At 36.9% G+C, this 61001-nt stretch overlaps 1 protein-coding gene across 4 annotated transcripts; it reads left to right on the forward strand.

The window, feature by feature from the left end:
- Positions 1-36406: 36406 nt before the first annotated feature.
- On the forward strand, positions 36407-59550 carry LOC149224991 (cytochrome P450 734A1-like). 4 transcript variants are annotated; one of them, XM_089386392.1, is made up of 8 exons: positions 36407-36598; positions 36713-36775; positions 36876-36984; positions 56559-56805; positions 56911-57134; positions 57355-57596; positions 58025-58415; positions 59020-59550. In XM_089386392.1, the coding sequence occupies exons 4-8, from the start codon at positions 56712-56714 to the stop codon at positions 59449-59451; spliced, it is 1383 nt and encodes a 460-aa protein (XP_089242518.1). In that variant the 5' UTR covers positions 36407-36598; positions 36713-36775; positions 36876-36984; positions 56559-56711; the 3' UTR covers positions 59452-59550. The 4 variants fall into 4 exon arrangements, with proteins under 4 accessions (XP_089242518.1, XP_089242519.1, XP_089242517.1 ...); XM_089386393.1 differs by having other exon boundaries at positions 36407-36573; XM_089386391.1 differs by lacking the exons at positions 36407-36598; positions 36713-36775; positions 36876-36984 and having other exon boundaries at positions 56479-56805; positions 56944-57134.
- Positions 59551-61001: the final 1451 nt, after the last annotated feature.

A 61001-nucleotide genomic window follows, 5' to 3' on the forward strand; every position in this document is an offset into this window, starting at 1 on the left:
GTTCGCGGGTGTGGAACAAGCGAATGTCGTTGGATTGTGCGGCAGGAATGATCGGACAGTGGAAAGAGCTAACAAGTTAACGAGCGGGAAAAGCACGGAGACCATTAGATTGGGATGCACGATCGACGGTGGGGATTAAGGCCATGAGTTATGAAAGCGCCGAGTCATATGGTCGGGTCATATGGTGGCTAAAGCTTAGCGCTCGGGGGTCAGAGGAAACACGGGATTACGCAGAGTTTCAAAGGTAAAATGGAGGTAGCGGGTTTGAAAGTATAAGTGCCCAGGGCTTAAGGAAAAGGGTTTATGCTGAGTTTTGTAGGAGAACGAGGAAAGCGGAGAATGAAGAGGTTTTAGGAGAAAAACAGAGATACGAAGGGCTAAGAGAATATGAGGAAGCTGAAGGAGAAGAAGGTAAATGATTGCTGCGAGCTCCCTTTCGGCATAAACACACGGCCAAGCTAGTATTTGGTCCTCCAAATGTTAAAGAATGTAGCAGAGCTAACACTGGCTCCTTCTGGGGATGAGATCCTCCCTGTGAGGTCTCAAGAACTGCAGACCAATGCCTTCATACAAAACAAGCTTAAAAAATAGTGCCTAGTATCCATTGGGCATGGAGTCAAATTAAGTCTACACTAAACCTGTAACGAAAATGCTTACAATCATTAAGGCCTGAGAACATAAATCTTCAAAAATTGACCATCTGCTGGGCCATCAAAATTGTTTCTCCTTCTCTCGGCCCCTTCATCATAGAGCTGCAAAACTGGATTTATTTGATCATCTACCTCAAAAAGTTTAGGGCATTTGGCCTTATCAGGTATAGATGATTCAAATTTCATCCCCTTTCTGTATACTCTCATCCTTGGATGTTCTTCATGGGAGCCTTTGTACACCTGTTGGATAACAATGAATGTTGTGTACTTCTCTGTGTCATTTGTGGCCTGCACAACTAATATGAATGGTGAACCAATGTATTCTTGTGCGGGGAACACAGAGACATCATCTGCTCCTGCATCTTGCTTAGAACAGTCCACATCCAAGGAGGAGTCCCAAAACTGTGAACCCTCTTCCTTTGTGATCTGGCAAGCTGCCTTTTCAATTTGTGTGGAGGCTACCTGAGTAGGTTTTGGAATATCAAGACAGATATTACCCATATCAGCCTTGAGCATTGAATTTTGTCATGCCTCAGTGTTCAGGGGGCAACTTTGAGGGATTGTCTCTTGAACAAACAGAGAAGCAAAAGATGATAGGGAGCTTTCTTCTCCCTTTTTGATCACTGGGCAGGGGACAAAAGCAGGTTGGAAAATTTGCAGATCTGCATAGCCATGTGCAGATGAGCTGGCTTCAGGCACAAATTCTTGGAGGATGGTGGGACCTGCTGCTACTTGCTTCTGCTGATGAGCTTGTTGTTCTACAGGTACAAAAAACTGATGAGCAATGCCATTGGATAATGCTTCTTCATAGGCAGCTCTAGTTAGGAAAGGGGCACTGCCCTTGTCTTCCAAACCATGGACCTCATCCTCTTCCTCATATTGCTCTTCTTCCATGACTATATTCTGAAAAAGGGTTTTCACCCTTTGATCTTCGTTTGCATCTTGATTTCTTTGCAAAAACTGCAACTGCTCCTGTGCTCCTCTATATGGATTTGGAGTTGGAAGAGAAAAGTCACAAGGAGCTCCTGCTTCTTCAGAATACTGCTCAGCTTCTAGTCTGGAAACTTCAGAGGCTAATGCCTCTATCATCCTGGCCAATATATCGATCTTAAGATCTAAGGATGATGAGGACTCACCCCCCTATCTTCTCCTTTCAGCATCACCTACAACTCTTTCTGCAGCAATGATGTTTGCTTCTACTTCAAAGGCTACATTTTGCATATCAACCAAAGAAGCACATCTTCTTTCTCTTAGCAGCAGGCAGAACTGAGAATCGAAGGCATTGGCATAAGTAATCATAGCAGAAGTAGGGGTAGGCTTTATTTCACATGGTATTCTACTGTACATATGGTTGAATCTTTTGTTGAAATCAGACAGCAGCTCACCCTCTTCTCTCTGCAAGTTCCCAAATTCAGTATAATAAAAGAGAAGATCTTTATTACCCACCCAATTCTTTAAAAACACATCATCTAAAGCCTCAATGTCTGCAATAGACCTAGGGGGTAATTCTCTGAACCATTTTCTAGCTTCCCCATCTAGGCTTTGGACAAAAACCCTCATCCACACATCCTCTTCATTGATATCCTTGTTATCAGCATAATAATAAAAAGACTCTAGGTGCTCTTCAGCTGTTACTCCTTCTGTACCAGTAAACTTAGGCATAAATTCTTGATAATCTCCCGCAGGCATGGCATTCAAAGGGACAGGCAAGACCAAAGGCCCATACCTAGCAGCAACGATTCTTTCTATCTTTGTAAGAGCTTGCTGACCTACCATGATTGGGGTATATGAAAGGATACTGGTAGATTGAGTGGTATGGATCATTGAAAAGGATGACAAAGATAGAGGAATATGATAGACAGCATGGATGCTTCTTTGAACTGAGGTCCGAAAGGGAAATGAATGACTAAGGAGCTTTATGAATCTCTTAAGGTGACTTTCACTAGCAGAGATACATGGGACTATTAAGGCTTACCTGATCCTGATGCTCCTTTCAACAAAATTTTCTTCTGCTTAACGATCTCTCAGGGTCAGGCACTGGTTCAGCTGGTGACTTCTGAGGATTTCTTTGAGTGTGTCTCACAAACTGAGCCAAAACTACAATGTGGAGTCGCCAAAGGTTGGTCTTCCTCCAATGGAGTCGCTAGATAGATGATTACAACCAGAAATGTGCCCAAACCTTGTCTATCATCAAATCTTGGAACTGTGTCGTCTCCCAGGGAAGCTAAGCTTCAATCTCCTCTCCCAGGCAACGGTGCCAATAATGTTATCACCCCAAGAAACTCTCCTAGGTTGTATCTTAGAGATGCTCGAGAACATTACAAACTCAACAAAAATGTTGGAAATAGGTGGATGAATGGAAGGAATGATGCATATTCAAGCCAGATAACCACTTCTACTATGCTTAACCCCAGACATGGGTGAACACCCCCAGACTACAAGGCTTTAGAACACCAATTACTCATAGTTTGAGGATTGAGTGAACATGGAGAAAACTGACCACTCCAGCAAATGCACAAGACCATGTGATGGCTAGCTGCAACCAGTAAAGAGGTCTGCAAATCTATTTCCTAATGCACAAACAGGATGACAACTCTATGGCACTTAGTAAACAGAAACCTGCATAACACATTCAATGATACATACCAGATTCTAACACAGAGGTGGGATGATAGCCCCTCTAATGCTAAACATCAAGAGCGCACGAAAAATGCATAACAGGCACAACCTAGAACATAGCAGAAATGGAAAGTGAGCAATTAATAGCAAAAGAAACTTGTATTAGCTGAAAATGAAGACCAGACGCTGCAGGTATCACAGTAGTTACAGTCTCCAGAAGTTGAACCTTACATTAGAACTATAACCATCAACCCTGATTACATCTGTGTTCCGGGTATATATAGAGTTTGTTTACAAAGATGTTCTGTTGTTCTATGTGTGGAGAGGTCATAATGGACCACCAACCACCTTAATTCTCTGATGGAGTCTCTGCTACGTTCTGCTAGCTTTAATGAACAAATCTGATCCTTTCTGATATTCTGTTGTCCTTCTCGAGCAGGTGGAGTGTTGACTGCAAGAAGCCCCATAACTGGTTAATGCCTTCAACTGCTCGAGGCTGTCCTTCTCTTCCTTCGGCCATACTGCTCTTGAATGCAGTAGTTGAAGTAGTAATTGCGCAGAGTACTTGGTAGCTGATCGCTTTGTCTTTCGGGAGCATGACTCAATCAAAGGTGGCGTAGACTTCATGGCGGAGGCATGGGCAAGACCGGGACAAATATCAGCCATTGGATCTAGGAGATGAGCGGTGAGGATCAATTTACGGAAGATATCGGGAGATAGGAGAGCGGGGAGATCGCGGGCCGTTGGATCTCAGGCGGGGAGATCCAACGGTCGTCGGGCGCAGAAGCAGCGTGGGGTTTAACGCGTGGGGAGGTGGTTTTGGTGGCAGGCGGTATTCCCCGCACCGCTTATCGGAGGTAGGTGGTATACGTACACAACTGAGCGATCCAATATAACAGCGACGCGTGGCGGATGGGATCGGCGGGAAACCGCTTTCCTCGTGGTTTAACGCGCGGGCAGTTCGCGGGTGTGGAACGAGAAAATGTCATTGGATCGTGCGGCAGGAACGATCGGACGGTGGAAAGAGCTATTAGGTTAACGAGTGGGAAAAGCACAGAGACCGTTAGATCGTGATGCGCAATCGACGGTGGGGATTAATGCCATGAGTTATGAAAGCGCCGAGTCATATGGTCGGGTTATATGGTGGCTAAAGCTTAGCGCTCAGGGGTCAGAGGAAACACGGGATTACGCAGAGTTTCAAAGGTAAAATGGAGGTAGCGGGTTTGAAAGTATAAGTGCCCAGGGCTTAAGGAAAAGGGTTTATGCTGAGTTTTGTAGGAGAACAAAGAAAGCGGAGAATGAAGAGGTTTTAGGAGAAAATCAGAGATACGGAGGGCTACGAGAATATGAGAAAGCTGAAGGAGAAGAAGGTAAATGACTACTGTGAGCTCCCTTTCGGCATAAACACACGGCTGAGCTAGTATTTGGTCCTCCAAGTGTTAAAGAATGTAGCAGAGCTAACACGTCCCAGTATGGAGAGAAACGTAGACTTTTCGGATGTTGATCATATCAACAAATCTTCCACAATAGTTATTGATGCTCCCTCAACATCACATGATACACATATCATATCTGATGGTAATATGAGAGCTATCAATTCTCTTGTTGATACTCACAGGTGCCAAGACATGGAGATTTCTCATAAGTCTATGCCACATTCTTTTCTTGACTGTTGGGGAGAGAAAGCCCGGGGTTGGTCGTTTGATTCTCCTATTGCTCTTTTAGGTACCAAATAATCAACCCAACTTAATGACAATGAGTCCAAGCCCATATTAAAGACACATTCTCAACTAGCTCATCATTAAGTGACAATAACATATCCTTTTTCGATGGATCAGGATATGGTTGCCAAAGATCAAGATGGATCTCTCTCTTTGGAGCCTCTATCGACCAACAAGCCTTTACTTTTGGATCAAAATACACTCAATAATCCTAATCGGAGGAAGATTTTTTCATCGCACAAGAAGAATGGTATTAAATATAATAAAATTTCATCATATACTGGTGTGGAAAACGATCTTAATTTGTGTTTTTATGAAGTTGTAGAGGAGACTCTTTATCCTTCATATGAACCTGGATCCTCCAGTGGTATTATATGCTCAAATTAATCTTCTGATTTGAAGGACCTTGGAGGCGATAATCCTTCTTACATGCCCACATGACGAAGTGTAACCACATCCTCCCACAATTACCCAAAATAACTGGTCCACCGAGGTAAACATGTGACAAAGAGTTACTATGATTTGATTCAACTCCCTATGTATAATTAAGGAAGTGGAACCAATAATACAAGACCAATCTGACCTTCCTCAAGAGCTATAGAACCTTAAGGATACAACCAACCCTTTCGAGTACCCAACCCCTGAGACAACTTGATGTTTTGTATATCTAGACCCATAGTCTCTCCCATGACAAGCCATTCATGCGACTGAGGCCCTCCAGTTTCTCCCACAATAAGGCATGCGTGCGTCTGTGGCCTTTTTAGGCAGTTATGTACTAGCAACCCCATATTTTGTGCCACTTTTTTAGGGCCAGGACTCAGGCTACTGCCCAAAACTTCATGAAACTTCCAAAATTTATAAATAACATTGAAACAAGGCTACTAATGCAAAAACTTTAAAAGGACTTGATCTGACCCCCACTAGCCATGATAGGCATTTCGTCAAACATATCGTAAACATGAAATCTACAGGTCATAACAATAGATCTGAGCATAAGGGTCTCATCACTACAACAAAACCAGCGATTAGCGTCCCTTTTTACTTCTTTTTTTTGCATCTAGAGCCCATTTTTGGTGCTATTTGCATCCATTTATCAAATATGGTGCAAAACTTGACACAAAATTTGCATCAAGTTTTGCACCAAATCTTACACCAAGTTTAGCACCAGGTATTGCGATAGGTTTTGCACCACGTTTTGCACCAAATTTTATGCCAAGTTTTGTGTCATCCTTTGCACCAGGTTTTGCATCAATTTTGGCATCTATTTTTGTTTGACATACTTTTGCATCCTCATTTGCATCCACTTTTTGCACCTACACTTGCATCGACTTTTGCATCCTTTTTTAAATCATTTTTTGCATCCATTTTTTCATCCATTTGTGCATCACTTTTGCGCCAAGTTTTACATCGAGTTTTGTGTCTAGTTTTTCATATAATTTTGCATCTACTTTTGTTGCATCCACTTTTCCATCTTGTTTGGCATCCATATTTACATCCTCTTTTGCATCTATTATTGTACCCACTATTGCATCTAATATTTTTGTACCACAATTGGCGCCTAGTTTGGCACCTCCTTTTGCACCCACTTTTGATTATAATTTTGCATCCACGTTTGCATCCTCATTTGCATCTAGGTTTTCATCAACTACTACATCTATTTTTGCATCCCTTTTTGTATCCAATTTTGGACCAGGATTTGCATCGGGTTTTGTGTCTCGTTTTGCATCTACTTTTGCATCGACTTCTATTGCATCCACTTTTGCATACAATTTTGCATCCACTGTTGCACCCATTTTAAATTTCACTTTTTGCATCCCTTTTTACATCTTCATTTGCATCATACTTTGATTCTTTTTCTTCATCTATCATTACATCCACTTTTGTTATGCCATAATTTGCACCATGTTTTGCACTCACTATTGTATCCACGTTTGCTTCCAATTTTGCATCCATGTTCACATCCTCTTTTGCATCAAATATTGCATCTGTTTTTGCATCCACTTTTGTGTCAGGTTTATGCATTGGGTTTTGCATCTCGTTTTGTATCTACTTTTGCATCTACTTCCATTGTATCCATTTTTTTCATCCAATTTTGTTTTTCCTGTTGCATCAATGTTTGCTTCCACTTTTACATCCATTTTTGCATCTTATTTTGCATATTTTTTGTCTATTGTTACATCCACTTTTGTTGCACCATATCTTGCACCTACCATTGCAACCACATTTGCTTCCACATTTGCATCCACATTTGCATCCTCTTTTGTGTTCAAGTTTGCATCAGATATTGTGTATGTTTTTTCATCCCCTATTGTATCCACTTTTGTTTCATCCATTTTTGCATCTACTTTTGTGTCCGTTGTTGCATCCACATTTGTTTCACCACAGTTTGTGCCAAGTTTTACACCTACCATTGGACCCATGTTTGCTTCCACTTTTGCCTTCATGTTTGCATCCAATTTTGCATTGAAAACTGCATCTACTTTTGCATCCACTTTTGTGTTAGGTTTTTCATGTTGTTGTGCATCTACTTATGTTGTATCCACTTTTCATCCAATTTTACTTCTATTGTTGCCCCCATTTCTATGTTCGCTTTTGCATCCCTTTTCCAACACTCATCATATTTTCTGCATTGATGATATTCCTTATGGCATTGACAATTATGAACAATTGATGACAATGTCAATAATATTGACAATGATGAAAATGAAGATGATGGCGATGACATGAATTGTGATTATGATGATAAAGACGATAGTGGTTACAATGACATTAATGATGATGATGGCAATGATTATGATGATGACGATGCTAATGACCTTAGCGAATCTTCCCAATTTTAGATGTTGTCATTGTCATAATCATAAGCATTATCTTTGGTGTCATCATCATCATTTTCATCTAGGTCATCATCAAAAACAATAATGGCATGAATGATGATGATGATTACAACAATGTTGATAGAAATTACATTAATGATGATGATGGGGATGATAAAAATGACAATGACGATGATAATGGTGGTGATGATGATGATCATCGACCATCTCTCAAAAATAGAGTTGTTATTTCTCTTACGTATATCAATGTGTCCTAAACAACCCTTTTCTAGCACTGATCACATTTTTTGGGTTGATGATATTTCTTACAACGTCTATAATTATAAACAATTGCAAACAATGTCCATAATGATGATGATGATGGCATGAATGGTGATTATGATGATAATGTAATGATGGCAATAACGATGACAAGGATGATGGTGATGATGATGACAATGATTATGATAATGAGAATGAACAATTACTAGTTTCACTACCATCTTCTGGATACATATTACTATCATACTTTTAAATTTTCTGTCTCTCTTGAGTTATCTTACTATAATGGTGTTGTCAACACTAGAAAGATATCTTGTTGTAATGGTGGTTCTAATGTTAGCACTAGCAAAGTTTTTGTTAAATTTTGGTTAAAAAAAATCGATTTATGCAATTATTTTGACAATCTATGTAAAAAAGTAAATAACATCCAATTATTTTGATTGTAGTCCCATTGATTATCATGAATTCACCAGTCTGAAGACCATCTTCTACATACATATTATTATTAAACTTTTTGCATTATATCCCTCTTATATCTTGTTGTAATGGCAATATTAGCACTAAAAAAATATCTTGTTGTAATGGTGATGTTAGTATTAGCACTAAAAAAATCACTAAATTTTGGTAAAAAAAAGTTTATCATTTATTTATTTTTAATTTGGGAAATTTTTGTTTTTATTTTTTTTGTTTTTAATTCTATTTTTATGCAGTAATATTTTTTTTGGTTGAATTTTGGTAGTAACTACTTTTTGGTCGAATCATATGTATTAACCATGTTCTTTATGCTACAAGTCTAATTGTTGGGACAAAATTGCTCTTTCAAATAAGTTGCAAAAGCTATTTTACATCCATTGTTGCACCCATGTTTACACCCACTTTTACATCCCTTTTTGCATCCTATTTTTCATCTTCATTTGCTTCTTTTTTTGCATCTATCATTACATCTACTTTTGTTGTGACAAAATTTGTTCCATGTTTTGCACATACCGTTGTACCCACGTTTGCTTCCAATTTTGCATCCATCTTCACATCCTCTTTTGCATAAAATATTTCATCTATTTTTGCATCCACTTTTGTGTTGGGTTTTGCATCTCATTTTGTATCTTCTTTTGCATGTACTTCCATTTCATCCATATTTTGCATCCAATTTTGTTTCTCATGTTGCACCCGTGTTTGCATCCACTTTTACATCCCTTATAGCATCTTGTCTTGCATCTAAGTTTGCATATTGTTTTGTGTCTATTATTACATCCACCTTTTTTGTGCTATTATTTGTGCCATATCTTATGCCTATCATTGCAACCCACATTTTCTTCCACTATTGCATCCATATTTGCATCCTCTTTTGTGTCCAAGTTTGCATCAAATATTGTTTATGTTTTTTGCATCCCATTTCGAATTTACTTTTACATCCACTTTTGATTTGTTTAGTTTTGCAACTAATTTTGTGTTCACTATTGCACCCATGTTTGGCCCATGTTTACATCCCTTTTTTCATCCAAGTTTTCCTTCTTTTTGCATTCAAGTTTGTGTCCCTTTTTTTTTACATTCATTGGAGTATCCACATTTGTTTCACCACAATTCATGCTAAGTTTTATGCCTACTATTGTGCCCATGTTTTCTTCCACTTTTTCATCCATGTTTGAGTCCTATTTTGTGTTCAAGTTTGTATGAACTATTGCATCTACTTTTTCATCCACTTTTGTTCAATTTTTCTGTCTTGTTCTGCATCTACTTATGTTGTGTCCACTCTTCATCCAAATTTACGTCTATTTTTACCCCCATTTTTTTGTTTACTTTTGCATCCATTTTCCAACACACATCATATCTTTTGCATTGATTATATTTCTTATGACATTGAAAATTATGAACAACTGATGACAATGTCAATAATTATAACGATGATGATAATGAAGATGATGACGATGACATGAATTGCGATTGTTATGATAATGACAATGATGATAAAGACGATGGGAGTTACAATGACAATGATGATGATGCTAATGACCTTGGCCATTCCTCCCAATTTTTAAATGTTATCATGGTAAAAATCATAATAATTATCTTTGGCGTCATCTTCCAAGTCATCATCATCTGATCATCATTATCATTATTTTCATCTTGGTCATAATCAAGAACAATAATGGCATGAATGATGATTATGATGTTCATGATGAAGATGAAAAAAATTATGATAAAACTTATATTAGTTATGATGATGGGGATGATGACAATTATAATGACGATGATAATGGTAGTGATGTTGATGATCATCAATCATTTCTAAAAAATAAAGTGGTTATTTTTCTTTCATATATCATGTGTCCTAAGGTTGGTGATACTTCTTATGATACCTATAATTATGAACAATTGACGACAATATACAAAATCATGATGATGATCATGATCATGAAGAAGACATGAATGGTGATTATGATGATAATGAAATGATGACAATAATGATCACATTGATGGTGGTGATGATGGAAATAATGAAGATGATGACCCTCCCTCTAAACTAGCGAGGTACTCATAATGAGACAAAAAAGTACTCTCAAGTTGAAATATTCATATAAGAAGGGATCTAGATTGATAAGCATCAATGATGATTTACATCATCATAGCCAAAATTTTCAAAATAGTAAGGCCTTGACTAACAAGTTTATCTATCCATTAGATCAGAGCACAATGTTGGGAGGCATAAATTTGGACACCACTGCCTTTCAAGGCACTTACCCCACCAAGATGTTTACCAGGTATGTCCTCACATGATCATTTCCTAATCCACTATCATAATATTTGACACCAGAAAATGTCAATCCTCATGACTATTCTTATCTTGGATTAATGTACTTGACTTATGGCGATTAGTCCTAGTCAATGTCCAAATTCTCAAAGAATATTGGTCCCAGATGTTTATCCAATCCACCATTATCCCTACTAGTGCCTTTACTAGGCTTACGATTGTTAATCCTAGCCATAGTACATGACACATGCATAACATGGTGTCTATCCTCACTCCCTCTCAACCAGGGAGGAAACATCCACAAGCATAAGATTTTCTCAAGAATACCCATCATTTTCGTAGAGAATAACATCATTAATTTGTTTTCATCACATGACGACTTTATGATTAAGCATTCATAGATTTGTGGCAAAATATTTCCCCTTTTGTATTTGTGATGGAATACAATAAAAAAGTGAAAGCCAAAATCATTAAACATACACTATATTGATTTATCTAAGTCTAAACTCTAAGGTTGAAGTGAAAATTCATGTAAATCTTATATCTATGAGTTGTGCCAAACTTATGAAAACCTTATTCCCTAAGTCCTATATATAAGAAAATGAAAAAGAAAGAAAAATAAGGGCCAATAATGGTAACTCATGTATTCACTCCCTCTTTGGAAAATATATGAATATATACACTCCTAGTCACACTTGATCACATGTATGTGATGGTTAAATCATGAATTCTTCTTTTCCCCTTGCATTTTCACTTCATCATTTAAGCACCTAATTGAGGATCTAAGGAATGTTTGTTTCCTAAGGCTTTCATGTCTACTCTTGGTTTACTTATGTCACACTACTGTCAATTTATGTGACAGAGTGAAATACATAAGTTTGTGGAGTTATTATAGAGGTGTATTGAGTTCGTAACCACACACACATGTATTACATCTCATTGATCCACATGTGTGGGTTGGAGACTCATTTATTGACAACTTTAATGGAGACTACTTTGTGGCTTTAATGGTATAGCTTACAAAATATCTTGTTAAACATTTCGATTCATTCTTTCTTTTCCTCGAGACACTTATAATATTGAAGTCATTCCCAACAATCCATGGAGATGGGGAGTATAAATTACTTGTGCTAGAAATAGAATTGAGAAATAGAGGTTTTCCATTTGCGATATTGGAGTCATAGACATTGGATACATGGTAGTAGTCCTCAATGTCAATTAACTAAAATTGTATTGTCATAATGCGGAAAGAGGTAAACATATTGGTAACCTTGATGTCTTAATCATTTCAAATAATAACCATTCCACCCAAGTATCTCTAAGCATCAATCACTACTACTTGGAAATTCCTCCCCCATTTTCTAATTATATGAGGTTGAACCTCACTTAATATTTTTGCTTCTTATATCAACATTATTTATGGGTGCTTTGCATACCATTTTTCTTTTAGGAGTTTGTTTTCGCTTACTATTGACGCCCCTCATGTTCCAAGACTATTTTCATCAAAAATTTACATAGAAAGAAAGTATAAAGTGACTAAAAAGAAACATGTCTCAAGATTTAAGTGCTTGGACAATTCCACTTCATGACTCCTATATTTCCTTAACCTGGGACCAAATGGTGAACTTGATGGCCTTAAGGGAAATTGATCAATGAAAATCTAAAAAAGAGGTGATTTTTGACTTTATCACATACAATTTAATATACTAAAAAAAATATCCATAACAATTTCATCAATCAATGAATCATTAAAAAATATATCCAAAACAATTTCATCAAGCAAAGAATAATTGCATTATAAAATACAATCTATAAACATTTTGGGAAAGTTTTGCTAAAACATGCTTAAAAATCAGCATATTTAATATTAATATTTAACAATAATATGGACAATAACACATTTTGATAAATTAAATAACATATTATCAAGCCTAAAAAATGTCACTAACTGAAAACTACAAAGCATGCAACTAATGGAAGTGACCACTCAAGGCCACCACAAGACAATTAATCTATTAAGACCAAGATTAATGGGGACAAAGATCTATAAAGGACAAAGGAAAACCTATTTTAACTTTATTGTTTTATTAGCCTGGTTCAAGATGAACATTTCAAGATATCATGAAGAACATAATTAGTTTTATTGCATTAAGAAAACCCAAGCACATTCTATAACTTAGCAAGAAAGAGATGTATAACACCCATCTCAGCAACACGACACATGACATTAAGTTACTTTACTATATATAATTTAAACTCCTATCATAAAATCACAAATTTAGCATGAATGGAATGTTTAAAATCCATTTTTATAAAAACAAAATATAATTTTTCTTATAGAAAAATATACCAAAAACTAAATATATTTTTCTAGAAAAAAAAAATACTAAAACTAAATATATATTAAAAAAAAAACTAAAACATAAGCAAACTAGAATTTGAATTTGACATTCTTGGTCACTTTCGGAAACATATGGTGGAATGTAATCTCTTTATCCTCATCTTTAGCTTTTTCCTAAAAAATAAAAGCATACAAAAGTGGGAAAGAGCCATAAAGCATGGGGAAGCTTTTTCCTAAGCACAAAAGCATCTAAAAAGTGGAAAATTCCTTTTTTATATGAGGAAACATTATTCACCCAAAAGATTTTTCCCAAATTGAACTAATGAGGAATTTTGGAAATCTTCATAGCCTCCACTTTCCTATATATTAGAGGCTTTGCCATTGAAAAAATGATGGGAATTTTGTATTGTCACGCTCTTGAGATCTGTCTTGAGAGGGAGAGTTTTGGAGCTATGAGTTGGGGGAGGTGATGTTGCAACTATATCTGATTGTTGTAACTTTCCTCCAACTCCTTTATTCATATAGATCAGTTGTTCTTCCTTCCATATGTTTCTATTCATTCTTTACTTCTTCTATTTAACTAATGTATGCATGGGTTTTTGGTTTATATTTATTTATTCAATAATATTTATATGTTTTTTATAGTTTTGATTATTAAGATATTATGTTGTGAAGGTTGCTTTATTCTCTCTCTTATGTGTAGGACCAAGCTTTGGAGCTAGCTAGGAGCGCTTCTTGGCTATACGAAAAACTCCAAGAAGACCTGCATGCGAGGACTCACAAGAATTCATTCTCTTTTTCTTAATCTATACTCTACATCTTGATCTACTAAGAATCCTAAGCCTTAGAACAACCTTTCTCTTAATTGGTTTGTCCTAGGTTTCTGAGATAAACTGAGAGGGTTTTGTTTTCATCTAACCATGCATTAAATCCTACAGCAAAATGATATTTAGAAAATTTAATATATTTCACTATGTAAATGAACTTAGTAAAATGAACCCATAGAGGTGGTCATAAATGGAAATAAAAATAAAACTCTAAACAAGAAGCCAAAAGTGGATTTAACCATGGATGAAAAATTGGGAGTAGAATTGGATGTTAAAATAGCCATCAAAACAATATGCAAACAATGACACAAAAAGGTTTTTAAAGTAAAATTAAAAAAGGGTGCAACACTAGACACAAAGAAGGGAACAAAATAGGGCAAATGAAAGGATACCGAATTGGGTGCAAACAAGGATGCAAAAATGGACACCAAAATGAGGATGCAAAGAATGGTGTAGAATTAGGATGCAAAAAGGATGTAAGAAAAGATGCAAAATGGGACTAAAAAATGGTGAAACCAAGGATGTCAAAGATGATGCATAACTAGATGAAAATTCCAACTAAAATCTAGGTGCAAAATGAGATGCAAATGTGGACACAAAATGTGGCAGAAAAAAGGATGCAAATTTGGAAGCCAAAAAGGATGAAAAACTAGATACCAAAAAGGATGCAAATTTGGACATAAAAAATGGTGCAAAATTGGACACAAAAGAAGAAAAAATGGTGCAAAAATGGGCATAAAAATGGCTTAATTTTGGATGCAAATTGAGATGCAACATTGGATGTAAAATGATGCAACAAATCATTCAAAACTTGGTGCAAAAACAAATGCAAAAGTAGACGAAAAAATGGCTCAAAAGTGAACGTAACAATAGACACAAAATGGGATGCAAAGGTGGATGCAATATATGGTTCAACATAGGATGCAAATTTAGATGCTCAAAAGGATGAAAAATTGGATGCAAGAAATGGTGTTAAAAATGATGCTAAATTGGATGCAACAAATGATGCAAAATTAAATGCAAAATATGGTGCAAAATAGGATGCAAAAAAGGGAGATAAATAAAATGCAAAAGTGGATGCAAAAAATGGTGCAAAAATGCATGCAAAATTTGGCACTAAATCAGATTCAACATATGGTGCAAAATTGGATGGAAAAGATGGTGTAAAAAAAGGCAGAAAAATTGGCACAAAAATAGATGTAAAAATAAGTACAAAATTAGAAGCAAAAGATGGCATAAGACCAGATGCAAAAATTGGCACAAATTGGATGTAAAAAAAGGCGCTAAATAAGATGTCAAAGATGGTGTAAAAATCGATGCAAATTATGACACAAAAATAGAAGCAAAGAATTCCACAAAAGAGGAAGCAAAAAATGATGCAAAAATAGATGCAGAAAAAGGCACAAAACTAGAAGCAAAACCTGTTGTAAAACCAAATGAAAATCTTGGTGCAAAATATGATGCAGAAAATGATGGAAAATTTGGCGTAAAAAAGATGCAAAATTTGGTGCAAAAAAGGACGCTTTAAAAATTGTACAATAGAGCCAGATTTAGCGCCAGGTTGCTCATCCCAATTGAGAAAAAAATGCGCTAGAATCTGGTGCTAAATCTGGTGCAAATTGCCTGTTTTGTTGTAGTGCATACTTATTTGAGATTTGTCAAGGAGGATTCATATCCCCTCCCAATAGCTGCATTGTTATCTATTAGGTCATTAATTCATTGTTATTTCATATACTAACCAAAGCATGATAAGAGCCATACATCAATATTATCGTAAAACATGCTCATAACCAACAAATAACGAGAGATATATTAATGATGAAACAACTATTAAAGCCACATAATGACCAACACATTTACTCATGAAATATCAAAGGAAAAAAGCGCTTATTAACATATGCAAATCCAACCAAGTCAGGTACTTCCACATAACACTCGACCATAGATTGGGTTGAGAGAGAGCTCCAAGCTAAAACTAACGAAAAGCTTAACACTGAAAAAAAAGCTATGAAATGATCCTTAGAATCCCTTTTATCAATGAGACCTCTATTTTCTTCATTTTTCCATTATTTTCCTTCATTTCCCTCCTCACATGCAACTTGTAACCTTTCACCTTCTTTTTCTCTTATTTTCCATTATTTTCATAAATAAAATGCCAATAAATGCCTCATGCCTTTCCAAAGCCTTTGTCATTGCCTATGCCAATTTCCATAGCCATTAATTAATCACAAGTGATCCCCATCACTATGTTTTTTCCCAACATTAAGATTGGAATATGTGTCCCATGACCTTGGTTATTATTTGTGTTTATTAATTTCATTACATGGATTTTTGACCAGTGCTATCACATAACCCTCCCCCTTGGGTGAACACCATCCTCGGTGTTCAATGACACCTATAACCAACAAGACTGCTAAAAAGAAAAACATACTACCCATGGAGCTTTATAACTTAGCTCGTTGTAGCATTTATAATTAACAACCTGCTAGAAAGCAAATCAACATGACAAACATAGAAACATAACAACATAACAACCATACCGCTTATTGGATATTTATAACAAAACTCATGGCGTTATTTACATCCATATACATATATACTTATACCAAAACATATACCAAAATACATCCGCTCAACCAACAAATAGAGAAGGATACAAAACCCACATCTGATCAACCATCTCCCATGTAGCTTCATTGAGCCCAAATTGCTTCCATTGAACTTTAACCTGCTCGATTTCTCAGTTCTGGAGCATAATCATCTTTCTCTGCAAAATGCATTGAGGTTCTTACTGAAATTATTATTCTGGATCCACTTGCAATACATACCATTCAATCATATGATCAACATCTTTAACATACTTCTTAAGTAATGACACATGGAAAACATCATGGACTTTCACTATTGGATGTAGTGTAAGTCGGTAGGCTACTAGTCCAATCCTTTCAAGAATCTTGAAAGGTCCACAATACTAAGGTGCCAACTTGGCACATGATCCAATCCTCAAGAAGCTCTTATTGGGCTTGATGTGAAAGTACACATGTTCCCCAACCTGAAACTCCTTAAACATCCTATTTTGATTTGCATAACTATGTTATCTATATTTTGCTTCCTTCAGATTCTTCTTTATTACTTGCATTTCCTATTCCATCTCTGCCAATCAACGCCTTATTCACTGGATCACTCCAACTGCTGGGATTATTACAACTCCACCCATAGAGTGCCTCAAACAGACTCATCCTTAGAGACTCCTGATACCCATTGTTGTAAGTGACCTCAACCAGTAGAAGATACTCTTCCCACTTTCATTTTTGATGCATAATATACATCCTCAGCATGTCCTCCAATATCCTATGGACCCTCTCTTTTTGTCCATAGTTTTGCAGATGATATGTTGTGCTGAAGGCCAACTATGAGCCCAAACCTGCAAATAAATCTTTCCAGAACTTGGAAGTGAATTTGGCATCCCTGTCTGACACATCCTCTTCGAAACACCATGCAACCTCCCTACATCTTTGATGAAGACCTATGCTACATCATTATCTTAATAAGTAGACTTCATTGAAATGAAGTGTGCTACCTTTGTCAACCTGTCCACTACAAACATGATATAATCATGTTGTCTAGATGTCCTCGACAAATCTATAATGAAATCCATGGAAATGACCTCCCATTTCCACTCTGGAATCATAATCGACTTTCGTAATCCACCTATGTGCTTACATTTTTCCTTTACCCGTTAACAACCCAAGCATCTAGCCACAAAATCTGCCACTTCCTTCTTCAATTTCGACCAATAATAGAACTTCTACACCATTGTCAATGTGTTATGATCTCCTCGATGACCTGACTATGGATTAGCATGAAATTCCCTCAAGATAAGATTCTTAGGCTCACTGTCATTCGACACATCTTCTATGAGACGACAGTCCACATCCCGATCACCTTTACCTTGTCGTATCCTGCCCATAAGCTCCATATACCTGTCATCTTGTTGTCTTACCTATAAGATCTGATCTTGTAGATATGTTCAATATGAACTTATAGTTGCTATGTGATTTACCTATATCTCCCTGCTAAGATCATCTTCAACCTTGTTCTCTTTACCTTTAATATACCTAATCTCAAAGTCAAACTCACTAATCGTGGCCAACCATCTAGATTGTTTGGAATTCAGGTTTGGTTGGTGAAATAGATATCTCAATCCACTATGATCACTCATCAATACAAACCTTCTGCCAAGAAGATAATGTCTCCACATCTTCAATGCATGGACAATCGTTGCTAACTCAAGATCATGCGTCACATAATTCTGCTCGTGCTCATTCAATTTCCTTGATTCATAACACACTACATGTCCTTCCTACATAAATACTCCACCAAGTTCTCTCTTGCAGACATCTATACACACTACAAATTCTTTATCTGGATCTGCATGTTGGGTTGTGTTATATTCTTTCCATGACTAGCCCCCCTAGCTAAATCGGGGGGTAGAGCCTCCCCTTCATTGCACCGATGCGCAGCGGGGTGGTCACAGGGGATTTGAGGGGGGCAGTTAGCCCCCTCTACGGGGTCCGAGGCAGCACCCCGGGGAATTTTTTTTTTGGACCCATGGTTTTGTCCATGGTTTTGTGCATGGTTTTCGCACATGGTTTTGGCCACGATAGTTTTTGCACATGGTTTTGGGCACGATGGTTTTCGGTCCATGGTATTGGATGCTTCAGCATGCATATATATGTATTGTAACATTGAAAGGAACATAATGAAAAATCAATCTAGTAGTCCCGATTTTGGGATCCAGTGGAAAATCTCTGTGTATATTTGTTTTATGTGTTATGCTCTTGCCTTTGTTTATTTTATGTTTTTTAGAATTCATATGTAGGTAAGTTCTGAATGGGGTTAAAACCTACATTTGGTATCAGAGTTGTTTTTGCTTCAAGGGGATGCCTTTGTTGCTGAGGGGTTTCGCTCGGGCCTGTGGTAGACCCTGTTCAGTGGGAGATCTGTGGGATCGATTCTGGTGGTGAAAGAAGATGGCGAGCAGTGGAAAGATAGAGATCGAGAAATTTAATGGTCAGAGTTTTGAGTTGTGGAAACTCAAGATGGAGGATCTGTTGGTGGATAAAGATCATTTGATCGCAGTGGATCCAGGTACTAAACCAACGGGAGTGTCCGATGAAGAATGGAAGAAGTTGGATGAAAGGAAAAGAGCACAATACAATTGTGTGTTTCAGATTAAGTATTTTTGAATGTATCAGGGGAAGCTACGACGAAGGTTTTGTGGGACAAGTGAGGGACTTTTTACTAATCTAAGTCTCTAGTGAATAAAATGTTCCTACGGAAAAAGTTGTATAACCTGAGGATGAAAAATGGAGACTCAGTGACAGAGCATCTGAACGCATTTAATAATGTGGTAAGTCAGTTATTATCTGTGGACATTAAAATTTTAGATGAAGATAAGTGCATCAGTTTGTTGTGTTCTCTACCAGATTCGTGGGATGGTCTGGTTATTGCAATAGGTAGAAATGCAACTGCCTTGCAGTTTGATGAAATAGTCTCATCCTTGCTGACGGAGGAAATGAGACGGAAAAATATGGAGAGCCAGAATGGTGATGCCCTGTCTGTACGAGGACGGTCCCATAACAAAAACAAAAATAAGTCATCGAGTGGGAGATCTAAATCTCCAGGAAAACCTGTAAAGGTGTGTTGGAAATGCGGAAAGGAAGGGCACTACACAAGGGACTATAAATCTAAATCTCTCAACAAAGGAAAGGGATCTGATGATGCTCCTTCTGCAGAGGTGAAAACCACCTTAGATGAAGGTGGGGATGTGTACTTGGCTTCTTCAAGTACACATGTAGATCATGAGGCATGGTTGATTGAATCAGGTGAATCCTTTCACTTCACTCCGCATAGAGAGTGGTTTCGTGAGTATGAGAAATATGATGGTGGTAATGTCTTCTTGGGAGATGACAGGAAGGCTAGAATCATTGGTCGTGGAAAAGTCAAGTTGAAGTTGTGAGGTGGAAGTATTATAACACTTTCGAGTGTTATGCATATTCTTGCATTAGCCAGAAATCTGATTTCTGTAAGCAAGTTAGATGATGCAGGTGTAAAAAAAATGTTCGAGAAAGATACCTGCAAGATGGTTTGGGGAGCACTGGTATTGATGCGGGGAGTTCGGATTGGAACTCTATACAAGCTGCAAGGTAGCATTGTTGTTGATGGGTACAACAGTTCTGTGGTTCCTGAAAGTGGAGCAGAAAATCTAGTGGTCTCTAGAGAAAATACCATGCTATGGCATCAAAGGCTTGGACATATTGGAGAGAAGGGCCTTCAAATACTTTATGGTAAAGGTATGGTAGAAGGTATGACTAATAGGTCTCTGGATTTTTATTTCTGTGAAAATTGTGTATATGGGAAGCATAATCGGATGAGTTTCCCTTCTTGTGGTAAGAGGGCGAAACAGATTGGATCTGTGAAGGTTCCATCATTGGGTAAGTCTGTGTACTATGTATCATTTATAGATGACTTCTCAAGGAATACATGGATATATTTCCTCAAGAAGAAATCTGAAGCCTTTGACAGGTTTAAAGAATTTAAGGCTCTGGTGGAAAACCAGACAGAGAAGAAGATAAAGGTGTCGAGGACAGATAACGGTGGAGAGTTTTGCAAGAAGGAATTTGAAGAATTCTGTAAGAAGTGTGGTATTGCTTGACAAAAGACTACTCCATACACACCTGAGAAAAATGGAGTTGTAGAAAGGATGAACAAGACGTTGATGGAAAGGGCAAGAAGCATGCTCAGTGGTGCCAGGTTAGGACAGGAATTCTGGGCAGAGGTGGTGGAGACTGCATGTTACCTGGTCAACAGATCACCTTCATCAGCGTTGGAGGATAAGACTCCACAAGAGGTATGGACTGGTAAGAAACCCTCTCTTTCACATCTGAGGGTATTTGGATGTGATGCATATGTACATGTCCCAAAGGAGAAAAGAACAAATTTGGATAGTAAATCTGAAAAGTGCATCTTTATTGGGTATAAGGATGGTTTAAAAGGCTATAAGCTTTGGAACCCAGTAACAAGGAAGGTTGTATATAGCTGAGATGTGGTGTTCAAAGAGGTGAAATATGTTATTAAACATGAAGTCCAACCAAAAGAACCTGAGAATATAGAGTTTGAGCTAAAGGAGGAAGAATCAAACTCTACAACAGAAGAGGAATCAGAAGACGAAGAGCCACAAAATCTCATTGTGAGAATATCAGTTCAAGAGAGAAGGCAACCAGAAAGGTATAGTCCATCTAACTTCTGTTCAAATTTTGGTTTATCTATTATTGATGATGATCCCAAAACTGTGAAGGAAGCAGTAGATTCAGAGGATGGAAAACTCTGGAAAGAGGCCATGGTTGATGAAATGGAATATTTGCACAAAAATGAGGCTTGGGATCTGGTGGAGTTGTTGGTTGGAAGGAAACCCATTGGCGGCAAATGGGTGTTCAAGAAGAAGACAAATGCAGAAGGAAAGGTGGAGAAATACAAAGCTCGATTGGTAGCAAAAGGTTATTCCGAGGTGTCGGGAATTGATTTTGGTGATATTTTTTCTCTTGTTGCCAAGGTAGCTTCTATTATATTACTTTTATCTGTTGCTGCTACTTTTGATTTTGAGGTAGAATAAATGGATGTGAAGACAACATTTCCTCACGAGGATCTAGAAGAAGAGATATACATGAAGCAAACTGAAGGCTTTGCAGTGAAGGGTAAGAAAGAATGGGTATGCAAGTTAAAAAATTCTCTATATGGGTTAAAATAATCACCAAGGATGTGGTATCAAAAATTTGATATGTTTATACGGGGACTTGGCTTCACCAGAAACAAGGCAGATCACTGTGTGTATTTTAAATTAATTGGCGACCGTGTTATTTATGTGGTCTTGTATGTGGATGATATGTTGCTGGTTGGAAATGACAAAGAAATTATCCAAGATTTGAAGACCCAATTGTCCTCCAAATTCAACATGAAAGATCTTGGTGTTGCAAACTATATTTTGGGCATGGAAATTAAAATAGATTGGGAAAAGAGGATGATCTGGTTAAACCAGAGGAAGTATGTCAAGACAATACTGCAGAGGTTTAATATGCAGGATAGTAAACTTGAAGGTTCCTATTCCTGTAGGTGTAAAGTTATCTGTTGAACAGTGTCCCAAGACACAAGAAGAGGAAGAGGACATATCCTGTGTTGCATATGCAAGTGCAGTCGGTAGCCTGATGTATGCGATGGTTTGTACTAGACCAGACAATGCACATGCAATGGGAGTATTGAGCAGGTTTATGTCAAAACGAGGGAAGGAGCATTGGACAACAGTGAAGCGGGTTTTTAGGTATTTCCATGGCACTAGTGGTTTTTAGGTCCAAGGAAGACTAGGATTGGACAGAGTTTTGGATATCCATGGCTTTGTTGATGTAGACTGGGCTGGAGATCTGGATCATAGAAGATCTACAAGTGGGTATGTGTTTAAACTATTTGGAGGTGCAGTCAGTTGGATGAGTAAGAAACAATTTGTAGTAGCACTATCAACTACAGAAGCAGAATACATGACAGCCACTCATGCAAGCAAGGAAGTAGTTTGGTTGCAGATATTGTGTTCAAGCATGGGGTTAGTACAAGGAGTTATAAGGATAGACTTTGATAGCCAAAGTGCAATTTTATTGGCAAAGGACCCTTCTTATGATTCCAAGACAAAGCACATTGATGTTCAGTATCACTTTATGAGGGATATGATAGAAGACAAAAAGGTGTTGCTGGTAAAGGTGGACACTTTGAAGAATACTGCAGATGCATTGACAAAATATGTAAGTGCTGAGAAGTTCTCTTAGTGTAGAGAAACTATGGGCGTTTCAGGGCTGGATAAATGACTAAGCTCTCCTGTGGAAAGAAAACAATAAGTGGGAGAATGTTGGGTTGTGTTATATTCTTTCCACGACTAGACCCCCTAGCTAAACTGAGGGGTCAGGGGGGGGCAGAGCCCCCCCTTCGTTGCACCGATGCGCAGCGGGGGTGACAACCCCCCCCTGTAGGAGGGGTTTGAGGGGGGCAATTAGCCCCCCTCTACGGGGTCTGGGGCAGTGTCCCGTGGGAATTTTTTTTTGGACCCATGGTTTTGTGCATGGTTTTCGCATATGGTTTTGGGCGCGATGATTTTCGGTCCATGGTATTGGATGCTTCGGCATGTATATATATGTATTGAAACATTGAAAGGAACATAATGAAAAATCAATCTGGTAGTCCCGGTTTTGGGATCCAGTGGAAAATATCTGTGTATATTTGTTTTATGTGTTATGCTCTTCCCTTTGTTTATTTTCTGTTTTTTAGAATTCATATGCAGGTAAGTTCTAAACAGGGTTAAAACCTACACTGCAATCAATAAAACTAGAGCATTTTTCAACAACTGTTTCAATTGCTCAAATGACTGCACATTCCCCTGTCCATTCAAATTTCTTACCTTTCCTCTGTAATGATCTAATGTGATAGAAAATCTAAGAGAAGGTTTTAATGAACCTCCTATAATAACTTGCTAACCCCATGAATGATCTTACCTCATCCACATTCCTGGGAGTTTCCCATTCCATGATAGCTCTTATATTTTATGGACCCACTACTATGCCTTCCTTGGAAACCACATGTCCTAAGTAATGTACCTTTGTATGAAAGAAACTACATTTGCTAAGCTTGGCATACAGATGGTGCTCTATTAACAATCTCAACACTGCTCCTAAATGTTCGGCATGCTCTTCCTCACTCTTAGAATATACCAATATATCACCAATGAATACAATAACAAACTTGTCTAGATAAGGACTACAACAAACTCATAATGCCCATACCTGGTTCGGAAAGAAGTCTTGTAGATGTCCTCTTCTTTAATGAATACCTAATGATATCTAAATCTCAATTCAATCTTCGAGAACACTGTTTCTCCCTTCAACTGATCAACCAAGTCATCGATCCTTAGCAACAGATACCTTTTCTTGATGGTCACTTTGTTCAACTACTTGTAATAAATGCATAACCTGAGAGTACCATCCTTCTTCTTCACAAACAACACTAGTGCACCCCAAGGCGACACACTTGGCCTAATGTATCCCTTGTCAATCATTTCCTTCAACTGCAACTTCAATTCTACTAACTCTGGTGTGCTCATCCTGTATGGTGCTTTTGATGTCTGTGTTTCCCCTGGTACCAATTCAATAGAAAAAGCCACTTCGTTGTGAGGCGAAAACTTTGAAATCTCTACAGGGAACACATCCTGAAGCTGCTGTAAAAATGGATACCTCCTCAAGACATCCACATCCTCAACTTCCTTAACTTTATAACTAGAAACATGTATTGCAAATAACACACACCCTTTCCTATGACCACACTTTTCCTACATAGTTGTCACCATTATAATTGATGTTTCCTTCTTCTTACCCTGCAAAATTCCTTGTTCCCCATTGTCATCCAAGCACTCAATAGCATTTTCATAAAAATCCACCTTAGTCCTGTGGAGATATAGCCAATCCATACCCAAAAGCATACTATATGATCCCAATGGAAGTACATTCAAATATGCTAATGTAGGCATACCATTCAACTCAAATGCATAAGATCTTACCCAATGATGAACTCGCTTCTTAGTACCTGTAGCCAACTGAACTAACCAAGACTCTGCATGCACTTCTTTATTCAAACCAATCTTATCCACCATGTCAGTATTAACATAACTATAATTAGATCCAGGGTCAATAAAAATAGAAAAAACTTGATCACAAAGCTTACCGTCCATATCGATAATATATGTCTGGTGATATTCCTTCCTGTTATCTAACATTGCATAGATCCGAGGAATACCCTCTCCAACACCCCCCATCGTCTGTGCCTCCTGAGCACTATAAATATACGGTCTACCACCCGTATGTTGTGGAAAATCTCTTCTGTGATGCTCCCCTCCACAATTCCAACACTGCAAAGGTTTCCTACCATCACCCTTGTTCTACTCCTTAGACTAAAATCCTTATCCTCAATTAGGTGCATTGAACATCTTAGGCAGTACAAAATTCTCTTTGTTACTTGTTTCAGGAGGTCTTGTTCGCTTCTTATCCCATTTCCCTTTATTCTTATCATTACCTTTCCAATCCTGCTTAGTCTCAGATCTGCGCTTTGATTTATCATAACAATGCTTTAGCTTCCTAATGGATTCTCAAATGATCTAGGCTCATAAAACTCAATCTGGTCCTTGAATGCTACTGACAACCCATTGATGAATCTTTGAATCTTTGCTTTCTCCTCCTTAATATAAGGTACATACCTCAATAACTCTAAGAACTTGCTAGTGTATTCCTCACGATCATAGTGCCCATCTTCAACTCATAGAATTGTTTTCTCCCTATCATCAGAGTATCTCTCCGGTAGATACTTCTTCTTGAAAAGTCTCTTGAATTCACTCTAAGTCAAATCCTATTCATGAATACCTCTGACATTCTTTACATCTTCCCACCAGATATCTGCTTTACCTTTAAGATTGAATGTAGCTATTATGGCCTTCATGTTCTCTAAGTAATCTTGCAATCTAAAGAAATTATTCATCCCAAGCAACAACGCTTCTCCATCCTGTGACTTCTTCATTTCCCCATCAAATGTAGGTGGATTTTTTTCTTGAACTCATTCGACAAATATCCCCTATCACTCCTCCTATAAGGATGATAGCGATGATGACCATGATACCTATATGAACCAAAACTATAGTAAAACACATGTTTACTACCTCATTTATCAGGTGTATCCAAGAATCTTCCTTCTTTAACCGTGTCATCTCTATCCGACTTGTGCCCACCATGAGACCTACTTCCATATGCCCCATTAGTCATATCCTCCTATCCATGACTGATACTAAGTCGTCCTTGTCTCTGTAAGTCTGACAAGCTCTAAAGAATAACTGCATTGACCTCTACTTGTTTCTCTTGTGCCTTAGCAATTTTCTCTTGTGATTGAATGATTCAATCATTGTCTTCTTTGAAACTCCTTATTTATGCCTTCAAACTTCTTAAAGTGTATGCTATGTCAGGAGAATATCCCTCACCATGCTTCTCATATGATCTATAGGGAGAATATCGTGAGTTGTAGTCTACCATCTTGCTAGTCATCTTTGATCTTCTCTTTATGCAAGGTATATCATGTCAGCTAAACCAAAATATAAACAAACCAATGTACCTTTGTGTAGCTCAGGGGAGGATATATCGTCTCCAAGATCAACTAGATTAGCACAATATATGTATAATCATAATCATCACAGTATACAGATGTCATCTCAATCATCGTCCCAATTACCATGCGTAATGCCACAATTATAACACCAACTAGGTACTATGCATAACAATACATAAAAAATCGACATACATTCATGACAACACATCTTAACACAACGTCATCATCTTCTGCATGAAATAACAACGATAGCAATGAACAGTACCATGCATACATAAAAAACACATATACCACAAGCATAATGAACATATATGCAACTTACATGTACACATGACATCACATTCATCCAAGGAGAATGGAAACCAAAAATCACCCAAGTAGAACATCACCATGCTTTGATACCACTCTGTAACTACCTCCTCCTACATTTACCCAAGCTAAATGGTCCATCAGGGTAAACATGTGATGACGAGTTACTATGATATGATTCAACTCCCCATGTACAATTAAGGAAGTGGAACTGACAAGACAAGACCAATATGACCTTCCTCGGGTGCTACAGAACCTTCAAATGACAACCAACCCTTCTAGGTGCCAAACCACTAACATAACTTGATGTTTTTCTGATCTAGACCCCCAGTCGCTCCCATGACAAGCCATGAATGTGACTGAGACCCTCCAGTCACTCCCACAACAAGGCATACATGCGACTGTGGCATTTTTCAGGAAGTTCTGTGCCAGTGACCCTAGATTCTGTGCCACTTTTTCAGGGCCAGGACTCAGGCCACTTCCTACATCTTCATGAAACTTCCAGAATTGATAAATAACATTGAAACAAGGTTACTAATGTAAAAAATTGAAAAAGGACTCGATATGACCCCTACGAGCCATGACAATCATTTCATCAAACATATCGTAAACATGAAATCTACAAGTCATAACAACATATCTGATAATAGGGGTCTCATACTTATCTGAGAATCGTCAAGGAGGATTGGTATCCCCTCCCAATAGCTAGATTGTTATCTATTAGATCATTCATTCATTTTTATTTCTTATATTAACCAAAACATGATGAGAGCCATACATCAAGATTATCGTAAAACATGCTCATAACCAACAAATAACTAGAGATATATCAATGATGAAACAACTATTAAAGCCACATAATGAACAACACATTTACTCATGAAAATACCAAAGGAAATGATCTATTATTAACATATGAAAATCCAACCAAGTCAAGGACTTCTACGTACCACCCAACCATAGATTGGGTTGAACCAAATCTCTCTTTCAGTGAATCACCCCCATGCCATATTCTAAGCATGAATGTGGGATCTCATGAAACAACTCCAACAAAACCAAACCATGACTTCCAGAGGCCAAACCACCACAACCCTAAACTAGTGATTCCACCTCATGGTCAGACATCAATAACCATCACCATATCAGTATCTACCCAAGTAGTCAAGTGCTATAGAGCGTTTGTTCCAACCAAGGTTTCTAGGACTAGTAACTTAACCCACAACAGTTGTCGGGCTATAAAGTGTTTGTCCAACTAGGGCTTCCAGGACTAGTAAATCAACCCACCAAGGGCTCCAGAGTATTTTTCCAACCAAGGCTTCTAGGACTAGTGTCTCAACCCAAGCTGTTACAAGGCTTCCAGATCGGTTTTCCAACCAAGGCTCCAAGAACTGGTAACTCAACCCACAACCATAAGGAGCATGAGAACCAACCAAAAAACAAAAGGAAAGAAACTCACAACACCATGACTATCCAGGAAATGGAAAGGCTAGGAAAAACCACTGTCAATCCAGGCAATCCTCCATGCCAATGACAGATCATATCCAAGAAACCACATGCATGCCAAAAATAGCAAGGAAATCATACATGCAACTTGGTACCTGCAAGAAAAGCCGATATATATGATGATCCCAATGTCCACTTGCACTTTCTTGCTCTTCTTTTTCCTTCTTAATCCAAATGCCAATTATGCCACACTTCTCCAAAAGTGCTCCAAGAAAATTCTTAAGTGTCCAAGAGTATGAGAGAGAGAGAATAGAGAGAGCTCCAAGCTAAAACTGATGAAAAACTTAACACTGACAAAAAATCTATGAACTGATCCTTAGAAGCATCTTTATCAATGAAGCCTATATTTTATTCATTTTCCATTATTTTCCTTCATTTTCGTCATCACATACAACCTATGACCTTTCACCTTCCTTTTCTCCTATTTTCCATTGTTTTCATAAATAAAATGCCAATAAATGCCTCATGCCTTTTGAAAGCCTTTGCCATTGCCTTTTCCAATTTCCATAGCCATTAATTAATCACAAGTGATTTCCATCACTATGTTTTTGCCCAACATTCAGCTTAGAATACGTGTCTTATGACCTTGGTTATTATTTTCATTTATTAACTTTATTACATGGATTTTTGACTAGGGTTGTTACACGAAGATTATATCAATCAACCTTCAATGCTTGGGATTTGCCTAAAAAAGACGGTCCCTGCATAATATTATATTCACAAACAATCTGTCGTTTGTGCTCTTATAGGAAACTATGTTTGATAAGGTATATGCTATAAAAAATCTACCCTTCATGGGTTGTCTGCGCTACAAGTGCATTTGGGCAATCTGGGGGATTGGCGACCATGTGGAACCCCAATATTTTCCAATTCAAAGCATACAAATCTAGGGCGGGGAACATTTTGATAGGATTTTCTAGGGGAACAAGCTCCAAGATTCGTATTGTCAACACATATGTTCCCTACTCCAATCAAAGGAATTATTGGGAGAATCTCGATTCATGTGGTCTACTGGAGATGCATAACCTCATTTTGGTTGAGGATATGAATCTTACATTGGAAGAGGGGGAAGTTTGGGGTGAAAAAAGAAACCATGATTTGCTTGTATATTTTTTCAAAGATCTCTTTGCACACAATATCCTTAAGGTTATTCGCCCTACTTGGAGGAACGGGCGGACCAGTGTAGATGGAATAACAAAGAGACTTGATCACTTTCCTTTTAATCTATCAATATATGAAGGATTGAAAGAGTTGAAATCATGGTCTTTGTTTATAAAGATCTATGATCATGAAGCCGTCGTCCTGGAGTGGAATGGGGAATATGAGTCGAAGGGCATAACTTTTAAATTAAATCATATGTGGCTCAAAGAAAATGATTTTGCAGAGTTAGTTAAAAATTCTTGGTCCCAACCTTTGGAGTATTGCCCAGAACATTACATGGAGAAATTAACTTTCAAGTTGAAAAGACTAAAATCTATGGTTAGACAATTGATTATGAAGAGGAAAATAGAACATAATAGGAATTTGGCCCTCATTGATCAGAAAATTATAGAAATGATTGATATCACAAACCCTAGTTGTATTGACGAGTATAGAAAGAGAGCGATCATTGAACTATCTACAAAAAGAGACATATTATTAAAATTACAAGAAGATCATTGGAGAATGAAAATTAGAATTGCTTGGGTTGCTGGTGGTAATCGAAACACTCGTTTTTTCCATAGGGTGGCTTCAAAAATAAAACAATCAAATCCCATCTAAAACATCAGAGACAATCAAAATAATATGATCACAACACAACATGACATCTAGAGTGAGGTTTAGCACTATTTTAAACTCCTATACTCCGCTTCTCAGTTGGATAATGCGGAAGCACAAATGGAGATTGCAAATAACTTCCCCCGTATGGTGGATTCTGAGGCCACTGAACTATTGGATACTCTAATCACACAAGATCAGTTATTCATGGTTATGAAATCCATTGCAAAAGTGAAAATTCCCAGATCTGATGGCTGGCCAATTGAAATTTTCATTCACTTTTTTGACATTATGGAATCTGATTTGGAACAAATGGCGGAAGAATCTCAAATGACAAGCCATATATCAGGTGCATTCAATGCTACTTTCATCTCTTTGATCCCTAAATCTAAAAACACTTCTTCTTTCAAAGAATTTAGACCTATATCATTGTGTAATTCAATCTATAAAATTATCTCCAAATTATTATCTAATAGATTCAAAAAGATTATTTCTCCTCACATTTCTCTTGAGAAATTTGGATTCCTTCCAAATAGAAAGATACATGATGCAGTGACGATTGCACAAGAATGCATCCACTCAATCAAAACCCGGAATATGGAGGCATGCCTCATGAAAATAGATTTGATCAAAGCATATGCTATGATTGACTAGGACTTGCCACGATTGATTCTTCACAAGATAGGCCTAGAGAGAAGGCATTCGGCATGGATTATGGCTTGTGTATGCTTTGAAAACTTAGCCATTCTGATTAATGGAAGACCAACATCTTTATTTAAGATATCCTGAGTCCTGCACCAAGTATGTGCTCTCTCTCCTCTTCTATTCATCTTGGTTATAGATGGGTTGAGTAGGGGCATTAGTGAAGTAGTGACAAATGGTTTTATTGAGAGCTATAGGGTGTCGATAAGCACAAGATCCACCCACCTCATGTTCATGGATGACCTTCTTTATCTTGGATGTGCCCAAATTAAGGAATGGCATACTTTTCATCTCATTTTATCTAATTTTGGTAAAGCCTCTAATCTCTTCATGAAATGTGACAAATCTGAACTGATATTTGACAAGGTGGATGTGGGGACTACTGAGGCGATTTCCAATCCTTTTGGTGTCAAATCCTGATCTCTCATGAAAGGTTTCAAGTATTTTGGTTTCAATCTAAAACTAAATTGCTATAATAACCACGATTGGGACTAGCTTATTGGTAAGTTCAAGCACAAATTGGGCCTGTGGGAGCATAAATGGATCTCCTTGGGAGGTCGACTTGTGATGGTAAACATTGTCTTATAGGGCGTATCAATTTACTAGATGCACCTATTCCACCTGCCAAAGGCTGTCATATGCAAAATAGATCCCATTATAGCTAATTTCTTATGGAGCAGAGTTGGAATGGGGAAAAAAATCATCTGGCTAGCCTAAAATCTCTCACAAGGGACATGGATGATGGGGGATGGGGCATTCGTGATTCTCAGATTTTCAACCTCGCCGTCCTAACAAAAAATCTCTGGAGGGATCTTATAGGTGATGGTATGTGGCATCATATTATTAAAGACAAATATATTTACAAATACAATATGGAAGATTGGGTAAGCTCTGGTGCTCTTGAAAAAAACAAGCTTCCTTCATTTGGCATAGTTTAATGAAGGTTAAAATTTGGTTATGTGTTAATTTAAGGTGGGAAGTTGGCAGGGGAGACAGGGTCACCATTTTCCTTGATGATATAAAAGGTATGACCTAGGTTCATCTCCTCTTGGTCAATGCATTACAATTTTTCCATGAATCAGGTAGATACTATCTGGCACATATTGCCCCTGATGTTTTTTCCTCCCTTTCCTCTCCCTCATGGCCTAGTTTTTCAGACCTGCACCTTCCATCTTGGTTGGAAGCGAAATGGGAACAATATAGGTTCAATCTATGTCAAGCAGGGGTTGTATTGTTTGATAGATTTGATCGTCTTGTGTGGGGTGGCAAGGAGATTAAAGGAAGAATCTTGGTCAAAGAGGTGTACTCTTACATCTCTCTGAAGTAGGGTTTAGTTTCCCAATTGCTATGGTTGTCTAATATGTGGAGCTGGGAGGTTCCCTCAAACTGAAATGTTTTACTTCGCTGGTATACAGGAACATAATTTTAACATGGGAGAACCTCTCCAAAAGAGGATTCCAAGGTCCTGACATTTGTTCGATGTGTGGGAAGGTCAAGGAGGATGTGCTACACCTCTTTCTGATCTATTCTCTTGTTGTTAAGGCTGGAAGGAGGTGTCCATTTAGTTTAACCAGAGTTCATTAGTGGTTAGAACCTCAATCAGCGATTGCCTATCTTTTTGGTTCGAGCAAGATCAAGAGTATGGTTTGCTTCCCTTGTGTATCCTCTGAGGCATTTTGAGGAACATAAATGCTTGTGTTTTCCAACAGTTAGTTTCGGATGTGAGTCTTACCTACATTAGAATTCATGCCTTCTTTTCAGAAATAGACCCCTAATGCCCCAAGCCAACCTCGTGAACTTGTTTTACGCTTGAGATTGGAATGTCTTCCCTTGTTTCCTTTTTCGATGGAGCTTCATAGGATGGCCAGTGTGGTTGCGGAGTTTTCATTGTCCTAGATCGAGGGTTTTCCTATCATTTCTTTTAGTTCGACCAAGTTGGTTCTAATTGCAGGGAAAAATTGTTGGCATTATGGGGTGCTCTCGTTGTGCTCCTTGGTTAGACATTGAGGAAGTTGACATCTATGGAGACTCCCAGATTGTCATCAATTGTGCCAAGGGAGTTTCTTCCTTTTGTACTCCTCATCTTCACCATTGGATGTTTCTTATTTGCGATCTGAAGATGTCCTTCAAGAGAATTTCCTTCTCACATATTTTCCATGAGAAAAAGTCATGGCATACCTCATGTCCAAGCAAGTATGCTCTTTGGCTCCTAGATATGTTCAATATAAGTTGTTGATTGATGATTCTGTGAGCCATGTTGGGTTTTTCTCCCTTTGACTGGGGGAGTCTGAGTTTGTTGTTTTTTTTTGCCTTTTCCTATATGACTATATTATGTAGTCTGTTGAGTTGTTTATCAACGTTACCTACAGGGGTCCTCTATTTTGTCTCAATTAGGTTGTTATGTTGTTTTTCTATTGTTGTATCTTAACTATAATCATGGGGAAGCCTCTGATCCCTAGTATATCTATGCAAATTGTGCTAATGTATTGCTTTTTTAATAATAAAAAATTGCACTATGTTGAAAAAAAAAAAAAAAAAACAAAACAAAATTGGTGAATAAGTTCAACTATTTCTCTCTATGGCTAAATGCTAATGTATATCTTTAATAAATAATAATTATAAAAAGAAATATCAAATTGAAAAATAATGTAATTATAGAAAGAAATATCAGATTAAAAAATAATAAAAACCATTTAAAATTCATATATTTAAAATTAAATAATTATCTTATGAAATTTAAAATTACAAGATCTCTATACAATTATAATTAAAATGTTTTATAATTTATAATATTTTAAAATCTGTATCTATATTACTTATCCCAATCCTAAACTTAAAATAGAAAACTACATTAATTATCTTAAAGGTGCAAATCTCTTTATCATCTGCACTATATAATCATAAATCCTTAATCATAAATCCTTATCACCGAAATTAAGAATCTCAATTCCAAAATATAATAAACTATGTAGAGTAGGGAATTCTAAAAGGAATTTATATGACATCTCTATATTGAGGGAGCTTCGTGAGAATAAAAAGGGTTAAGGGTTTACCTTGTTTGACATTAAATATAGTAAAAAACTACCTCTACTATCTAAATCCCTAGTGAATGAAATTTTGATTGTTCCAAGAAAAATATTTCTAAGTTTTTAGCCAAAATCGAAGTGATTATGTTATATTATTCGGCTTGTTTAGTTATCATTTTCTTTTCAAACCTATGAAGTATTTTGAAAAATATTAATAAAGATATGACCATTTTCAATAACCAAAACATTTTTATACTGACGCCCATTTAAAATATCTATGTGATTTGGATTATTAATAGTTAAAAAAAAAAAATTTTAAAGTTAAATATTAATTAATTAAATTAATATAATTATAAATTAAATAGTTGATAAATACTAATAAATATAAAATCATTTTATGATATATTTAATATTTTTTGTAAGTCTAAATGATTTTATTGTTGGGTATATTTTTTGTAAATTTCTTTCTTCTTACACTTAAAAGATTTGTTGGCTACCAGAAAGAAACCAAAACATATGTCAAAATCCTAATACAACAGACATATGAAAAGATTAAGAGGTAAGTATGACTAGGAAGAGCAAGAGGTTAGTATGATTAGGAAACCGATAACACTAAGAAATAACCAATTATCATGACCAAGAAATCATAACCCCAAGAAACAACTTATTATCATCCAAAATTGGAGGAATGAACAAGAGCATGATTCTTAGGTACATTACCAAGCTAAGAGGGTGGGTTGAATGAGCAATGGACATAAGTTCCCATGTGTGTAGACACACTTCCACACAATCTAGTTTTTCCAATCTAACATTACTAAAATTAAAAGAATCATAAAAACTAATTAAATTGTAACTTTATTTTAAATTATTATTATCATTAATTATAAAAGAATTAATATATAATTTAAATATATATACATTTAAAAAACATATGGAGCAAGATTCTTGACTATGGAGATTTACCTCTATTTTAACATGGAGATTTTTAATTTGTAAATAGGCTTTGTTACAATATCATGAGTAAATACCAAGGCTTATCAATACCACATTTCCAAAAAACTATAACTCACTTCACATAGTATTTTAATTTAAATAAAAGAGAAATTAGAAATAAATCTCAATTAGTGATTTTTGTATATTATTAAGAATATTTTAAGATATTTTGTGGAGATTAAATCCCTTCAACCACTTAATAATTATTAATAATTAAATTATAATTTTAGAAATCCTATTTTAAAATATACATATTATAAAACATTATTTGACTTATTCTTTATTATGTAGGTTAATATTAATTTTAAACAATTTAGTATTCCTCAATAACATTTTTATCATCCGGAAAAGATTTATGTAATGCATGTGAAATCACCTTTATGTAATGAATTCGAAAAACAAATATTTTAATGATATAATTTATTTTGTAAAACAATATATTATCATAACTATTTAATATAGGATACTAATATTTGTAAGAAATAGATATAATTTATTTTGTAAAACAATATATTATCATAACTATTTAATATAGGATACTAATATTGGTAAGAAATACCTTTTTAACATTTTACTTTTCGTATGTTATGGTTGAAATATTTGAAAAGAATTTATATTTTCTTTATTATCTTTATTGTAGAAGAAGATATTGCACTGAGTTTATCTATGGTCAAATTTATATTATTTTGAGGTTGATTTAAATTTTTTATCAAGTGTTTATAGTTTAATTCTGTATTTAAATTTATTTTTCTCTCATCTTATTGGTTAACTCCGTTCACATTTTATTTTGTTCACATCTTATCTTATTTTATATTACAGAGTTAATCATAAATGTTTGAATGAAAAAATTGATGTAAAATATTTTCTACTAAACCCACATAGAAGGTTGATGTTTCAACATTGATTAGGGCGGGCAAGTCTATCTAGTTAGTGAGGTTTTCCGGGGTGATATATATCACACCACAATGGAGTTGTCTTTAAAGAGACTTTTTGGAAGCTTTTCCGCTGGGTTTTTCTGGTCAAAATCCGGCAGCGATTTATTGAAATTGCAAGTTTGATAGCTAATTTCTGCACAATCAAAGCGTCCCAGGGGTTTTTCACGATGTCGAATCCAAATATGCAGTTAAAAAACCATTTTAAATAATACAAATCAAGATTTAACCTCAATTTTTTCCGCCAAATTCCGTCACCAAAATCTCCAAAAAAATTATACTAAAGACAACTCCCACCACAATTACGTTATGAACCTCGATGATATCATCCATGTCACTGAGCTATCATTACATACATGCATTTTGTAATGAATATTTATACATTAAAATGAGTAATGTGAGTACCATCACATCGCATTAATTCAGTCAGTAAATTCAGATAGGCTCTCCTTTCAGTTTCACTGAATATAGCGAGTGCCTTCCTCCACGCGCCTTCTCTTTTCCAACTACCACAATTTGCTGATGTCACACGCTCACTGTAACACTTATTGGATCTGTCTTGTGATTAATGCTCCCACTATGCATCGCAGTCCCAAATTTTACGATGGATTCAGATTTAAGTTTCACGTGGTTTCTCGTTGGGGTTGACATACATAACTTGACTTTGGTTTATTATTACCAGTACCTTGTTCCACGCGACACTAGTGTAGAGAAGACCACTGCATGTACTTGCCAGAGGACTTGGTTGGCACGCGATAGATGGTATGATTTACCCCCTCCGAATCTGGGAAAGTCCTATTTCCAAGTAAATGCGGCCTGACATGGAGCTGATATAACAGGCTGCTATTTTTTTTTCACTCTCATCACTGCGCGGCGCGTTATATCGGCCTCATCTCAGACCGCATTTACTATCCAATAGGGATCTGGGGTTGGCGATCCGACGGTTTGGAGAGGTTAAGGTTTAGCCTAGTAATTAACTCCCCACGTTCGACCGACTGAGGAGTCATTTGGAATTGTTGATTTTTTGGCTTCGTTGCTCTGCAACAGAGCTGGTCCTTCGCTGCGTCAAATGGGTTCATGACTGTTTCGACTGTTTTCAATGGAGGTTTGCACCATACCCTCACCTAGTGGTACTCTATCGCACTCGTCCCTTCACCGTTCCAGTGTTTTGTACTGTTTATGGTTGGATTTCGCCTCAGGTTTTCGTCCAGTTTGGTGTTTGATTGATTGCCCCAACTGTTCAGGGATTTTTCACTGGCTTTCTCATCCTGTGGAAGTCAGCCAGAACCGATATCGTCCTCAGGAAGGTGAGAAATCCGGTGTTCATGAAACCGGTTAAGTTTTTATTGTATTATGACAGTTCCAATCTCAGTTAATGGATGGTTTGGGTTTGTTGTTTACAAGCAGACCGCCATCTGTTGGAGTCCCCCAATCTCAGCTACTCTCGTAGCATTCTCGGCGTTCTCCTCTGTTTTTAGTTGATAACTGGTTTAGTTTTCCCATATTGATTCCTCAGGTACTCTCACAGCATTCTCAGCGTTCCCCTCTGTGTTTAGGGTTTTATTTAATATCTTTGGAACTCCATTGGCTTTAGGGTCGGGCCTGTAACTGTCGGCTCGACCCTATTTATAGTTTCAGTCTTCTCTTTTTAATAGAATGAATGAATCTTTACTATGCGTATTGAATTCTGGAATTGAATGGTATATGGTGGCATCCTTTACTGTTTTAAAAAGATTGACTGTAGAATAATAGATGGTAATATCTGGATATTTGGGAATGATTGTCTGCTGTCAGTTACTTTCCCCTTCTCAGTCGATATCTAACCAAAGCTTCGAACTGGTTATCATAGAATTCCATTACCAGTGACGAAGATACAGTCTTCACAGATTTATTTGTTCACAGAATCTCCCCGGAGCACTTCCTCCTCGACACAGTTAATTGAGTCCACTACCGTTAATTGAGTCCACTCCACTACAGTTAGGTACCTTGGGCCTCAAGACTCAGAGTGCAGCCTCAAGTATTATACTTAGTGAACTGTATCCAAGTCTTTTCCATCTTCTCTACTGGTTTGTTTCACCTAGCTCAAGGAGGATATCTGGGTTTGTTTCACCTAGCTCAAGGAGGATATCTGGGTAATCCCCCTTCATTGATTCTTCTTCCCATTTATATATCACTTCCTCTTCCTGAGCCAGTGGATGAGTAGCTATTTCTTTTATTTAACCTGAGCCAGTGGATGAGTAGCTATTTCTTTTATTTAACTCTTTGCTGAGGATACTAACTATTTCTTTCACTTCCTGTCAAAATACTTTTACTCTTATTATTTAAAATATTTCAACTCTTAATTATTCATTAATGAGGTAACAAAATATATCTTGGCCTCTCAGCCTCATTTATTTAACATTCCAAAACTAAAATGAAAAAAACTAATACATTAAAAACTAGAGTAAAAATAAAACTTAATAACCACAGTAACTTGTTCATACAGTTTGAGGTGTTATATTGCCCCTTCTCTTCGAATCAAAATCCACACATCAAATCACTTTGATATGGTTTTACTTCGAAATAAATCGGGTTAGTTTTTCAAATAAAATAAGCAAACTCAGGTAGTGACACACCACATAATGATTTTTTTTCGCATTTTAAATTTACTTATTTGACCGTGTGGGAAAATTTTTAAACTTTACACGTGATGTTTAGTAAATTTCATTAAGCGATTTAAATTTTATTGAGTGATTATTAAGTTTGAATTAAATTTTACTGAGTGATTATTAAGTTTGAATTTGAATTAAGATTCAAATAATTAATTAAAATTTTTAGTTTGGAAAAAATTCGCCAGTATACTTTAAAAATTCATCTATATGTTTCAAAATTTACCAAATCTACATGTAATCATTGCTTTAGCTTACCCTCTCCTATGCTTCTGTCTAAGCTTTGAGGAATATAAACCACAATCCATTAATATTTTTTTAAAGTTTTGGATAAAGAAGGAAGAGCTTTTGATCTCCCCATCCTCCACTTTGATGTCCGGCCTATATCATCTCTATATTTAAAAAAAATCAAAATTTAAGGATAATTACGCTGAATCGAACTAATTGACGAATATTAAAATGCGACAAGTAACTTTAAATGAAAATATCCAAACGTAACATTTGAATTTTAAATAAAATATGTAATGTATTCAATTACTTTTTCCCATATAGGTTATAGTAAGCAAAGATAAGTAATATAAATAATAAATTTAGTCTTAAAATAGTTTTAGAAAAAAATTAATAATGTGATGTTATTAGAAAAATGCAAACTAGCTACTATAAATTTTCTCATCGAATAACAAAAAGATTTTCTCATCGAATAACAAAAAGAGACATTTAAGATTTTCTTATATATAGTATATTAAATTTCGCGAGAATTGGTTTTTTATTGTAATATAAAGCAATATACTGATTTATTTGTTATATATATATATACACACTATTTAGTGTCAATATTATACATAATAAAAAAATATTTAAATAAATTTTTATGTCAAAATTATATCGGGATATTGACCATTTGTTTATTTTAATAAAATATGAATATAGTTCAAGGTATAATGATTATTTAAGAATCAAATATCACTGACATTATCTTTCCCAAAGAAAAATCCAAAAAACAATGTATTGATTATACTATCCCACCTCTCTTTTATTTAAATGATTTTTTAGTCATATAAATATGCCACTAAACATATATTGAGTAATTTAATCATTCATAAATAAATAAATAAAATCCAATAGTTTTTTCACAATTTCATAAGATTTTGTGGCACATTATTATTTTATTTTTCTAGAATTATGAATTATACTTGATTTTGATTTTGATAAGTAATATCTAAACATTAAATTTATAATTAATTATCTTTATCGTTGTCATTTTTGACATTTCTAATTTTATTTATTTATTTATTTTTATTTTTTTTAAATCAAATACATTTCAAAATTTTTATTATTATAAATGTTGTATTTATTTTTTTAATCATTTAAAGCTTAACTTTTGTTTATCTTTTTATTCATCCATAATGTTATATTTTTTCTTTTAGTAAACCTATTAACAAAGGATATAAAGAGAGCATTTACTCTATTTATTGTTTATATATATATCACTTTTAAAAACATTTTCAAGTATTATTAAAAATAATTAAAATCATTATATTTAGTTGTTAATAGGTAATGAAAATAGTTATTTGTAAATTTTAATTAATAGTGTTATTATCATTATTTAGGGAAAATTTTGTTATTTGAAATAACTTATTAATGATTTACATGGTTTCCTTTCATTTATAGAAGATGAATTCTTAGACAATCAAAAAATAATTCTAGGTCTTACTTCAAAATCAAATGTGGTTTCGACTCAATAAAATTTTCAACAAAAACTAATCTCCCTTTTGATTATCATTCATATTATTTTTAATAAAATTATCTTTTCTGGTCCCAACAAAATCAACCTCGCTGCAAATTAAACTAGCCAGTCTAACTCCTACGGGCAGAACCATAAAATTGTGCTGGCAGTTTCCCTTCCGAGTCGGGCCTCACGACTTTGTCCACTCGATCAACAGGCAATAACAAACTGTCTCTAATTTACATCAAAGCATGAAACACGTTCGATGCATCGATTAAGTCAATGTCCAGGCCGCAAACTCCTCATGCCCAACGGTGCAGGTGGCAGCTTCCTTAGCTCGATCCACATTGCTAAACCGAAAAACCGTATAAAGACAAATCCGTATCAAGAACGTCGAACCTTTCACCGGGTCAAGACCCAACCAAAGCCACCACCCCCGACCCAAAAAGGAGAAGCAAGAGTATTAGGATACCCGAAGATTGAATCAGATCGGCCTTGATAGCGTGAATTAAGCTCAGTTTCAGCAACTTTACGTGTTCTTTCTAATTTCCACTCTTTCAGTCGCATTTGCTATACCGTTCTCGTGCACGTGACCTATCTTCCGTCGCTACCAGGAAAGGCTTGTTGATACCGATCTCTCTATCATTCCGCTTTCCTGACCGGAGCTCCTGACCTTCGCCTCCGGCCCTGAACTGAACTAATGGTTTGTGCGCCTCCGGCCGAGAACGTCTGTAGCATAGGATGCCCTGTGTCACGCCCCCAAGTCTACGGTTAATTTTTTTCCGTGCCCGGCGGGGTGCGGCACCACCGAACATTCACTTTTTAACAAGTTCCCGTTTATGGACTACGCCTTAACCAACATAACCAGTTTTAAAACCGATATAAACAAGCCTTTACTTATAATCATAACCTTTAATCTTCATAAATTCACATAGCCATTCATAACATCATTATATGCAATTCAAACCGAAAGACAATTGCAACAATAATATAGAACGGGAGGGGCAACTCCCGGTAAGAGTCTGCCCGATATAATTTTATAAGAAAACTTGGTTACAACAAGTGTGCCTGGCAATAATCCGCGGCCAACACTTAGTTAATTACAATAGCGACAAGATCGCCATTTACAACAGCCCGATACCAAATACACTCGGTAGGCACGAGCTCGCCCGAGCTACCAAACTCCACCATGTTATTTTCTGCACCCACTGTTCTACCGTGACCTGTTTCGACCTCCGAACTGATCTCGGCTTGGCTGCGCAATTATTCACCAAATGCGCACGAGTAATGCGCACTTGCCTTCTCTTGTTCCTAGAGCGAACACCAAGAGAGCAAGTGCGTTGTTGATTGATCGATTGCTTGATGATGAATGAGCTGCCTTGCGCCATCTTTATATAGCCTTCCAACTCGTCCATTCGAGGGGCGTTAGCTTCTCAAGCCGACCCCAAACATATGCGATGAAGCCCCAAATTTAACTTATGGGCAGGTCGGCCCTTGCCTAAAGGCAAGGTCGACCTTCGCCCTTATAAACTCGCATCCCTTCGCATTTTATTTTACATGTGTTTCGTGAGTGCTCCATGAGCTCGTCGCATTAGCTCACAAGACTGTCGCCCAGCTCGCACCTTCGCTGTTCTGTCCGCCCGTCCTGCGCTACATTGCCAACTCGCTGTTCGCACCCGTTCCGCTGTCGTGTCCTGTCCGCCCGCCGTGTGGATGGACGCCCGCCCGGGTCGTCCTCCCCTCGTTCGCGTCCGCACGCCCAACTGTCCACACCTTCGTTTGAACCAACCTGCGGTCACACTTCCGCCCACCAGCTCGTGGTCGTGTCCCGGTTGTCAGCTCGCCCTTCGGGTGTGGTTCGCCCTTGGGTCGCCCGCCCGTTTGGTGCGGGTCGCCCTCGGGTCGAGTCACCGTGTCAGCTCGCCCGAGCTTCCTGCTGTGACTTTGCTATCGGTTCGGGTCGCTGTGCCCAGCTCACGTTCGCTGCAACTCGCCTGTGCCCGCCTCCGTTTGCCGAACCCGCAGCTCGCCCGAACCTGTGATCTTGTCTGCCGCACACGGGTAGCGCGCCCGGGGCACCCGCCCGTCGTGCACGGGTCGCCCGCGGGTCGCCCACCCGGGTCGCCTGCCCGTCGTGCACGGGTCGCCCACGAGTTGTCCACCCGGGTCGCCCGTCGGGTGAAGGCGCGCCCCTGCCCAGAATGCCAGGGCGTTACACTCTCCTCCACCTGAAGACGTTGTCGTCCCGACAACATTCCGCCTTAGTGATTTCTCTACCAAGACATCTCCATGAGCTAACTGCCCATGTATACCAAGTGTCACACATCCAACCATGTGCCAACACTCAACTTCACTGTTCCATGCCCAGGTCCATGGAAACCCCATCTTTCTGCAGCATGTTATGTCCACCATACCTGCTCATCCAAGTTGAGGGCTCACTGCCATGAGCAGCTTAACAATGAGCCCCATCTTCTTTGTCATCTAAGAAGATGTGGAGCGAGAAGAGCCTGGGGGCTCTCCCTCACTAATCAGTTCGATCCATCTATCAGGATCCTCAACCTCCATCCTTTGTAGATATGCTTCCCGATCTTCCTTCTGGATGTTCGGCCTCACATATAGCTCATCATCGTCATCATCGTCCTCCACCAACTCTAGCCTTCTCGATAAGTCTGAGATGCTATCTGAGTGTTCGGATGACCACAGATTGTTCTGCAATCTTTGCTTCCATCGTAGACAACCTCTTGTCTACCTTTACCTTGTCCTCCATCTGCATTCCTCCTAACTTACGATCGGGTTTTGTTACACCAATGGTTGGAACACCAATGGGCACATCTTCCCTTCCATCGTAAATGAAGAGCTTCCTCAAATGTGGCACAACCATAGCTTCAAACTGTTTCATAAACTCCATCCCCAATACTGCCTCATAGTCATCAATCCGCACTATGGTGAAATCCACCTTTCCGGTCCATTCACCAAGTGTAGTGTCCACCTTATCGGCCATACCAAGGATTGCCATCGGAGGAGAATTCACCGTCTTCATTTGTGCCTTCACAGGTACAAATTTCAGCCCAAGTCTCCTTGCGGTATCTTCACTCATGAAGTTATGTGAAGCCCCACTATCGACCATAGTGAGTACATCAGCTCCACCGATCTTCATTTGAACATACTCTAACCGGTTCCTTTCTGGATCCCTCCTAGAAGGTACTTCCGTAGTAGCAGCTGCACCAAGTATCTGCATCATTCCTACAGAAGCATTGTCATCCTCCTCGGCAGGTTGTGTAACTGCATTCAACTTTGGTTTAGATGGGCAATTCTTCACCGTGTGTGGTCCCTCACATAACCAACACTTTAAAGGCTTCTTCATCTTTGCACCATCATCTGTTTTCGGAGTATCCTCCTTCTTCTTTTCCTTCGGTTTGTCGGGCTTCTTTCTTTCATTGGAAGCCTCATCATAGTGGTCCACCAGCTTGTCAACCGCAGCAAAAGCCTCCTCAAGTGTTCTAATCTTCTGTCTCTTCACCTCGTTGCGGGCCCAAGGTTTCAACCCAATAATAAAGTTGAACACTTTGTCTTTTTCCGCCATGTCGGGAAGTTCCAAGGCTGCACTTGAAAACTCTCGCTGATATGCTTGCAAGCTTCCGGTTTGTTTGATGAACTTGATCTTTGTCCTTGCTTCCCATGTTTCATCCTGGGGACTGAAATGGGTTTGCAAAGCTTTCTTCATATCGTCCCACGAAGTGATGTCATCAGCATTACCATTGATAATCTGATCTACCTTCCTTCGCCACCACATCTTGGCATCATTTGTCAGGAATTGAGCAGCTACCTTGACTTGTGTCTCCCCATCGGGTAGACTTAACCGTTCCAAGTACTGCTCCATGTCCCACAAGAAGTTACCAAGTGTTTTTGCACTCCTTGTACCGTCATAAGATTCCGGCTCTTTGACCTTTACATGAGGTACTCCTCCACCTGAGTTATACCTCACGGCCCTCTTCAATACCGCAATCTCGTCCTTGGCTTGATCAAGACTCTTATTTACCTTGTCAAGAGTCCCTTTCAAGTTTGTGATTTCTGCAAGGCCTTGATCTCTCGATTCTTCGACCTCTTTGACTCTTCCTTCCAATTGTGTACACAGAAGATCTGTGTATTCAAATTGTGTCTTGAGCTCTTCGTGTTGAGTACGGAGTTCCAGCAGTTCTTCTCTGACCTTCAAGATTGCTTCTCGTTCTTTAGTAAGAGAGTCCACATCTTGATTCCAAGAAGACTCCAAAGCCTCTATCTTTTCAATCACCTTTCCCATGAACTCAAGATGAGGATCCTTCACGGGATCCTTCATTGTATGGCTAGACCCGGCTTGAGAGTTAGCGGCCATCTTCTTTTGCGACCTTGTTTCGACCATTCATCGGCTTCCCCAAGTCACCTGTAAGAACCGTGCCAACTGTCAACCTTCAAGTGTGTGAGCAACCCTGCTCACCAGCTCTAGACCGAGCTCTGATACCACCTGTCACGCCCCCAAGTCTACGGTTAATTTTTTTCCGTGCCCGGCGGGGTGCGGCACCACCGAACGTTCACTTTTTAACAAGTTCCCGTTTATGGACTACGCCTTAACCAACATAACCAGTTTTAAAACCGATATAAACAAGCCTTTACTTATAATCATAACCTTTAATCTTCATAAATTCACATAGCCATTCATAACATCATTATATGCAATTCAAACCGAAAGACAATTGCAACAATAATATAGAACGGGAGGGGCAACTCCCGGTAAGAGTCTGCCCGATATAATTTTATAAGAAAACTCGGTTACAACAAGTGTGCCCGGCAATAATCCGCGGCCAACACTTAGATAATTACAACAGCGGCAAGATTGCCGTTTACAACAGCCCGATACCAAAATACACCCGGTAGGCACGAGCTCGCCCGAGCTACCAAACTCCACCGTGTTATTTTCTGCACCAACTGTTCTACCGTGACCTGTTTCGACCTCCGAACTGATCTCGGCTTGACTGCGCAATTATTCACCAAATGCGCACGAGTAATGCGCACTTGCCTTCTCTTGTTCCTAGAGCGAACACCAAGAGAGCAAGTGCGTTGTTGATTGATCGATTGCTTGATGATGAATGAGCTGCCTTGTGCCATCTTTATATAGCTTTCCAACTCGTCCATTCGAGGGGCGTTAGCTTCTCAAGCCGACCCCAAACATATGCGATGAAGCCCCAAATTTAACTTATGGGCAGGTCGGCCCTTGCCCTTGCCCAAAGGCAAGGTCGACCTTCGCCCTTATAAACTCGCATCCCTTCGCATTTAATTTTACATGTGTTTCGTGAGTGCTCCATAAGCTCGTCGCATTAGCTCACAAGACTGTCGCCCAGCTTGCACCTTCGCTGTTCTGTCCGCCCGTCCTGCGCTACATTACCAACTCGCTGTTTGCACCCGTTCCACTGTCGTGTCCTGTCCGCCCGCCGTGTGGATGGACGCCCGCCCGGGTCGTCCTCCCTTCGTTCGCGTCCGCACGCCCAACTGTCCACACCTTCGTTTGAACCAACCTACGGTCACACTTCCGCCCACCAGCTCGTGGTCGTGTCCCGGATGTCAGCTCGCCCTTCGGGTGTGGTTCGCCCTTGGGTCGCCCGCCCGTTTGGTGCGGGTCGCCCTTGGGTCGAGTCACCGTTTCAGCTCGCCCGAGCTTCCTGCTGTGACTTCGCTACCGGTTCGGGTCGCTGTGCCCAGCTCACGTTTGCTGCAACTCGCCTGTGCCTGCCTTCGTTTGCCGAACCCGCAGCTCGCCCGAACCTGTGATCTTGTCTGCCGCACACGGGTAGCGCGCCCGGGGCAACCGCCCGTCGTGCACGGGTCGCCCGTGGGTCGCCTGCCCGTCGTGCACGGGTCGCCCACGAGTTGTCCCCCCGGGTCGCCCGTCGGGTGAAGGTGCGCCCCTGTCCAGAATGCCAGGGCATTACACCCTGCCTCCGTCCGTGCTCCATTCTCTTTCTACGGGTACTCTTCCTTCGTGCCTACTCCATTGTGCGTGCTCCATTCTCTTTATACGCGAACTGGTATTTCCGTCGTCCATGCTACAGTGCGCGCTCCAGTAACTCCTACATCCAAGGAGCTAGTCACGAAAGCGAGTCTTCGATGCTTGGATCTTTCTCCTCACATTCCAGTTCTCACACAGAGAGCTTCTCCACTCCTATTCAATCGAGGAACGGAAGCTGGGTCTAGCTTGCTGACTTAGAGATCAGGGGAGCCAACCCTCCATCCGGTCGAAACTATTGCTTGTGGGTTCAGCTTGTTTTACAGCTTCAAACCATTCCTTCGAGCCCTCATAAAAGCAAATACGAAAAGGGATTAACGAAAATAGATTACCCTTTATAAAAACGAGTACCATTCTCTCGTTCCATATTCGCGAAAGAGGGAAGAGACAACTCGATCCCACATTAATGGTTGAGCGAGGAGATCTTCACAAAGCAGAGAGACTGAAGCTCCTTTCTTGAAACGAACTACTATTACTGCGCTTGCCCTATCGCTTGGTCCTCTCCCCGAGAAGACCTGCGCTTGCTTTCTCGAGACACGGAAATAGAGCTCGGTGCCAAGAGGTACTGAAAAGACGATAAGATCTTCCCTACTGCGAGTTGGGCTGCTCCTTCTCAAAGAGGTAGTTTTGCTCTCAACCAACTTCCTTCAGATCCATCTTCCCCAAAGAAGGCAGTTACAAATAGATACTCCCTAAAAGACAAGACCAGGAGATACGACCTAAAGTCTTCTTCTTGAAACGGGATGGAAATTCCATATCTCAAAAGACCTAAGCTCCTACTCGAGCCCATACCTGGAGTCGTGAACAAAATACAGTCACTGATCCTTGTGAAAAAAAAGCTACTATGAATTTCACAACCTATGACACAGAACTGGAAGTAGGCAATCCCGGCAACAGGTACTTAAAACTAGAAGAGCTCGTCCTCTCCTCTCCTTATCAGTCGAGCCCCCTAAAGGGTCCTGTTAGTCGAGCCTGCTTACGCATCCTAATCATTTGCTAAGAAACTACTGAATAATATTCATTTGATTTCTACCCTACTCTCTTTTTTCGGTAGTTTTACTACTAATTTGCTATGAAACTCCGAATGCATAATGACATATATAATATAACGTATCTTACCGATTGAAACGTCCGCCCTCCTTCCTCTCCTTTTAGTCGAGCCATCTTGCGATTCCTCATAGTGCGGCCCCTTATCTATTTTGGCATTGGATGCATGGGCTCATGATCCCCCTAGGCCAATTCAGAGTGGGTTAGCATCAGATTCAGGTGGACGCTGATACCACGGGAGGACAGATTATGTTGGATCTCCCATAGAGGGGAGAGGAGCACTTTATATTCAGATGTCCTCGTTACTATGAGATACGTGGTTGGTTTCACTTCCTTTTAGGGAGTCTAATAACTCCCTCTCCACCTTTTTCCGATATCCAGACCAACGATGCCTAGCGTTATACTTGGGAGAGGCACTCAAGCTCAGAACTCACATTCTCTGGACCCCACGCGACCTGGTTTGCTAGAGTCTGGTCTTCAGTTGAGAGAGTGCAGACCCTCCTCTTGTGACGCATCATTAGATGCAAGTAGAGAATCCCTCAGCCCATCATTCTTGCAGAGTTTGGTGCCCGACCACTCCGGCTTGAGAAGATAAGCCAAAAATACTCAACTAGTAGCCAGGGGCATTACACACTACCTTGGTTTCTATTTACTTGCACGAACTTGTAGAGGGAGGAGATTTGTAGCCCTATCCCTGGAATCATGTAGTGAGTTAGGAGGGTATCCCTTAGAAGCCAAGGATGCCATGGGTAGGATCGTTGGATCGTTGGATGGGAATTGGAATGGGAATGGAACATGGGAATCGGGATTGGGATGGGTTGATGGATGAGCTCTCACCTTAGACCTTGGATAATCGGCATGCTTACCATATCTCTCTAACCTTAGCCCTTACCACCTCGTAGAACCGAAACTATCACTACCTCCCTGCCATATGCCGTAGATGAGGTCCTTACCTTAGGAGCCATGGGTGGATGGGATGGATCATCGCCTTACCCTCTTATATTAGCCGGAACCCTACGATGATGGATGGAGTTACTTACCAACCTATTCATGACACCAGGAAGATCAGTAGGGGACCAGTATATATTTCAATCCCTTTATACCGTCATCCTATATATATAGAGTCACAACAACCCTAGAAGCTAGGAAAGAATCCAGTAGCAAGTATGGCATCATCTATTCAACCTTTATCCATTGCCTTATGAAGTGGGTACAACGTATTCACTTATGGAGGGAAGAGCCTTAGACATTACTTACCTTTCTCTTTCAGCACCAGATTGAAAGGAATGAATTATTGAATGACGAGGCCAGGGACGCAAAAAACCCGAGGTAACAAAGCTCAATCCCCGAAGGAGGCAAGCAAGATTCAAAGTGAAAGGTCGGGCTTGCTGGTTGAACCGAGGGAGGGGAAACAAAGGAGGTAGGCAAATAGAGAACATTGAGGACGGGCTCCTCTCTCTCTTACCGCTAGGAAGGGTCAGGGGATCCTTTATAGCCAAGGAAAAGTTACTAGCCTATCTCTTGAAACTATTGAATGAAGTGGGGCTATTGAAGTTAAGGTGGAGACCGTTTATCGACCGCGAACATCCAGGGCGGATAAGGCACAGGAGACTGGCTAAGTAAGGCTACAAACTACAACCTCCAAACTTACAGGGCATGGCAGACAGACAAGGGACAGGGCAAAGGCTAAGGCGGATAGGGGACAGGGCACAACGAATCAAACCCCTTAGGCCAGCTCTACTCTGGGTTAATAAGCTCCCCCCTTAGCTTAGGCCAGCTCTCTTGGTTATGAAGCTCTTACTAGTAATATTGTTAACCGGTTATACTCTCAGCAATATATATTAGATATTTTTAAGCAATAGAATAAATAGTTGGAAGCTTAGGGGTGACTCTTCATACTCGAGAACAGAGTAGAGTAGATCTTAAGCAATGGCCATAAGAGTTACGAACCTCTTAGGCTAAGCGTTACAAAGCTCTTAGAATGCATATTGAAAATAGTCTCACCTCCTCCTTAGGCCGTAGTCGCAAATGGCACAACACTCCTTCATGCCACAACAGGGAATTTACGACATACACTGTTGTGTCTTTCACGAGTTTTCTCCAATTGCCCTACGCCCAAATCAACGACACAATGGTGAGCTTAAGTCGATTGTAGATTCTCCAAATATTCGGGAATCCGACGGACATGGGCGCGGTCAAAAAATTGACCGCGCCCATGTCTATTGGATTCCCGAATATTCGGGGAATCTGCAATTGACTTAAGGATGGCCACGACACAACGATACTAAATGTGCTCACTTCTCGTATCTCATATGCACGTTGCTAGTTGCACTCTACAAAGTCAAAGGGGATCTTAAATTTAGACGTCTAACCATTATCGATTATGTTTTTTGACTTGAAAGTTATGGAAATTCTGATTATATTTTGAAAAAATGTCGTAGGGATTTTTGTAAATCTAAGTAAAAGTTGTCAAACTTCATTATTTTAGGTGTTCTAGAGATTTTTGATGGCGCTGAATCTATTTCAGCTATCAAAAACATGATTCAAACACTGCATCTACAAGATTTTTTGAAATTGTTTTACCTGGATTCCGGCCACTTTTGACTGTCTCGACAATTCCACCGCCACAACTCCTTAAATTTATATAAATTTTAAATGAATTTTGACCTGTAATAATAGTTTTATTTAAAAAATTAGATTATTTATCTGAGTTAGTAATATATTTTTTATTTTACTTTTACTTATTTTTAATATCATCAATAAAACAATTATCATATTATTACATAAATCAATTATATAAAAAGAAAATATAGACAAGGGATAAAGAGATATTGTTTTTCTCTATTAAATATTATTTGATAATATATATATATATAAAATACTATTTAATAAAATATTTGAGGAGAGGATGATATATATATATATATAAAATACTATTTAATAAAATATTTGAGGAGAGGATGATTATTAATGTTATCAGAAAGTTGATATGTACATAAGAATTGTATTTGACTATTTCTTTTATTAATTTGCAATTTGTTGTATAACAATATTATCCATAAGAAGCAATATGAATGTTATTAGATGATTTTTGTAAATCTAAGTAAAAGTTGTCAAACTTCATTATTTTAGGTGTTCTAGAGATTTTTGATGGCGCTGAATCTATTTCAGCTATCAAAAACATGATTCAAACACTGCATCTACAAGATTTTTTGAAATTGTTTTACCTGGATTCCGGCCACTTTTGACTGTCCCGACAATTCCACCGCCACAACTCCTTAAATTTATATAAATTTTAAATGAATTTTGACCTGTAATAATAGTTTTATTTAAAAAATTAGATTATTTATCTGAGTTAGTAATATATTTTTTATTTTACTTTTACTTATTTTTAATATCATCAATAAAACAATTATCATATTATTACATAAATCAATTATATAAAAAGAAAATATAGACAAGGGATAAAGAGATATTGTTTTTCTCTATTAAATATTATTTGATAATATATATATATATATATATATATATATATATAAAATACTATTTAATAAAATATTTGAGGAGAGGATGATATATATATATATAAAATACTATTTAATAAAATATTTGAGGAGAGGATGATTATTAATGTTATCAGAAAGTTGATATGTACATAAGAATTGTATTTGACTATTTCTTTTATTAATTTGCAATTTGTTGTATAACAATATTATCCATAAGAAGCAATATGAATGTTATTAGATGTGTTGTAATTTCAATTTGTAACACAGTTTTTGTTTTTTTGGTTGTTGGTTTTTTTTTTTCAATTAATTTCTAAATTTATTTCCGCCAATAATTATGTCCACCAATATACATACTATTGGATTTGTCTTTGTTAACCTATGTTGCTTTGGATCAATACACATACTATTAGATTTGTCTTCGTTAACTTATGTTGCTTTGGATCAATATACATACTATTGGATTTGTCTTTGTTAACTTATGTTGTTTTGGATCTTGAATACATCATTCATGTGTTATAATTATGATTTTCAATTTTTGTTTTCTATCTTTTTTATATAGAAAAAGTTAATTTTAAAAAGTGAAAAATGGTTTAGATGAGTATATTAATAAATTTTGGCATAATTTCATTGAGCCCATAAAATATGCCAAAATTAATTAATATACTCATCTAAATCATTTTTCGCTTTTTATTGAGCCTCCAAATTCTACAACCCAATTTTAAAATAAAAATAAAAAATAAAAGCTATGTTCTAAATAGAAAAATAATGTAGACTATAATTAAAAAAATGAATAGAAGTAAAAAAATGTATAAGATGTTTAAATTTTATGCTTTAAAAAAATATTTCACTCGAAAATTTAAATGAACTATTTGAAAATTTATCTTAACTAATTGTTGATATCAACTTCATATATATCTATATGTAGAAAAAAACTTGTTAAAATAAAACATTCTAATTTTCCATAAAATGTCAAAATGTATATGTGATACAAAATATTTTAATATAAATGACTTATATATTATGTATCATTTAAAAAAAAATGTATATATCATAAAAAGATTTAAGTTTTTACGATTAAAATCTCTATTTGGTCATATATATAATTTATTTAGCATTCAAAAATACAATTTATTAAACAATGAAAAATAACACATTGTATTTTGCATTGTAAAAAAATTTGCACTCTAAGAAATTTGATCATTATCGGTTCATGTTACAACTATACTTAAGATGAATCTATGTGGATCTATGCTAGTGTTAATTCCATATTGATCAAGGGTCAAAAGTGATTAAGATAATGTTACATCCGTACTTAAGATGAATCTATGTGGATCTATGCTAGTGTTAATTCCATATCGATCAAGAGTCAAAATGATCAAATATCTTAAGATACAAACCTTTTTTTAATGTGTAAAACTTCAACGATTGATTCACTCGGTAATTGGTAGATGCAAAATTAATATGAATTTATACTGTTTTTTAATAATATTATTTATATTATATATAAATTTAATATCTCTATATATATGAAAATAATTTTATTTTTATTTATACAATTTTTTAAATTTAACTTTTTAATGTGTTATTTATAGCAAAGATGGTATGTACATATATAGAGATTATTGTAAATGTTAAATATTTACATATGTTTATTATCTAAATTTGAAAATAAAGTTTTGAAATTTAATATAATTAACGTTATTATTATTTAAATTTATTTTAATGTAATATGTATATTATGATTTTTTTAGTATGTGCTTGAATGTTATTAATGTATTTTTTGCTTGATTTTATTTACAGTATCATTCAACATGATTGTTTTAAAAGTTCCTCTCTATTCATCGGTAATCTTCCATTCATATGTATGCAGGAGGTTTGTTGAAAAAAATAAAGATTTTTCATACAAACATTTACAAATAATAGATTAAAATGAACAAATATAATATTAAAATTTATAAAAAAATCATCCACAAATGTAAAACATGATTAATATCTTTCCAAGTTCAAACTATCTGAAAACCAACAACTAAAACTCTCATGCTAACTACCAAATTATAAATATTTATGCCATGATTAACTAATGAAACACAATATCCACACGATAATAACATTCATTTGAATACTAATCGTGAGAGCTTCCAAATTACATTCAGTCTGATCATGTCCGTTAAGAATAATGAATTGAAATTTTACTAATATGACATGTCACCTCTTTTTTTAGCTAACTATGTAATGACCGTAAATAAATTAAACAGCTGCAGCTATTGTAAAGACTAAGAATAATTTTAAAGAGCTATTGTAAAGACTGTAAATGATTTTTTTTTAAATCAATATGAACCTGTTCTAAAATTACACAAAATTTACTCTGAATAGCATAAGAAATTTTCATGAACCTGCTCTGAAATTTAACAATAAATTTCATATATCAAATTGAATGATTTGATGAGAAGTACCTACCTGATTTCCTGCGAATGAAGAGACTTCAGATTTGCTTCAGCTTTCGCTCCCGTTACCAAAAGACTGAAACCACCCAGCCAAATTGAGCAGAACCTCGCTTACTCAGTCCAGTAAGCTTCTCAGCTGAAGCAGACTGTTCCCCCGTGCCCAGAAACCTCAGAACAAGCAAGGCTCAATCGTTCCTCATGAACTCTGTGTAGCAATTTTCCTCCTCTTTTTTCTCCCCTCAAAATTGTTCCCTACTCCTTATATGTTGTTTCTTGGCAGTGGTCGCTCCCTCCACCTGCAACCCACCGCTTCACCTTCTCGTGACACCTTTCTCATGTCACGTGATATAAATATTCCGTTTCACCTTCTCATGACACCCTTCCCATGTCACGTGATATATATATATATATATATTTCTTTTTCAAAGGTATATTGATTTTTGATTTAATATTCTTTTGTTTGTTTTTAATATAATACTTTATCTTTAATTTATTTTTATTATTTCGTTTTCATGAACTCTGTAGCAATTTTCCTCCTCTTTTTTCTCCCCTCAAAATTGTTCCCTCCTCCTTATCTGTTGTTTCTTGGCAGTGGTCGCTCCCTCCACCTGCAACCCACCGCTTCACCTTCTCGTGACACCTTTCTCATGTCAAGTGATATAAATATTCTGGTTCACCTTCTCATGACACCCTTCTCATGTCACGTGATATATATATATATATATATATATATATATATATATCTTTTTTTAAAGGTATATTGATTTTTGATTTAATATTATTTTGTTTGTTTTTAATATAATACTTTATCTTTAATTTATTTTTATTATTTTATTAACTAATTAATATAATTTATTTTTATTTATTTTATAGATAGGTCGTTACAAACTATGAGTTAAAGTTCGAGTTAATGTTTTCACACAAATATTAGGAATGTAATAGTAAAAAGATCCACTAGCATTTTATTAAATGGATAATGGATAGATTTTTATTGGTTATATATATATATATATATATATATATATATATATATATATATTTTAGTTAATTTTAGGTTAATGTTTTCACATAATATATATACTATCATTCTAATATTAAAGTAATATAATCACATTTTATTATATGATAATTTGCCATCATACATAATATGATACAAAAGATAATTATTTATTTATTTGGTATGAAATTATAAAAATTTTGAAGTAATTTTCTAGATAGTTAATTGGATAAACCATCAATCACCCATGAATACAAAGGAATCAGAAAAAAATCATAATTGGTAACAAGTTACAATTAACAAAAATATCAAATAAAATTACAATTATCAAATAACTTTACATCTAACTATAAACCGCTTGAATTAACCCTTAAAACAACATATTTAGAAAATAATCATATTCAAAACATTAACTATTTTCTTTCATTCTGAAAACATAATTTTATAAAAAGAAACAACTCACCTTATACTTATTCATATCACTCTATCTTCCTTACTCATATTTTTTCATTCTCTAAATGTTTCCAATCCATCACAACTCATATAAAAATACAAAACTCATATAAAAATACAAGATAAACAACTCACCTTATACCTATTCATATCAAATTCTATCTTCCTTAATCATATTTTTCTATTCTCTAAATTTTTCCAATCCACAACAACTCATATAAAAATACAAGAGAGGAAAAACCCAAAAAAAACAAAAGGAAAAAAAGTGAAATATATTACTAAGAGATTTAAGAAAGCACACACCTACAGAGCATTGTGATTCTCTTCCTTTCGCATTACGATCACGGAAGTCGTAGCAAATGCAAGTGGAGAGATTACCCATTTATTCTTGCATCAAAGCAAGTGACAGAGGAGGGTGCCAGGTTTGAGGGCATCGTTATGGACCTGGCTAATTGTGTAGGGTTGACATCTTTTTATAAGAAAATGTGCCTGGTATAATTATTTTAAATATTAAGCATTATGGATTAATTTAATAATTAGTTCAGTTTTTCGCAGGGTTCATATTACTCTATTTTCATTTAATCAATTAGATATAAAAATATTAAATTATATATTAAGTCACTAATGTTTTTTCATATTATCTATTAAATATTATTTTATTTTCATCTTATTTATCAGATAAAAAATATTAAATTAATAATACAAATATTAAACACGATACACTAAATCAATAGTTTATTGCGAACCTTTTATATTTTCCATCGCTTTATTTTCATCTACTTAACACTAAATCAATAATAAATTCAATACAGTGCTTAATATTTACCATACAATTATGAGATTCAGCTCCCCTCCGCATCCTCATGATTAGCCTCACTGTTGGCGACAACCGCGATTGTAACTCTCTGAACTGCTTGTCACTTTGGCTTTTTTTTAATTTACTCGTTCAGTTAAAACACGATCAATCGCGGGCCAGCACATGCACTTCTATTATAAATAGATAAGGTCTTTCATGTATGATTTCAAAGATCAATGGAGGGCGCACTCTCAACCAGAATATTCTAAATTTCAGGAAGTGGATTTGCTTTATCGTGATTGCAACAACACAGAGTAGACAGCATTGCCAATCATTTATGCAGATTGTGCATTTCATGGCTGTCGATGGGACGATGTCCATTACAACACTGTTAGCTCTTCATGCCGTCCTTGCTTCTGCCCCAATTCTTATAGGTGGTTCCTCTTACTGAAGTTATCGATGACAGGATTATGATGGGTTGTGATTTGCTCTTTTCAACAAAGTGGAGAGAGACAAGCCCCACTTGTCATCAGGATATGCACTTCCTTCCACAACTTGCATTAGGTTTAGGTTTTAGATAAAGCATAATTTATCTAAAACCAATGGGATAAATACATATCATTAAATTTACATATATATTTTGGGTTGTTTATGTCATTTTGAAATGTAAGCCAGGTAATTGGAAGTATTGGAAATAATAGGAACATTGTTGTTGAGTTGATTACTTTATTGTGTGTTTTGAGGTTAGTTTTGTGGAAGTAGGTGAAGGTTTTTAAATTGATTGGTGATTCTAAAATAATAACCTTCTGATTCAATGGAAATATGGATCTTAGAATTCTTAAGTTGGAATTATGGAAAAGAAAGATCTGGCAACTACAACAAAAATTTGATAATCTTCATGAAATCCTCAACTATCATAAGGAGCATAATGTTCTAACAGACTTGCTCTCAAAAGAAGCTTTATTTTTGGATGTTGCCATTTGTATTTGTTTCAAAACCCTGCAATAGTGTTTTATCATTAGTATTTTCCTTTAATTTCTTTAATCTTTCTTTTCTAATGAGAAATTAGTCCTTTTTCTTTAATATGCGAAATTGAAACATATATTAGATATTAAAATCAAATATCTATTAAAAAACCAATTAATCTACTATACAACCAAAATTATACTTTATCAAAATGTATTTTTCCAAAAAATCTACACTTTCATATTATATTATTATAAATAACTCTTTTATTTAAAACTTCTCATTAATCTAATAATTAAAAATTCAATTTTTTAATTATATTAAAATATACATTAAAAACAAATAGATTAGTATAATCTTGACATGTAAAATATATATACACATACCAAACTTACTGCTCTGAAAACTCAAAGTTGTATTTTGTCTCAGCTTCATTAGGTCTCAATATGGATTGGCTTATTTGGGTTCAGGTAGCCTTATGTGTGTGTTCAGCAAGTTTTTTGCTGAGAATTGCAACGGTCATATGGTGGAAACCTGCGCAACTGCAGAGGTTCTTTAAATCCCAAGGAATCACAGGACCTCCGTACAGGATTCTCTATGGAAATACTCCTGATCTGGGACGGATGATGGCTCATGCAAAGTCCACAAACATGCCTCTGTCACATGACATAGTAGCTCGAGTTCTTCCTCATTATGATAAGTGGACTAAAATCTATGGTATTCTCTTCTCTTGATGCTTTGCTTTTCATAATTTCAATGCATTCACTATCCCTGTTCTTCAGGTTATTCTTTAATTGGTGAGAGATTACATGTGACATATAGGTGAGGATATTGTTTACTGGCATGGTCCTAAAGCCAGGTTGAATGTTCGCAACCTTGAGCTTATCAAGGAGATACTGTCCAATAAGCTTGGGCATTATGAATCACCTCCTTTGGATCCATTTTCTAACAAGGTGGCTAGACAAGGACTTGTGGGCTTGAACGGCGAGAAATGGGCACAGCACAGAAGAATCATCGCTCCTGCTTTTCATCTGGATCTTTTGAAGGTAAAAACATGGAATTTTCCAGAGAGGGATTGATCATTTTCTTTTAATAATGTTGAATCCCTGCACATAAATAATAGAGCACAGGTTTGTTATGAAGGAATGACAGAATTAGGCTGTTCAAGATGAGAACTGTAGTGTTACATATGCTATTCAGAATTATAAATGGTCTGTAAAAGGTACGTACTTTGGACCAGCACTAATAGGATTATTACCGAAGCAGGCCATGGTTCCAACATTTGTGAATTGTACCACCACTATGTTGGAGCAGTGGAGCAAATTGGTGTTCTCTGGTGAAAAGGAAGTTGATGTGCTCCCAGAGTTCCGCAAACTTACAGCAGATGTTATTTCTCGCACAGCATTTGGCAGCAATTATGAAGAGGGAAAGCACATCTTCAATCTGCAATCCCAACAAATGGTTCTTACTGACGAATTACGTTATACCTTTTATATTCCAGGTTTCAGGTGAGAAATTCAAGTTTTAATGGCATCACGCTTTTTCATTCTCAATAGAATAGAATAAAAGGTACTTGAATATGATCTTTTCAGTTCATAGTGGTCTGAAAGCTTTTGAATACTTTTTGTCCCAGGAATATGGGATTTACTGCTACATTTATATATCGTTTCTTTTCAATCTCCACTCCCTATAAGAATTTTACAGTGTTCTGTTTCTTTAACAATGTTCTTCTGTAATTTTGGTTCTTGATTAGCATGAGTTTTACTTTTGAAGACGTGATGTGTTGTATTGGCTTTGTATGACTTTTTCTGAATATTGTTGTTGGAATTGTAATAGGGTATGTTCTTTGTCTTCAACATAGGTGTACCGTGATTTAGAAACTTTTCTAATATCTGGCTTTGTCTTTTGTAACTCGTGGGACTGGCCTTCTTAACAGATTCGTGCCTACGAGAAAGAACAGGCGACTTTGGAAGTTAGACAAAGAGATCAGAAGAGCTGTGATGCAGGTCATTGAAGGCAGGGAAAAAATTTCTGCCATAGAAAAGTCAGGCAGCTACGGTAATGATCTGCTAGGTCTAATGATGTCTACCAAAAAGCAGCAGGCGGGGAGCAACCTGCAAGATGTAAGCATGACGAAAGAGGAAATCCTTGCAGAATGCAAGACTATTTACTTTGCAGGACATGAAACTATATCAAACCTGCTGACATGGGCCATAATATTATTGGGAATGAATCAAGATTGGCAAGAACGAGGACGCAAAGAGGTGTTGCAAGTATTTGGAAAAGATGTTTATACAGATGCAGATAGCCTGAATCACCTTAAGATTGTAATGGCTGCTTCTGAAAAACCTTTTATCTCTCAGTAAATTTCAAAAGACTTATTATTTTTATATGGGTTAAATTATGAAATGGAAATCTAGAATCTCCATAGGGTGAAAAGAAAAAATAAATAAGAGATTTCTTTTAGGATTACAAAATATTTTAAGAGATTTTTGTTAGCATTATAGAACCTGGAGAGAAGTGGTGGTGTCTAAAGATAAGATTATTGTGTTCTTAGTGGCCACGGAGACAAATTATCAAAGTATTTTGGCTTATAAATAAATTACATTGGAGAATAATACTATGGCTTGTCATATTATCGCTAAAACTATGGCTAGTCATAAACCTGGAGCCTGAAAATAACTGGTTGGTAATTTGAAAATAGCTGGTTGGTAACTTGACATGGTGAAATTTACCTAAATCACCCCCAACAATTTCAATTTAAAATCTAAACAAAGTTGCTTCACAGAGCAGTATGAATCTAAACGAAATTGCTTCACAGAGCAGTATGTAAATCATAGAAAATCTATGTTACAGTGTGCATGGTTTTGACTGTACATTTTATAGATATTCTTCATCCTCTTCTGAAGCAGAAATTGTGGTCATTTGCAGGTGGGAATGATTCTAAATGAGGCCCTGAGACTTTATCCACCAGCAGTGGGTATGCTACGTCAAGCGGTAAAGTCAGTGAAACTTGGAAGGCTTTCAATTCCCGCAGGCACCCAACTTATACTTCCAATTCTCGTAACGCACCATGATCCAGCTTTATGGGGAAATGATGCAAATGAGTTTAACCCAGGGCGATTTAGTGAGGGAATCGCCAAGGCTGCCAGGCATCCCTTCGCGTTCCTGCCCTTTGGATCTGGTCCAAGAATTTGCGTGGGTCAGAACCTTGCACTGATGGAAGCAAAAGTGGTATTGGCCATGGTTCTGCAACGATTTTCTTTTGTCACTTCCCCATCTTATGCCCATGCACCTGCCGTTACATTCACCTTGCAGCCGCTACATGGAGCCGAGGTGATCCTCGACAGTTTGAATTTTTAATAAGCCTTTCGGGAACAGAGCTGAATAAAATGGAATTGCTTAAAGGCCTGTCATGTATTTATGTATTCAAATAAATTGAGCATGTCATGTATTTTCTAATGTATGCGAATAAATTGCGGTTCAGGTATATTTTGTTGTAAGAAAGGTCACAATAGGCGCGGAGATTCCTGCGGAGAGAGGGGATGAATGCTTCTTGCATAAGTTCGTAGGACATAAAGGCGCTAAGCAAATTAAAAGTAAACAATTATAATATATTAGGTTTATGAAGATTGCTTAAATTTTTAAAACTGAGATTTATTGATGTTACTCTCAAATAAAAGAAGTAGCAGTAATGATGATAGGTTTCATGGTAAATAATTTAGTAATTATGACAGGTTTCATGGTATGGCATTTGAAAATGAAATTATATTCAAACTCGAATTTCCAAATAACCAACAGATGCATTGTACTTTCAGATGTTTTGTAACTAATTGATAAGTAAACCAAAAGCAGTATAGAAGAATCCTCAAATTAGTTTGACAAAGATATATTTGGAAAGATATATTTTTAAGTTTTATGTTAATGTAACTTTGAGTTATCAGTCAACATGTAACACCACATTATCTACATTGAGCATGAACCTACCATCGATTGAATGTAGATAGTGGCTGATCTTTTTGCATATATGCTTCATATGATGTTTTAAGTTTTATGTTAATGTAACTTTTAGTTATCAGTGAACATGTAACACCACATTATCTTCATTGAGTATGAACCTACCATCGATTCATAAATCACGTAACATGTAGATAGTGGCTGATCTTTTTGCATATATGCTTCATATGATGTGTTTTAAAATAAGGAGTAAATAATGAAATATTGTCTATCTGAGAGTGCATTTCACAATGCTATTGTTAATTGTTTACATGGTAGCATTTAGATAATGTTTGTATAAGAAAGGACAATATTATTGTTGCATTCTAGGTGGTGAGATGTTGTTCTATTTTTTTATGGAGGTAGATGATCTTATAGGTCAATTAAATGGTACAAATAGATTCAAATGGTGTTGAATATGCATTTGATACGGTCAACACGCTTTTGACTTATATGTAATATATTTAAATATTAATGTACAATATTACATATAAAATTAAAATGGGCAAAAAATATAAGTATTTCTGTACCTATAACATTAGTGGATGTAATTATTCTTTTGAGGTCATCTACTATGTATGTATTAAGCTCCATTATGAAGGTTGATTGTGCTTTTCAAAAGATTTTTTCTTTGATTTTTTTTCTTTTCTTTTGTTATAGTTTGAAGAGGATTAGGGGAAACTCGCCTTTTTTAGTGAGTGTACCATTGAAATAAAGTAGTGTTCATATGTTTCAAGAAATTCAAACGGTAAGGGAAGACATTATAATAGTTATATAATATCAATTAGTGCATATTATCTTTTGAAAATTAAAAATAATTGATATGCAAACACATATTATTGCTTTGTTGTCGTAAGAATCTCCATCTTTTATATGTAATATGTGTTGCAATCCCATCTCTTTTGAAGTGTGATAGG

The sequence above is a fragment of the Pinus tabuliformis genome, chromosome Q, assembly GCF_031772625.1.
Source record: "Pinus tabuliformis cultivar Carrire ecotype Pingquan chromosome Q, CPIR1, whole genome shotgun sequence".
Lineage (NCBI taxonomy): Eukaryota > Viridiplantae > Streptophyta > Pinopsida > Pinales > Pinaceae > Pinus > Pinus tabuliformis.

Bases quoted from the DNA above. Each gene is read 5' to 3' on its own strand.
- LOC149224991 (XM_089386390.1), top strand. From the start codon at position 56,535: ATGGATTGGCTTATTTGGGTTCAGGTAGCCTTATGTGTGTGTTCAGCA. The intron at 57,135-57,354 runs GTAAAAACATGG...TTACCGAAGCAG, and splicing joins TTCATCTGGATCTTTTGAAG to GCCATGGTTCCAACATTTGT. The intron at 57,597-58,024 runs GTGAGAAATTCA...CCTTCTTAACAG, and splicing joins TTTTATATTCCAGGTTTCAG to ATTCGTGCCTACGAGAAAGA.